We start from the raw sequence: 67,715 nt of genomic DNA, 5'->3' as shown, positions 1-67,715 counted from the left end.
GGCCCTTGGTGCCATGGCTCAGTTGATCAGATGGTGCTGGGTGAGAGGTTGTGCTGGGTGAGAGGTTGGACTGGATGACCTCTGAGGTCTTTTCCAACCTGGTTCATTCTATTCTACTCAGTTCCCTGAGGTACTTTGTGAACTGAAGGGCCCAGAACTGGACACAATATTCCAGCTGTGGCCTCAGCAGGGCACTAACAATACATAACCATGTATGGAGGAGTCACCATGCCTGGAGATGTTCAACAAGCATGTGAGCACAGCACTTTGGGACATGGCTTAATGGCCATGGTGGTGTGGGGCTGATGGTTGGGCTGGAGTATCTTAGAGGCCTCTTCCAACCTTAAGGATTCTCTACTGCCATGAAACACACCAACTGACCCCATTTTGACTGACAAGCTGTTACCTGGAGCAGGCTAGAGACAGCAATCACATCCTTTCTGTGCTTGCAGACAGTTTTGGAAGCACAGGAACTGTTTCTTGCTTCTTTAATACTTCTTCAGGACCTGCTGTCTCTTTTTCACATGTCACTTTGTCCTCAGCTGCTACTGCACCCCCACTTTTAGAGCTTCAGAATTACTCACTCAGAAGTTGGCTGGTTCTGGAGCCAGATGCCTGAACCCTTCAAGCAATGCCCCAACTGGCTTTTGTATCTGCTGTGCTGCTGCAGTCCTGCCCCTGAAGCTGCTGCAGTCCTGCCCCTGAAGCTGCTGCAGTCCTGCCCCTGAAGCTGCTGCAGTCCTGCCCCTGAAGCTGCTGCAGTCCTGCCCCTGAAGCTGCTGCAGTCCTGCCCCTGAAGCTGCTGCAGTCCTGCCCCTGAAGCTGCTGCAGTCCTGCCCCTGAAGCTGCTGCAGTCCTGCCCCTGAAGCTGCTGCAGTCCTGCCCCTGAAGCTGCTGCAGTCCTGCCCCTGAAGCTGCTGCAGTCCTGCCCCTGAAGCTGCTGCAGTCCTGCCCCTGAAGCTGCTGCAGTCCTGCCCCTGAAGCTGCTGCAGTCCTGCCCCTGAAGCTGCTGCAGTCCTGCCCCTGAAGCTGCTGCAGTCCTGCCCCTGAAGCTGCTGCAGTCCTGCCCCTGAAGCTGCTGCAGTCCTGCCCCTGAAGCTGCTGCAGTCCTGCCCCTGAAGCTGCTGCAGTCCTGCCCCTGAAGCTGCTGCAGTCCTGCCCCTGAAGCTGCTGCAGTCCTGCCCCTGAAGCTGCTGCAGTCCTGCCCCTGAAGCTGCTGCCATCCCAGGAATGAGGATGTCCCTCACACCCATGGCAGGTAAAGAATCAGAAAGAAGCCTGCAGGTGATCAGTCAACCAAGCACCCATCATTTGGGATCAATACCTGCCTGGTGTAGGTAGCAGGGACCCAGCGGCCGGAAGATCTCGCGCTGTACGGGAAGATAGGGCCCCTCTCCTGAGAGCCAACAGCGTTCAGTTTACGGTGCCAGCAGACAGAAGTGACCTAAGCCTCAGCTACACAGTGCAGCGTCGCTCACTAATGAACGCCATTTGCCGTCCACCACATTGGTGTCTGCGAGCCGATGGACCGAGCGGCCTGGGGTTGGCCGCCGTGCCGTTCCTGAACCAGGTCGCCGCGCCTACGACAGGCAACAGACCTGCTCCATCAGGTCCGTGTCCTTCCAGGCTTCAGACGTGGATGCAGCACTGCAGGGGAGGTCTCACCAAAACAAAGTAGCAGAAGCAGAGGGAAGTGGCAGTTCTTTGGAGCTTGGACATACCCTGACTGGGGCTGACAGCCCAGCAGAGCTGATTTGTACCTTCAGGTTGAAGCTGTGCTGATGTCTCCATGGAAATGTGGGCTGTGAGAAATGAGGCAAAGCCAAATGACTTGGATCTGTTTGCCCTTCTCTTCTTCAAACCCCCATCAGGGAGGTTTACAAGACAGAATCAACAGAGCACTCAGCTCTCTGCACCACAGCAGGTGAGAACTGAAATCCAGAAGATCAGAAGCTGCTTACAGGACATTTACCACTTCTGCTGCCCAGCCTGCCCAGTGCAGCCCTGAAAGAGGCTTCAAGGCAGCCCCGACAGCAGAGGGTGTCATCAAATCAGAGAATGCAGGGGGTTGGAAGGGACCACCTGAGATTATACAGTCCAACACCCTTGCTAGAGCAGGGTCACCCAGGACAGGACACACAGGAACACATCCAGAGAGGGTCTTGAAAGTCTCCACAGAAGGAGACTCCACCACCTCTCTGGGCAGCCTGCTCCAGGCCTCCAGCACCCTCCCAATAAAGAACTTTCTCCTCATCTTCAGTTGGAACCTCCTGAGTTCCAGCTTGTGTCCATCGCCCCTTGGCCTATCACAAGACACCACTGGCATGAGCCTGGCCCCTTCTTGCCCCCCACCCTTCAGCTATCTGTAACCATTGCTCAGATGCCCTCTGGGGCTGCTTCTCTCCAGGCTAACCAGCCCCAGGGCTCTCCTCAAACAGATCTTCCAGGCCCTTCAGCATCCTCATAGCCTCCTTTGGACTCTCTCCAATAGTTCCCTGTCCCTCTTGAACTGAGGAGCCCAGAACTGGACACAATACTCCAGATGTGGTCTCACCAGGGCTGAGTAGAGGGAGAAGAGAACTTTCCTTGTCCTGCTGGTCAAGACTCTCTTCATTAACTCTCAATGTCCCCCTGGATCCCATTGGCCTCCTTGGCCACCAGGGTACATTGCTGTCCCATGGAGAACTTTTTGTCCACCAGGGCTCCCAGCTCCTTCTCCATGGAGCTGCTTTCCAGCAGGTCAAAGCCTAATCTGCACTGCAGGAGGAGAAACCTTCCCCTTTGTGTTTCAGAGCCCTGAGCTGGCTCAGAGGTCTCCTTCTCTCCAGCAATGGAAATGTCTCAGGGCCCCAGACACATAGCAGGCAAGGGGGTGGCTTAGGGAAACAAAATGCTCAACAGGCTGAGCTCTTTCCTAGGGCTAAACATGGAAAGAGAACAAACAAAGTGGGCTTAATGACTTCACTGACCAAACATAGGAACAAAACAATGGGGGGAAAAAAACCAAGTGAGGAGGATTCTCTTGCCTTAAGTCCTGAGCTGGCAGTTCAACATCCCTGGTTTAACTGCACCAATAAAAAGACTCTTCCAGAAATGTTTTCTGAGGCCCAAAGAGAGCACAGCACCCACTGGGACCTGCTGAGTGCAGTGCATTGGCACAGCAATGTTCCTCCCTCAGCTGGAATCATGGAATCACAGAATGGTCTGGGTTGGAGAAGCTCTCTGAGATCATCCAGTCCAACATCAACCCAACACCACCATGGCCACAGGTTTCTGAGACACCTCCAGGCATGGGGACTCCACCACCTCCCTGGGCAGCCTGTGCCAATCCCTGACCACTCTTCCAGCAAAGAAACTTTTCCCCATCTCCAACCTGAACCTCCCCTGGCACAATTTCAGGCCATTTCCTCCACTCCTATCACCTAAAACTAGGGAGAAAAGTCCAACTCCCAGCTCACTGCAGCCTCCTCTCAGGGAGCTGTAGAGAGCAATGAGGTCTCCCCTCAGCCTTCTCTTCTCCCATCTAAACACCTCCAGGTCTCTCAGCTGCTCCTCCCTAGCCCTGTTCTCCAGACCCTTCCCCAGCTTGGTTGCCCTTCTCTGGACCTGCTCCAGCAACTCAATATCCTTCCTGCAGTGAGGGGCCCAAAACTGATCCCAGGATTCGATGTGTGGCCTCACCAGAGCCAGGCACAAGGGCACCATCACTTCCCTGTTTCTCCTGGCTCCATTTCTACACCTGTCTGCTGATGACATCTTCATTCTCCACTGCAGCAAGGCTATAGGACAAGAAGAAATGGACCCAGATTGCCACAGAGGAGGTTCAGGTTGGACAGCAGAAGTAACTTCTTCACTGAAAAGCTCCTTGGGCACTGGCACAGGCTGCCCAGGGAGGTGGTTGAATCCCTGTCCCTGGAGGTGTTTCAAAGAGGCAGAGATGTGGTGCTGAGGGCCATGGCTTGGCCCCAGCCTGGGCAGGCTTAGAGAAGTGTTGGACTGGATGAGCTGAAAAGGCTTTTCCAACCCAAACCAATCTGTGACTGTTTCCTGGCAGTTTCACTCCTGCCACTCCCTGCACACTGCTCAGCAGCTCCTCCCTGGCCTGCCCCTGCATTTCCAGCTCTCAATCTAGGCTCTGCATGGCCCAGGAGCACCTGTGGGTGGTGTCTGTTCTGTTCTCCTGGCTGACCAGGACTCACCTTTCCCATGCCTGTATGGGAGCTCTGCAAGGCTCTGGCCATCCTTCTTGGTACAGCCAAGGAGCACAGGGCAGGCACCTCATGCACAGCAGTCATGGTGATGCTGGCCATAGTGATTCCATGATTCTGTGCAGTAAATCCACACAATTCCTTGTACAAGGGCAGCCTTAGCAGGTCAGATCCACTGCCCCAGTCACACCACAGTACCTCTCCTTAAACACAGGCCCCTGTGAGGATTGGGTTTGGCCCTTCTCCAAGGCAAACTCAAGGTAAGTAAACAAGGCAATCAAGTGCAGTATGTCAGCTTCACTCAGCTGGAGTGCAAGTGACAGACAAATGCTCTGGGGGTGACTCTGACATCCTCCATGGTGACAGGTGGAGCACTGGTGAGGGTCAGACAGCTTAACACACAGCAGTGAGGAGAAGTCATCAGGACTGACAGCTTATTAAAACCTGCTGGGTCATGAGCCAGAAAACACTGTGCTGCTGTTGGCTGTGTGTCCTCCTTCCTCCACTCACCATCCATCATCTCAGCTCTAAGTCAATGAAACAGAACAAATGTTTCCAAAGGAGGGGTGAGACTGGCAGGTGCACCACAGATGGAAGGGGAGCAGCTGTCTGTGGCAGGGAGAACCTCTGGAGCCCAGGCCCAGGGGATGAGGAGCACACAAGCCAACCACATTCTGAGTTCTGGGCCACAGCCACCCACTGGGTGCAGAGTGGCTGCAGAGTTGCTCAGTCAAGAAGGACCTTGGGGTGCTGGTTGCTGGCCACCTGAACATGAGCCAGCATCGGGCTCAGGTGGCCAAGCAGGTCCATGGCATCCTGGCCTGGATCAGGAATAGTATGGTCAGCAGTCCAGGGATGGGATTGTCTCACTCTGCTCAGCACTGGTGAGTCCTGGGGTCAGCTTTGGGCTCCTCACTCCAAGGACATTGAGGGGCTGGAGCATGCCCAAAGAAGAGCAATGAAGCTGGTGAAGGGCCTTCAACAAAGGTCTGGTGAGCAACAGCTGAAGGACCTGGGTGTGTTCCATCTTCAGAAGAGGAGGCTGAGGGGAGACCTTCCTGCTCCTTACAGCTCCCTGAAAGGAGGTTGCTGTGAGGTGGGGCTGGGGCTCTTCTCACATGCAGCAGTGTCAGGACAAGAGGAAACGGCTCCGGGCTGCAAGTTACACGGCAATTGGGCTTTGAATTACCCAGTAATTGGGAAGATAATTAGCAGGTAACCTGCCCCAACCTGCCCTGGCTACCCCGTGGACAGCCTGTGCATGGCACCTGCTGTGTAATTAAAGAGCAGGTCGCTGGCTGGATGTGTTCCAGGAAAGAAAAGGATACCTGAAGTGTGACTCAGAGGAACGCAGAGGTAATGCCTGGTGTGCTTCAGAACATGAGATGTGTCATCTGCCTTGACTCCAGGCCAAGTCCAAACCACTGCCAGGCTGCCCTCTGAAGCTGCCTGAGTGAAAGCCACATTCTAGCAGCTCTGCCCTCGAGAGTGAACATTTCTTGAAGGCAGCCATCGAGGGAATCAGCTCAGTGTCACCTCCCCCTCCCTGCAGCCAGGGGCTGCCTGCCTCCACCTCCACACAGGCAAGCTGAATTCATGCCAATATCACAGCTTCTGCAGAGCTGCTGCCGAGAGTCCTTCAGCTGCAATCCTTGTTCCACACCTGGGGCAGGGCAATCCCAAGCACAAATCCAGGCTAGGTATGGAGTGGCTCAAGAGAGCCTTGAGGGGAAGGACTTGGAGCTGTCAGTTGGTGACAAACTCCCCAGGAGCCAGCAATGGTGGCTGGCAGCCCAGCAGGCAGCTGTGTGCTGAGCTGCAGCCAGAGCAGGGAGAGCAGCAGCACAGGGAGGGGATTGAACCCCCCTGCTCAGACCCCACCTGCAGCACTGCCTCCAGTTCTAGGGCCCCCAGCAGGAGAAGGACCTGGAGCTGCTGGAGAGGCTTCAGAGGAGGCCACAAAGATGATCAGAGGGCTGGGGGGTTGGAACTGGATGATCATAGCCCCCTTCAGATACTGGAAGGCTGCTCTAGGGTCTCCCTGGAGCCTTCTCTTCCCCAGGCTAAACAGTCCCAACTCTCCCAGCCTGTCTTCATAGCAGTTCTCCAGCCCTGCAGCCTCCTCTGGAGCTTCTCCAGCAGGTCCACATCCTTCTTGTGTCGGGATCCCTGCTTCCTGCTCTCCTCTGGTCACTGGGTGTGACCTATCCAATCTCCATCTCTGCTCTTTTGCAAGGCCTGGGCAAGCTGTGATGCAAGGACTAGTGCTGTGCCTGGCTGATTGATTGTCATTAGCAGTCAACCAATGTTCCTCCTGGTAACTTTTGTCTTCTGGCCTCAGAAAGCCCAAACCAGCTGCTCCCAATGGCTTGTCCCTGTCCTAAAAACACCTGGGAAGAAAGGCTGGCAGCAAGAAGGCTTAGCAGAGCTCTCTTCAGAGAGCAGGAGCCATGGAGAGGCAGTGACACTGATGAGCCTTCTGCAAGGACAAGTGACAGTGAAAGTCTGATGGATGGTGTGGAGCCCAGCTCTGCTGGGGAGGGTCTGTGCCTGCACATGTGTCTGACCTGGGGGGAGAGGGGGGGTTCTGTCATCCCTCTCCTCTGTCACAGGGTGGTGTTTTAATCCATGTGGGGAACTGAGTTGTGAGATTGCTACAGGCAGGCTTCACCAATCGACAGCCAAGTGAGGAATGGATCTGAAATCCTGCCCCAGGGTGAGAATTCCATCCCTGCTTTTGCACAGTGCATAATGAGCCAGTGGAACTCATTTCTCTGATGTATTACAGAGGCAAATCACTGTGGCAAGCCCCAAATAACGATTAGATGGTAGTGGGGAGCAGAAAAAGTTTCACAGAGCAGTAAATGTCTGCAGCTCCCACAGCTAAGAGCGAAGCTGAGCCCAGCTCCATGGCATCAGGGCAGCTAAAGGGAGCTGCAAAGCATCTCTGCCACCAGCCAGCATGGCATGGGTGATGTGCCAGCTGTATGGACCAGGAAGCTCAGCCTCCTGCTTCTGCCTGAGGAGGCACAAAACCAGTTTCTGGCCTTATCTGTCTCATGCTAGTTTTGATCTCCTAAGGTTTACAGCTGGATCTTCCTGGGACAGATGAAATCAAAGTGACAGAGGCCAGAACACACTCCAGCAGGCAGCTCTAGATATATGCTCTCTCTATATTCTGTGGCTACCTCTTATCCTCACTTAGAACCAGAGAATTGTTTGGGCAGGAAAAGCCCTCTGAGATCACCCAGTCCAAACATCAACCCAATCACTAACCCACATCCCCAAGTGCCATGGCCACACCTTTCCTGAGCACCTCCAGGGATGGGGACTCCAACACTTCCCTGGGCAGCCTGTGCCAAGCCCTCAGCACTCCTGCAGCAAAGAATTTTTTCCTCATCTCCAGCCTAACCCTCTCCTGGCACAAATGAGATCCCTTTGCACTTGTACAACATTTGTTCTCATACTGCCCCTGTACACATGGCTGCAGAATCCCACCAGTAACATCCCATCATGAACGAGTTCCATCTGTGTGTAGGTTTACTCCTTGCTCTTCAGCCAGGGGCAGCCCTTCCTTCTCACCTCAGGCCAGGTTCATTGCTGAAAGAGCCTTCCATGAGAATCCTTCCCAGGAGGCCACTTCAGGGATCCACTGGTACTGTCTTGAGCAGATCACAAGTCCAAAGGCAGAGCAATCACCCCAGAGAGCACTGCTGTATCTGGAAGGCACAACTTCATGTTCTGAGAGGTGTGTGGGTTCCTCCCCAGGACACAGTGCTGCTCTCAGACTGGCTGTATCCCTTCAGCTTCCATCCTCTTCTTGATTAAAGAAATAGCAAATGCTTCTCTGAAGTCTTCAAGATGAGTTCTGTAACACTTTGAGAAGACTGGGCTCAGGTTGGAGCCTCTCACTCCAAGAAGGACATGGAGGGGTTGGGTGCGAGGCTCCTGCTCCACCACCACCATCCCTGCACCATCCAAGAGCCAGGGGCAAGACCCTCACCAGCAACAACACCACCCAGAGGAGCTCAGCCCCAGGGAGGAGACACAGCCAGCACCCAGGGAGGATATTGGAGTAGTCATCAAACACTGCCCTCACAACCAGGGGGCCACCAGGCCCCCCAGCCTTTGCTGTCACCACCACTCAGTGTGCACCAAGGGCACTCACCAGAGATCAGAGGAGGATCCTCAGCCCAGATGGGCTCAGCTTAGGACTCCTGCCTTTCCTGGGGGGGATTAAATAGGGCAGTGGGTGGGGAGGGCCAAGTGGCCACACCTGGGGTGGGAGGAGACTCCAACAGAGCCCAGGTGCTGTGGGATTTGAGGGGAAAAAGGGGGGAAATGGGGCAGGTGAGGGACTTTTGGGGTGTTGCAATGGGTTGGGGCAGACCCCCTCCCCACAACGGGCAGAAAGAACGACTCAGACAAAGGGATTGCAAAAGTGATGGAAAGTTTAAACAGAAAGCAGTGAGTGTGTACAGAAAACCAGAAGCACAGTGACAAGAGAAACCCCAAAACAGACCCAGAAGCATCCCATCCCCACCTGAGGGTGCACCCAAGACCCCCAGGGCTCCTCCTTCTCCCCCCTCCCCCCACCCCCAGTGCTAGGCTAGTCTCAGCTGGCCAGATCTGAGACTGCCCTTCCCCCCTGTAGTCTTGGGCCTAGCCAGGCCCATGGCCAGGAGACATCTCCCCCATGGATTTCATAGTGGTGCAGGGGTTCATGGTAGGAAATCCCTAATTTCCTGTGTCCACCCACTGGGCTGGACTTCTGGACACAGGAAACAACCCCATAGCAGAGGGCACCCGGCCCAAACTACTACAGGTGTCAGGTAGTTGTAGGACTGGGGGGGATGGAGCAAAACTAGAAATGGGTAGATTCAGATTGGATGTCAGGAAGTTCTTCCCCATGAGGGTGGTGAGATCCTGGCACAGGTTGCCCAGGCAGGTGGTGGAAGCCTCATCCCTGGAGGTTTTCAGGCCAGGCTGGAGGTGGCTCTGGGCAGTGCGATGTAGTGTGAGGTGTCCCTGGCCATGGCAGGGGGGTTGGAAGGGGAACTTGAGGTCCCTGCCAACCCCAACAATTCTGAAACAGCTTTGCAGTTTAGGCTGGAAGAAATTCTTCACCCAAAGAGAGTTTGGCCATTGGGATGTGCTGCCCAGGAGGTGGTGGAGGAGGCACTTGGTGCCATGGTTTAGTTGATTAGATGGTGTTGGGTGGTAGGTTGGACCTGATGATCTTGGAGGTCCCTTCCAGCCTGGCTGATTCTGTGATTCTGTGGTGCTGCTAGGGAGAAGGAAGCCAAGAGGAAAGTGAGTGTAAAGGCTGAAGTCCACAGCTGTGCTGGCTGGAGAAAACTGCTTGCAAACAGCAGTCCAGGTCAGGGAGGGCCTCCAGGGCTCCAGAGCTGCCATGCAGAGGTACTGAGTGATGCATTCACCCCGCAGGGCGCAGGGCAGATGGAAGCTTCGCCCACAGCTCAACTCCCAGCAGTCGATGGTAGCTCCACTCCTGCCACAGACACAGCAGATCTGGGAAGAGCACAGCAGCCTCCATCAGCATCTGCTCAGCAGCTCCACAGCCAGCCCCTCGCCCCTTGGCAGGGTGCCGTAGATCCCCACTGCTGTGCACAGCCCCAGCTCCGCCTGGCACATGAGCCTCTGTGCAGCTGCTGGCAGCAAGACTTTTGCCCCAGAGCTGCTGGGAAGGGCTGGGCTTGCTTTCTTGGGCTCTTGGCTGTGACTCCAACACGGTGCTGCTCGAAGAAAAGAGGCTAATTGCCCTGAAGACAGGAGCACAAAGCAGGTGCTTGTAACCCTCTGGAATCCCATGAACGAGCAGGGGCTGGGCTCTCAACTCATCCTCTCTCAATGCCCGTGTTGAAATCCCAACGGCCCAAGGGCAGATCACCTGCTCAAATCCAGCCAGCCGGGTCAAAATGCTGCCTGGCAGCAGGCTGCACACACCTCCAACAGCCTCTGACACGTGCAGTTGCCTCTCTGAAAGGTGAGGCTCGGGCTCTGGCTTCCAGCACCCCCAGGCAGCCTCAAGGGTCCCTGCCTGTTGGCTTCTCGTCCTCAAACCTGGAGCCTGCAGCAGGGAGGGAGGAGAAAGGGCAGTGGCCAGCTGGATTTACCTGGCTTGCTAAGGCCTCTTCCAGGACAGGGGGAACGGGGGCATCCCTCGGGGCCAGCACAGCTCAGGTGCCTGGGCGCTGTCCGGGCCGGCTGTAAGGATTTGCGGTGTGACGGCGCAAGCTGCAGCGGCGTGTGCCCCGCACGGGCCTGGCAGAGCTGGGGCAGCTGCAGCTGGCAGCTGCTGGGGAGCTGGAGGCAGCTGCCGCTGGCAGCCGGCTGGCGCTGCGGGGGCTGCCGGCCTGGGGGGGCAGCGAGCTGCGGGGCAGTGCCGGCGCTGCCTGGCTGCGGGGGCTGCTCCCTGCCATGGGGGCTGTGGCTCGGCTGCCCTGCTGGCATCTCCGGGGCCGGCTGTAGGCTTGGTCCTGGGCGCGGCGCTGCAGGCGGGAGCCGACTCGCACCCACATGGGCCCAGGGGCGGCACAGCGGCTGCTGCCCTCGGGCCCTGCGCAGCTCTGCAGAGGCCCCGATCCGGCCTGGCTGGCACAGCTGGGGGCAGCAGTCTCACAGCTGGCGCTGGAAGCTGCAAAGAGAAGCAGGAGGGTGAAGAGCACAGCCAGCATGGCTGCGGCAGGCCAGGCCAGAGCAGTGCCCCGGCCCTGCTGCAGCAGAGGGGCTCTGCCAAGCCAGCCTGGGCACTCAGTGCCAGGACAGCAGCCCAGGGGCACCCCAGGGCTCTGGTTCTTACCAGTGCTGGGGCCAGCACAGCCTTGGCACTCCCAGCTGTCTGCGTCGTCCCTCAGGCTGGAGCAGCTCCTGTGGCTTCCTTCAGCAGCACAGGAGCTGCACAGAAGCAGCTGCCAGGGCCTGGGGAAGCAAAGGGGTTGCTGGCTGGGAGGACAAAGTGACAGCAGCAGGGCAGTGTCCAGCAGGGCTCTGCATCTTGCAGCTTCTGCTTTGAGCCCTAGGCCAGACACAGCCCTTGTGCAGGGGCCTGAGGTGCAGTGTTGGGGACTTACCCCTCGACCTCTGCCCGTTCCCTGCCGCCTGGGCACAGGCACTGGCTGGCATCGCACCGGCTGTGCCTTGCCAGGAGGCTTTCCACTGCCTCAGCAGTCTCCCATGCAGGTGGTCTGATGGAGAAAGGAAAGTTGCTGAGTGCTGGCTGGCCCAGCATGGGGCAGGTGCAGGGTGTCCCTTGCCTGCCCCCTGCCCCGTTTCCCACTCCCCCTGCAGCTGAAGCCAGCCTCATGAGACAGTGGAGGCTGAGGAGCGCATGGGTAGCCCCCGGCCTGGCACAGCCCTGGCACCCTCCTGGCTTGTGAGCTGTGGAGAAAAGCAACCAACCTGCTGGGGATGCGGATGCCCATCCTGAGCATTTCCTGCTGGAACAGCTCTTTGTCCCTGCAGAGCAGGCACTGGAAAGCTGAAATGCCAGCACGCAGCGCATGGCCCTGCAGGAGGAAGAGGAGGAGCATGAGGGAGGCCCTGGTGCTGCCGAGACCCTGCCGTGCCCCTGGGCTGAGGGGGCAGCTGGTACCTGGATGCAACGCCTGTGGAACCAGGCGTGCTGGCACGCTGGGCATCCCATGGTGCTGTAGGACTTGCTGTCATCCACAGCCTCTAAGCAGAGCAGGCAGTCGGTGTGGGGCTCTGGGTCCCTGTCCACCGCCTGCTGTGGGCGGTGCTGGGAGCAGAAGCCACTGTGGGGAAGAGCAAAGGGCTGGGCAAGCTGTGTGGTGCTGGCTCCTTCCCTGCTGCTGAGGAGGATGGCAGAGGAGGGGTGAAGGAGCCCCAGGGCTCGGCCAGCTCTGCCTGTGCCTGTGCCTGTGCCTGGCCTTGGGCAGAGGCCCAGCAGGCTCCTTTCTGGTTTGCCTGAAGCTGGCAGGAAGGGGAGGGAAGGTGAGGAGCCTCCCTGGGCAGGGCCATCAGCGCTTACCTGAAGCAGTCGAAGTATTGAGTGATGCATTCACCCCGCAGGGCGCAGGGCAGGTGGAAGCTTCGCCCACAGCTCAACTCCCAGCAGTCGATGGTAGCTCCACTCCTGCCACAGACACAGCAGATCTGGGAAGAGCACAGCAGCCTCCATCAGCATCTGCTCAGCACCTCCACAGCCAGCCCCTCGCCCCTTGGCAGGGTGCCGTAGATCCCCACTGCTGTGGACAGCCCCAGCTCCGCCTGGCACATGAGCCTCTGTGCAGCTGCTGGCAGCAAGACTTTTGCCCCAGAGCTGCTGGGAAGGGCTGGGCTTGCTTTCCTGGGCTCTTGGCTGAGCTCCTGCAGTCCTTGGGCTTGGACTCAAGCAGGGCTCAGACCCTTCCAACCTCCACTGCACTGTGATGCTGTGCTACTGTGAAACCTCTCCTGGCACCAATCTCCCTGGTTTTGCCAGGTCCTCACCTTCTGTGCTGCATTGTTGATTACTCTTTGGATATGAGAGAAGCAGTAGCCCACCCAGCCTGGTACGGAAACGACAGCATAAAGGTCACTGGCAAAGTACTGTAGGAGAGAAGAGAGAGCAGAGAAGGAGCTGCTGAGGAGAGTGTGGCAGGGCCAGGCTGTGGGAGGGCAGGAGGGAGCCCCTGAGGCACTCACCAGGCAGCAGTCATGGACACACAGCCCGTCCTGCTGTCTCTTCCATCCATAGAGTTCGGGGTCCAGCTCTGCCTGCAGGCACAGCTGGCAGGCTGCAGGGGACAGAGTGAATGGCAGAGGGCTGAGCACTTCTGTGGGGCCAGGGGAAGCCTGCCAGAGGACTTTGTGCCCAAGCAGCCCTGTGCCAGGCTGTGTGAGGGAAGCTTTGCCCTCACCTTGCTGCCTTGGGTTGGTGGCCATCTCGTTCCTGGCACTCGTCACCGCTGAGCCTTTGGAGTGTCCCTGACACCGCAGTGCTGAGGCTTCTCCTCCAAGTGCTCATCTGCTGACTCTGAGGGAGAAGCAGCACAGGGCTGAGGGAGCAGCAGGACACAGCTGGGCCTGCAGCACAGGCCCTGAGCTCTGAGCTCTGGGCTCCAGTCCTCCCTCAGCAGCCCCCTGCCAGTCCTGTCCCTCCCCTGCCCTCTGCTCACCTCACCAGGTGCAACTGACCAAGGCCCTGAGCACAGTGCTCCCTTTTCTAGGCCATCTCCACAGGTCACCGTGGCCATTGTGCCATCAGCACTCTCCTGGACGCACCCCACCCCTGGCCACCACACCGTTGCCCCGCAGCCCTGAGGTGGCCCAGGAGCCCCCTGCTTGCCAGAGCTGGGGCTGCTGCTTCTGTCTTCCATCAAGGCAAGAAAGAGGAGCAATTCCACCTGCTGAGCTCAGGGGCCAGGGAAAGGTGGAAACTTCCCAGCCCTGCCTGGCTGGCACTGCGGGGGGCAGCCGTCTCAGAGCTGCCATTGGCAGCTGCAAAGAGAAGCAGGAGGCTGAAGGGCACAGCCTGCATGGCCTTGTCAGGAGGCCTTCAACTGCCTCAGCACTCTCCCATGCAGGTGGTCTGATGGAGAAATGGGGCAGCTGCAGGGAGTCCCTTGCCTCCCCCCTACCCTGTCTCCCACTCCCCCTCTAGCTGAAGCCAGCCTCATGGCAAGTGGAGGCTGAGGAGTTCAGCGGCAGCCCCTGGCCTGGCACAGCCCTGGCCCCTTCCTGTCTTGGGAGCTGGGAAGGAAAGCAACCAGCCTCCTGGGGATGTGGAGCCAAGGGGCAGCAGCACTGTGCTGTCCAGCAGAGCTCCAGAGCTTAGTCTCTCTCGCCGAGATCCACATCCTCTGACCCTGAGCACCCTGGGGGTGTTCAGCCTGGAGAGGAGGAGACTCCAGGGAGACCTTAGAGCAGCCTTGCAATACCTGAAGGCATTCTGCAGGATTGCTGCAGAGGGAGTTTTCTCCAGGGTGTCTGGAGTCAGGCCAAGGGGGAATGGTTTGAAGCTGAGGCAGAGCAGGGCTAGACTGGGGGTGAGGAAGTTCTTCAGCAGGAGGCTGGTGAGAGCCTGGAATGGGTTGTGCAGATTGGATGAGGCCCTGGGCAACCAAGTCTAGCTGAAAGGTGTCCCTGCCCATGAGAGGGGGGGTTGGAGTAGACAATCCCTGAGGTCCCTTCCTACCTAAGCCATTCCAGGACTGTGAGCTGTGCTCAATGCCTCTGCTGTAAGAGCTTTCCTGTGTGGGGCTGAGGACAGAGCAGTTCAGCTTTCCAGCACCAGCAGCCAGATGCCTCTTTAAGGACAAGCACCTGCTGGGGTGGGGACCCTCTGGCTCACAGGGACTGCCCTGCTGCTGGCTTCCTGGCACTGAGAGGTGTTTCCTGTCTCTTCTGCTGCCAAGAAACTTCAGCCCATAGGTTGCTGTCAGCCTCCTTGCTGTCAGTCCATCAGTCAGAGGGAGCAGCAGGACACAGCTGGGCCTGCAGCACAGGCCCTGAGCTCTGAGCTCTGGGCTCCACTCCTCCCTCAGCAGCCCCCTGCCAGCCCCTGTCCCTCCCCTGCCCTCTGCTCACCTCACCAGGTGCAACTGACCAAGGCCCTGAGCCCAGCGTCCTGCAGCCCCACAGGGCACTGTTGGCACCATGGCAACAGCATCCCTTCCTGCATGTGTCCTGGGTAGGGACAGCCATTCCCTATGGCAATAAACTGCTTCTGAGTCGGTGCCAGCCTCATGCCAGGGGCAGAGACCTGACAGTGGCTGTGGGGCAGCTTTGGAGGCCATGGGCAGGGATGTGGAGCTGTGTGAGGGCAGGAAGGGGCTGCAGAGGGGGCTGAACAGGCTGCAGTGATGGGCCTGGGGCTGTCAAGGCCTGCAGCAGGCTGCCCAGGGCAGTGCATTGCTTAGAAATTGAAATGTGTGAGTAAAAGTAAAGAAATCCAAATGAAAGAGGAGTCCTGTGTCTAATTCCTGTGTGGGGACAGGCTGAGGCAGTTGGGGCTCTTCAGCCTGGAGAAGAAAAGGCTCCAGGGAGACCTCAGAGCAGCCTTCCAGTGCCTGAAGGGCTGCAGGAGAGCTGGGGAGGGACTTGTGCCAAGAGCTGGGAGTGCCAGGATGAGGGACAATGGCTTTGAGCTGGGAGAGAGGAGATTGAGAGTGGAGATGAGGAAGAAATTGTTGAGAGTGAGGCTGGGGAGACACTGGCACAGGTTGCCCAGGGAGGCTGTGGCTGCCTCCTCCTTGGAGGTGGTGAAGGCCAGGCTGGATGAGGCCTTGAGAAACCTGGCCTGATGGGAGGTGTCCCTGCCCATGGCAGGGGCTTGGAACTGGATGATCCTTGAGGTCCCTTCCACCCCTGACAACTCAATGATTCTATGATTCTAAGGGCTTTGGAGCTCTGCTAAGATCATTTCCACTGCTGCTCTTCACGGTCCCTTCTGTGTCCTGGCTTGCCTTGGGCACTGTGAGTGCTGCTTTCAGCAGCAAGGATCCTGCTCTGAGCACAGCATCCAGCACCTCATGGTCGTAGCCAGATGCTGGAGGTTCCTTTGCAGTAACATTGATCAATCACAGCATCACAGAATTAACCAGGTTGGAAAAGACCTTCAAGCTCATCAAGTCCAACCTATCACCCAGCCCTAACAAATCAACGAGACCATGGCACCAAGGGCCTCATCCAGGCTCTTCTTGAACACCTCCAGGGCTGGGGACTCCACCACCTCCCTGGGCAGCACATCCCAGTGGCCAAGCTCTCTGTGAAGAATTTCTTCCTCGCATCCAGCCTCAACTGCAAAACTGTTTTGCAATCACAGAATTGTTGGGGTTGGAGGGGACCTCAAGGATCAGCCAGTTCCAACCCTGCCTCGGTCCGGAGACAGAGTTCTTTTAAACATTCCCCTGTTGTGAAATTAGAGGCACAAAGGAGGCCAAAATAGCAACAGCTAGACTATTTATTACATAAATAAAGTGGTCATGAGAAGGGGAGAGGGAGAAAATAGAGAGGGAGAGAGAGAAGAGAGAGAGAAGAGGAAAGGAATTGTATTACCACACCCCTCACACCCCCCAAGACAGTTTGAGTCTGTGGAGGAAAGGTGCTGCAGGAGATGTTGGGTTGGTACAGGAACGGTGCTGAGGCTCTGGCTGGAGAAGAGCTGTGGTCCTCTGGGCAGCCTGGGTCTGTAGAGAAAGGCTGCTGAGGCTCTGGCTGGAGAGGAGCTGTGGTCCTCTGGGCAGCCTGGGTCTGTAGAGAAAGGCTGCTGAGGCTCTGGCTGGAGAGGAGCTGTGGTCCTCTGGGCAGCCTGGGTCTGTAGAGAAAGGCTGCTGAGGCTCTGGCTGGAGAGGAGCTGTGGTCCTCTGGGCAGCCTGGGTCTGTAGAGAAAGGCTGCTGAGGCTCTGGCTGGAGAGGAGCTGTGGTCCTCTGGGCAGCCTGGGTCTGTAGAGAAAGGCTGCTGAGGCTCTGGCTGGAGAGGAGCTGTGGTCCTCTGGGCAGCCTCTCTTCTCCGGAGCAGCATTGTCCCGGCTTTCCCTTCTCAGCGGCATGCTCTGTCTCCTCTGTTTTCCTTCATCTCCGTTTTTCTCCCCACAAGCCAGTAGTGGCTCCAGTCTTTCATACAGCTTTTAGTCCTTAGGTATGTGTCCAAGCATTGTCCCTCAGGAATTCCAGGGGCAGGAAATCATCCTTAGGTAAATGTCCAGGTATCGTTCCCCTGGAAATCCTTCTGTGCATTGCTGTGTGTTTGGGCAAGAGATCTGGATGGCGGTGGGGTGGCCTCCGCCTCCTCCTCATCCAGACAAGCCCCCACACTCCTTCCACATCAGGAAACAGGTGGTGAATCCATTGTGTCACCCTTCCCAGGGGACTTGATGGGTGGAGATGATCTTGCCCTAAAGGCATGATGGCTGGGTCCTTGGGTCCATTGCTGTAGTCCAGTGTTATCACGATGCAATCACAAGCTGATCTGCAGCCAGGATTGGTCTTTGCACCTTCCTTCCAGTGGCTCTGCCCAACACATATCAGCAATTGTCTGGGCAAGCAGCAAGTGATTTTACCTTTGTTGAGTCACACCAAGAGAGACAAACTTTTAGACTCTCACAGCTGCCCAGAGAGGTTGTGGAGTCTTCTCTGGAGACTTTCCAAACCCCACCTGGATGTGTTCCTGCGTGACCTGCCCTGGGTGATGCTGCACTGGCAGAGGGGTTGGACTTGAGGGTCTCCAGAGGTCCCTTCCAACCCCTAACATTCCCCAATGCTGTGATTCTCTGATTCCTCCTCAGAGGAAGGTGTTGAGTACATTGATGGCCTTTAGCAAGCTGGTGAGGTAGGAGGCATCCCTGCCCGTGGAAGAAGGACTGGAACTAAACCCTTTCAACCCAAAGCATCCTGGAATTCTCTGGTGATCTATGGAATAAGCCCAAAAAGCCCTGCTGGAAGTGGAGTTTCCTTTTGGGAATGTTCTCTAAAAGCATCACTCTAAACCAGACCCTGCCTGAAAGCAGCAGCTCTGTCCCAGGGCTCTGGAGCAGCTGCTGACATCAAGAGCAGGAGGACATCGATGGCAGCTGCCTGCTGGGGCTGGGGCTGCTGATCTGCAGTGCTGGAGATCCATGAGACTGCCCCAGTGCTGCCTGGATGCTGGTGCTGGTCCTGCTGGTGCTGCAGCATTGCAGGAGGGCTCTGCTGCTGCCATGCTGCTGGTGCTGAGGCTGTTGGTGATGCAGAGCTGTGGGAAGAGGCAGCTGGAAGCGGTGCCCAGCTGGAAGTGCTGGGCCTGGCACACTCTGGGCTGGCACTGAAGGCTTGGAGTTGAGCTGCTGGTTGACTTTGGTTCCATCAGCCATTAATTGTGCCACTGCCAGCCTGGGCTCTGCTTGCTGAGGAAAAGAAGGGAGGGGACAGGGTGAATGGCAGCAGGCTGAGCACTTCTGTGGGGCCAGGGTAAGCCTGCCAGAGGACTTTGTGCCCAAGCAGCCCTGTGCCAGGCTGTGTGAGGGAAGCTTTGCCCTCACCTTGCTGCCTTGGGTTGGTGGCCATCTCGTTCCTGGCACTCGTCACCGCTGAGCCTTTGGAGTGTCCCTGACACCGCAGTGCTGAGGCTTCTCCTCCAAGTGCTCCTCTGCTGACTCTGAGGGAGAAGCAGCACAGGGCTGCCTGGCTGCGGGGGCTGCTCCCTGCCATGGGGGCTGTGGCTCGGCTGCCCTGGTGGCATCTCCGGGGCCGGCTGTGACGGCAGCAGGGCAGTGTCCAGCAGGGCTCTGCACCTTGCAGCTTCTGCTTTGAGCCCTAGGCCAGACACAGCCCTTGTGCAGGGGCCTGAGGTGCAGTGTTGGGGACTTACCCCTCGACCTCTGCCCGTTCCCTGCCGCCTGGGCACAGGCACTGGCTGGCATCGCACCGGCTGTGCCTTGCCAGGAGGCTTTCCACTGCCTCAGCAGTCTCCCATGAAGGTGGTCTGATGGAGAAAGGAAAGTTGCTGAGTGCTTGCTGGCCCAGCATGGGGCAGGTGCAGGGAGTCCCTTGCCTGCCCCCTGCCCCGTTTCCCACTCCCCCTGCAGCTGAAGCCAGCCTCATGAGACAGTGGAGGCTGAGGAGTGCATGGGTAGCCCCCGGCCTGGCACAGCCCTGGCACCCTCCTTGCTTGTGAGCTGTGAAGAAAAGCAACCAACCTGCTGGGGATGTGGAGCCAAGGGGCAGCAGCACTGCGCTGTCCAGCAGAGCTCCAGAGCTTAGTCTCTCTCGCCGAGATCCACATCCTCTGACCCTGAGCACCCTGGGGGTGTCCAGCCTGGAGAGGAGGAGACTCCAGGGAGACCTTAGAGCAGCCTTGGAATACCTGAAGGCATTCTGCAGGATTGCTGCAGAGGGAGTTTTCTCCAGGGTGTCTGGAGTCAGGCCAAGGGGGAATGGTTTGAAGCTGAGGCAGAGCAGGGCTAGACTGGGGGTGAGGAAGTTCTTCAGTAGGAGGCTGGTGAGAGCCTGGAATGGGTTGTGCAGATTGGATGAGGCCCTGGGCAACCAAGTCTAGCTGAAAGGTGTCCCTGCCCATGAGAGGGGGGGTTGGAGTAGACAATCCCTGAGGTCCCTTCCTACCTAAGCCATTCCAGGACTGTGAGCTGTGCTCAATGCCTCTGCTGTAAGAGCTTTCCTGTGTGGGGCTGAGGACAGAGCAGTTCAGCTTTCCAGCACCAGCAGCCAGATGCCTCTTTAAGGACAAGAACATGCTGGGGTGGGGACCCTCTGGCTCACAGGGACTGCCCTGCTGCTGGCTTCCTGGCACTGAGAGGTGTTTCCTGTCTCTTCTGCTGCCAAGAAACTTCAGCCCATAGGTTGCTGTCAGCCTCCTTGCTGTCAGTCCATCAATCAGAGGGAGCAGCAGGACACAGCTGGGCTGCAGCACAGGCCCTGCGCTCTGAGCTCTGGGCTCCAGTCCTCCCTCAGCAGCCCCTTGCCAGCCCCTGTCCCTCCCCTGCCCTCTGCTCACCTCACCAGGTGCAACAGACCAAGGCCCTGAGCCCAGCGTCCTGCAGCCCCACAGGTCACTCTTGGCACCATGGCAACAGCATCCCTTCCTGCATGTGTCCTGGGTAGGGACAGCCATTCCCTATGGCAATAAACTGCTTCTGAGTCGGTGCCAGCCTCATGCCAGGGGCAGAGACCTGACAGTGGCTGTGGGGCAGCTTTGGAGGCCATGGGCAGGGATGTGGAGCTGTGTGAGGGCAGGAAGGGGCTGCAGAGGGGGCTGAACAGGCTGCAGTGATGGGCCTGGGGCTGTCAAGGCCTGCAGCAGGCTGCCCAGGGCAGTGCATTGCTTAGAAATTGAAATGTGTGAGTAAAAGTAAAGAAATCCAAATGAAAGAGGAGTCCTGTGTCTAATTCCTGTGTGGGGACAGGCTGAGGGAGTTGGGGCTCTTCAGCCTGGAGAAGAAAAGGCTCCAGGGAGACCTCAGAGCAGCCTTCCAGTGCCTGAAGGGCTGCAGGAGAGCTGGGGAGGGACTTGTGCCAAGAGCTGGGAGTGCCAGGATGAGGGACAATGGCTTTGAGCTGGGAGAGAGGAGATTGAGAGTGGAGATGAGGAAGAAATTGTTGAGAGTGAGGCTGGGGAGACACTGGCACAGGTTGCCCAGGGAGGCTGTGGCTGCCTCCTCCTTGGAGGTGGTGAAGGCCAGGCTGGATGAGGCCTTGAGAAACCTGGCCTGATGGGAGGTGTCCCTGCCCATGGCAGGGGCTTGGAACTGGATGATCCTTGAGGTCCCTTCCACCCCTGACAACTCAATGATTCTATGATTCTAAGGGCTTTGGAGCTCTGCTAAGATCATTTCCACTGCTGCTCTTCATGGTCCCTTCTGTGTCCTGGCTTGCCTTGGGCACTGTGAGTGCTGCTTTCAGGAGCAAGGATCCTGCTCTGAGCACAGCATCCAGCACCTCATGGTCGTAGCCAGATGCTGAAGGTTCCTTTGCAGTACCATTGATCAATCACAGCATCACAGAATTAACCAGGTTGGAAAAGACCTTCAAGCTCATCAAGTCCAACCTATCACCCAACCCTAACAAATCAACGAGACCATGGCACCAAGGGCCTCATCCAGGCTCTTCTTGAACACCTCCAGGGCTGGGGACTCCACCACCTCCCTGGGCAGCACATCCCAGTGGCCAATCTCTCTGTGAAGAATTTCTTCCTCGCATCCAGCCTCAACTGCAAAACTGTTCTGGAATCATAGAAAGTATCATAGGAATCATAGAAAGCAGCCCTGAGGAGAGAGACTTGGGGGTGCTGGTGGACAAAAAGCTCAACATGAGCTCTCGGTGTGCACTTGCAGCCCGCAAAGCCAATCAGATCCTGGGCTGCATCAGGAGAAGTGTGGCCAGCAGGTCGAGGGAGGTGATCCTCCCCCTCTGCTCAGCCCTGGTGAGACCCCACCTGGAGTACTGTGTCCAGTTCTGGAGCCCCTATTACAAGAGGGATGTGGAGGTGCTGGAACGTGTCCAGAGCAGGGCCACAAGGATGATCAGAGGGCTGGAGCACCTCTCCTGTGAGGACAGACTGAAGGAGTTGGGGCTGTTCAGTCTGCAGAAGAGAAGGCTCCCAGGTGACCTCATTGTGGCCTTCCAGGATCTGAAGGGGGCTACAGGAAGGCTGGGGAAGGACTTCTCAGGATCTCAGGTAGTGATAGGACTAGGGGGAATGGAATGAAGCTGGAGGTGGGGACATTCAGGCTAGATGTGAGGAGGAGGTTCTTCACCATGAGAGTGGTGAAGCCCTGGAATGGGTTGTCCAGGGAGGTGGTCGAGGCCTCGTCCCTGGAGGTGTTTAAGCCCAGGCTGGATGAGGCTCTGGCCAGGCTGCTCTAGTGTGGGGTGTCCCTGCCCATGGCAGGGGGGTTGGAACTAGATGATCCTTGTGGTCCCTTCCAACCCTGAATGAAACTATGAAACTATAAACTATGAAACTATGAAATTGTTGGGGTTGGAGGGGACCTCAAGGATCAGCCAGTTCCAACCCTGCCTCGGTCCGGAGACACAGTTCTTTTAAACATTCCCCTGTTGTGAAATTAGAGGCACAAAGGAGGCCAAAATAGCAACAGCTAGACTATTTATTACATAAATAAAGTGGTCATGAGAAGGGGAGAGGGAGAAAATAGAGAGGGAGAGAGAGAAGAGAGAGAGAAGAGGAAAGGAATTCTATTACCATACCACTCACACCCCCCAAGACAGTTTGAGTCTGTGGAGGAAAGGTGCTGCAGGAGATGTTGGGTTGGTACAGGAACAGTGCTGAGGCTCTGGCTGGAGAAGAGCTGTGGTCCTCTGGGCAGCCTGGGTCTGTAGAGAAAGGCTGCTGAGGCTCTGGCTGGAGAGGAGCTGTGGTCCTCTGGGCAGCCTGGGTCTGTAGAGAAAGGCTGCTGAGGCTCTGGCTGGAGAGGAGCTGTGGTCCTCTGGGCAGCCTGGGTCTGTAGAGAAAGGCTGCTGAGGCTCTGGCTGGAGAGGAGCTGTGGTCCTCTGGGCAGCCTGGGTCTGTAGAGAAAGGCTGCTGAGGCTCTGGCTGGAGAGGAGCTGTGGTCCTCTGGGCAGCCTGGGTCTGTAGAGAAAGGCTGCTGAGGCTCTGGCTGGAGAAGAGCTGTGGTCCTCTGGGCAGCCTGGGTCTGTGGAGAAAGGCTGCTGAGGCTCTGGCTGGAGAGGAGCTGTGGTCCTCTGGGCAGCCTGGGTCTGTAGAGAAAGGCTGCTGAGGCTCTGGCTGGAGAGGAGCTGTGGTCCTCTGGGCAGCCTGGGTCAGTAGAGAAAGGCTGCTGAGGCTCTGGCTGGAGAGGAGCTGTGGTCCTCTGGGCAGCCTGGGTCTGTAGAGAAAGGCTGCTGAGGCTCTGGCTGGAGAGGAGCTGTGGTCCTCTGGGCAGCCTCTCTTCTCCGGAGCAGCATTGTCCCGGCTTTCCCTTCTCAGCGGCATGCTCTGTCTCCTCTGTTTTCCTTCATCTCCGTTTTTCTCCCCACAAGCCAGTAGTGGCTCCAGTCTTTCATACAGCTTTTAGTCCTTAGGTATGTGTCCAAGCATTGTGCCTCAGGAATTCCAGGGGCAGGAAATCATCCTTAGGTAAATGTCCAGGTATCGTTCCCCCGGGAATCCTTCAGTGCATTGCTGTGTGTTTGGGCAAGAGATCTGGATGGGGGTGGGGTGGCCTCCGCCTCCTCCTCCTCCTCATCCAGACAAGCCCCCACACTCCTTACACATCAGGAAACAGGTGGTGAATCCATTGTGTCACCCTTCCCAGGGGACTTGATGGGTGGAGATGATCTTGCCCTAAAGGCATGATGGCTGGGTCCTTGGGTCCATTGCTGTAGTCCAGTGTTATCACGATGCAATCACAAGCTGATCTGCAGCCAGGATTGGTCTTTGCACCTTCCTTCCAGTGGCTCTGCCCAACACATATCAGCAATTGTCAGGGCAAGCAGCAAGTGATTTTATCTTTGTTGAGTCACACCAAGAGAGACAAACTTTTAGACTCTCACAGCTGCCCAGAGAGGTTGTGGAGTCTTCTCTGGAGACTTTCCAAACCCCACCTGGATGTGTTCCTGTGTGACCTGCCCTGGGTGATGCTGCACTGGCAGAGGGGTTGGACTTGAGGGTCTCCAGAGGTCCCTTCCAACCCCTAACATTCCCCAATGCTGTGATTCTCTGATTCCTCCTCAGAGGAGAGCTGGACAAGTGTGTTGAGTACATTGATGGCCTTTAGCAAGCTGGTGAGGTAGGAGGCATCCCTGCCCGTGGAAGAAGGACTGGAACTAAACCCTTTCAACCCAAAGCATCCTGGAATTCTATGGTGATCTATGGAATAAGCCCAAAAAGCCCTGCTGGAAGTGGAGTTTCCTTTTGGGAATGTTCTCTAAAAGCATCACTCTAAACCAGACCCTGCCTGAAAGCAGCAGCTCTGTCCCAGGGCTCTGGAGCAGCTGCTGACATCAAGAGCAGGAGGACATCGATGGCAGCTGCCTGCTGGGGCTGGGGCTGCTGATCTGCAGTGCTGGAGATCCATGAGACTGCCCCAGTGCTGCCTGGATGCTGGTGCTGCTCCTGCTGGTGCTGGAGCATTGCAGGAGGGCTCTGCTGCTGCCATGCTGCTGGTGCTGAGGCTGTCGGTGATGCAGAGCTGTGGGAAGAGGCAGCTGGAAGCGGTGCCCAGCTGGAAGTGCTGGGCCTGGCACACTCTGGGCTGGCACTGAAGGCTTGGAGTTGAGCTGCTGGTTGACTTTGGTTCCATCAGCCATTAATTGTGCCACTGCCAGCCTGGGCTCTGCTTGCTGAGGAAAAGAAGGGAGGGGACAGAGTGAATGGCAGAGGGCTGAGCACTTCTGTGGGGCCAGGGGAAGCCTGCCAGAGGACTTTGTGCCCAAGCAGCCCTGTGCCAGGCTGTGTGAGGGAAGCTTTCCCCTCACCTTGCTGCTTGGGTTGGTGGCCATCTCGTTCCTGGCACTCGTCACCGCTGAGCCTTTGGAGTGTCCCTGACACCGCAGTGCTGAGGCTTCTCCTCCAAGTGCTCCTCTGCTGACTCTGAGGGAGAAGCAGCACAGGGCTGCCTGGCTGCGGGGGCTGCTCCGTGCCATGGGGCTGTGGCTCAGCTGCCCTGGTGGCACCTCCAGGGCCGGCTGTGACGGCAGCAGGGCAGTGTCCAGCAGGGCTCTGCATCTTGCAGCTTCTGCTTTGAGCCCTAGGCCAGACACAGCCCTTGTGCAGGGGCCTGAGGTGCAGTGTTGGGGATGTTGCTGCAGCAGAGGGGCTCTGCCAAGCCAGCCTGGGCACTCAGTGCCAGGACAGCAGCCCAGGGGCACCCCAGGGCTCTGGTTCTTACCAGTGCTGGGGCCAGCACAGCCTTGGCACTCCCAGCTGTCTGCGTCGTCCCTCAGGCTGGAGCAGCTCCTGTGGCTTCCTTCAGCAGCACAGGAGCTGCACAGAAGCAGCTGCCAGGGCCTGGGGAAGCAAAGGGGTTGCTGGCTGGGAGGACAAAGTGACAGCAGCAGGGCAGTGTCCAGCAGGGCTCTGCATCTTGCAGCTTCTGCTTTGAGCCCTAGGCCAGACACAGCCCTTGTGCAGGGGCCTGAGGTGCAGTGTTGGGGACTTACCCCTCGACCTCTGCCCGTTCCCTGCCGCCTGGGCACAGGCACTGGCTGGCATCGCACCGGCTGTGCCTTGCCAGGAGGCTTTCCACTGCCTCAGCAGTCTCCCATGCAGGTGGTCTGATGGAGAAAGGAAAGTTGCTGAGTGCTTGCTGGCCCAGCATGGGGCAGCTGCAGGGTGTCCCTTGCCTGCCCCCTGCCCCGTTTCCCACTCCCCCTGCAGCTGAAGCCAGCCTCATGAGACAGTGGAGGCTGAGGAGCGCATGGGTAGCCCCCGGCCTGGCACAGCCCTGGCACCCTCCTTGCTTGTGAGCTGTGGAGAAAAGCAACCAACCTGCTGGGGATGCGGATCCAAGTGACAGCAGCACTGCGCTGTCCAGCAGAGCTCCAGATCTTAGTCTCTGTCACTGAGATCCACATCCTCTATCCCTGCCTTGATAGAACTGCAGCCTCCTCTTCTCCAAGCACCTCATTCTTTCCTCATGGAGCCAGCTCAGCTGCCTGTACAGCAGCTTCTGCCCTCGCTCCTGCTTCCATTTCATTCTTCCCCTGCTCCTTTTTCTGCCTCTTTTCCTTCTCCACTTCCTCCCCATTCTGATCAACATTATAGGCAACAGCACCTCACTAATAAATTGTCCTCCCTGCCACCCAACAACTTTCTGTTCTTTCCTTCTAATAGCCAGAGCTAAGTGGCCATAGGCAGAGCATGTTCAGAGTCACCCTACTATTGCCCTCCTCGTCTGGATCAGACAAGCCTGGGCAACGTGGGCAATCTCCTGACAACACAGACCTCCTGGCTCCTGCCTCAGTGTCTGGCTCAGGGCATTTTGGAGGCTTTTGTCCCTTCAGGACAGTGAGTTACTCAGGACCCGCTGAGCTGTTGGTCACCAAAACCTTTGCTGGATGAGGGGATACTCTGAGTTGCAATTTGTAATGCAAAAGGCAGGAATCATCCAAAATGAGAGGAAGGGAGAGAGAGAGGAGAGAGCACTCTGCTGTGGCAGAGATCAGTGGCTCCAACACGGTGCTGCTCGAAGAAAAGAGGCTAATTGCCCTGAAGACAGGAGCACAAAGCAGGTGCTTGTAACCCTCTGGAATCCCATGAACGAGCAGGGGCTGGGCTCTCAACTCATCCTCTCTCAATGCCCGTGGTGAAATCCCAACGGCCCAAGGGCAGATCACCTGCTCACATCCAGCCAGCCGGGTCAAAATGCTGCCTGGCAGCAGGCTGCACACACCTCCAACAGCCTCTGACTCGTGCAGTTGCCTCTCTGAAAGGTGAGGCTCGGGCTCTGGCTTCCCCCACCCCCAGGCAGCCTCAAGGGTCCCTGCCTGTTGGCTTCTCGACCTCAAAGCTGGAGCCTGCAGCAGGGAGGGAGGAGAAAGGGCAGTGGCCAGCTGGATTTACCTGGCTTGCTAAGGCCTCTTCCAGGACAGGGGGAACGGGGGCATCCCTCGGGGCCAGCACAGCTCAGGTGCCTGGGCGCTGTCCGGGCCGGCTGTAAGGATTTGCGGTGTGACGGCGCAAGCTGCAGCGGCGTGTGCCCCGCACGGGCCTGGCAGAGCTGGGGCAGCTGCAGCTGGCAGCTGCTGGGGAGCTGGAGGCAGCTGCCGCTGGCAGCCGGCTGGCGCTGCGGGGGCTGCCGGCCTGGGGGGGCAGCGAGCTGCGGGGCAGTGCCGGCGCTGCCTGGCTGCGGGGGCTGCTCCCTGCCATGGGGGCTGTGGCTCGGCTGCCCTGCTGGCATCTCCGGGGCCGGCTGTAGGCTTGGTCCTGGGCGCGGCGCTGCAGGCGGGAGCCGACTCGCACCCACATGGGCCCAGGGGCGGCACAGCGGCTGCTGCCCTCGGGCCCTGCGCAGCTCTGCAGAGGCCCCGATCCGGCCTGGCTGGCACAGCTGGGGGCAGCAGTCTCACAGCTGGCGCTGGAAGCTGCAAAGAGAAGCAGGAGGGTGAAGAGCACAGCCTGCATGGCTGCGGCAGGCCAGGCCAGAGCAGTGCCCCGGCCCTGCTGCAGCAGAGGGGCTCTGCCAAGCCAGCCTGGGCACTCAGTGCCAGGACAGCAGCCCAGGGGCACCCCAGGGCTCTGGTTCTTACCAGTGCTGGGGCCAGCACAGCCTTGGCACTCCCAGCTGTCTGCATCGTCCCTCAGGCTGGAGCAGCTCCTGTGGCTTCCTTCAGCAGCACAGGAGCTGCACAGAAGCAGCTGCCAGGGCCTGGGGAAGCAAAGGGGTTGCTGGCTGGGAGGACAAAGTGACAGCAGCAGGGCAGTGTCCAGCAGGGCTCTGCATCTTGCAGCTTCTGCTTTGAGCCCTAGGCCAGACACAGCCCTTGTGCAGGGGCCTGAGGTGCAGTGTTGGGGACTTACCCCTCGACCTCTGCCCGTTCCCTGCCGCCTGGGCACAGGCACTGGCTGGCATCGCACCGGCTGTGCCTTGCCAGGAGGCTTTCCACTGCCTCAGCAGTCTCCCATGCAGGTGGTCTGATGGAGGAAGGAAAGTTGCTGAGTGCTTGCTGGCCCAGCATGGGGCAGGTGCAGGGAGTCCCTTGCCTGCCCCCTGCCCCGTTTCCCACTCCCCCTGCAGCTGAAGCCAGCCTCATGAGACAGTGGAGGCTGAGGAGCGCATGGGTAGCCCCCGGCCTGGCACAGCCCTGGCACCCTCCTTGCTTGTGAGCTGTGGAGAAAAGCAACCAACCTGCTGGGGATGCGGATGCCCATCCTGAGCATTTCCTGCTGGAACAGCTCTTTGTCCCTGCAGAGGAGGCACTGGAAAGCTGAAATGCCAGCACGCAGCGCATGGCCCTGCAGGAGGAACAGGAGGAGCATGAGGGAGGCCCTGGTGCTGCCGAGACCCTGCCGTGCCCCTGGGCTGAGGGCGCAGCTGGTACCTGGATGCAACGCCTGTGGAACCAGGCGTGCTGGCACGCTGGGCATCCCATGGTGCTGTAGGACTTGCTGTCATCCACAGCCTCTAAGCAGAGCAGGCAGTCGGTGTGGGGCTCTGGGTCCCTGTCCACCGCCTGCTGTGGGCGGTGCTGGGAGCAGAAGCCACTGTGGGGAAGAGCAAAGGGCTGGGCAAGCTGTGTGGTGCTGGCTCCTTCCCTGCTGCTGAGGAGGATGGCAGAGGAGGGGTGAAGGAGCCCCAGGGCTCGGCCAGCTCTGCCTCTGCCTCTGCCTGTGCCTGTGCCTGGCCTTGGGCAGAGGCCCAGCAGGCTCCTTTCTGGTTTGCCTGAAGCTGGCAGGAAGGGGAGGGAAGGTGAGGAGCCTCCCTGGGCAGGGCCCTCAGCGCTTACCTGAAGCAGTCGAAGTATTGAGTGATGCATTCACCCCGCAGGGCGCAGGGCAGGTGGAAGCTTCGCCCACAGCTCAACTCCCAGCAGTCGATGGTAGCTCCACTCCTGCCACAGACACAGCAGATCTGGGAAGAGCACAGCAGCCTCCATCAGCATCTGCTCAGCACCTCCACAGCCAGCCCCTCACCCCTTGGCAGGGTGCCGTAGATCCCCACTGCTGTGGACAGCCCCAGCTCCGCCTGGCACATGAGCCTCTGTGCAGCTGCTGGCAGCAAGACTTTTGCCCCAGAGCTGCTGGGAAGGGCTGGGCTTGCTTTCTTGGGCTCTTGGCTGAGCTCCTGCAGTCCTTGGGCTTGGACTCAAGCAGGGCTTAGACCCTTCCAACCTCCACTGCACTGTGATGCTGTGCTACTGTGAAACCTCTCCTGGCACCAATCTCCCTGGTTTTGCCAGGTCCTCACCTTCTGTGCTGCATTGTTGATTACTCTTTGGATATGAGAGAAGCAGTAGCCCACCCAGCCTGGTACGGAAACGACAGCATAAAGGTCACTGGCAAAGTACTGTAGGAGAGAAGAGAGAGCAGAGAAGGAGCTGCTGAGGAGAGTGTGGCAGGGCCAGGCTGTGGGAGGGCAGGAGGGAGCCCCTGAGGCACTCACCAGGCAGCAGTCATGGACACACAGCCCGTCCTGCTGTCTCTTCCATCCATAGAGTTCGGGGTCCAGCTCTGCCTGCAGGCACAGCTGGCAGGCTGCAGGGGACAGAGTGAATGGCAGAGGGCTGAGCACTTCTGTGGGGCCAGGGGAAGCCTGCCAGAGGACTTTGTGCCCAAGCAGCCCTGTGCCAGGCTGTGTGAGGGAAGCTTTGCCGTCACCTGGCTGCCTTGGGTTGGTGGCCATCTCGTTCCTGGCACTCGTCACCGCTGAGCCTTTGGAGTGTCCCTGACACCGCAGTGCTGAGGCTTCTCCTCCAAGTGCTCCTCTGCTGACTCTGAGGGAGAAGCAGCACAGGGCTGAGGGAGCAGCAGGACACAGCTGGGCCTGCAGCACAGGCCCTGAGCTCTGAGCTCTGGGCTCCAGTCCTCCCTCAGCAGCCCCCTGCCAGTCCTGTCCCTCCCCTGCCCTCTGCTCACCTCACCAGGTGCAACTGACCAAGGCCCTGAGCACAGTGCTCCCTTTTCTAGGCCATCTCCACAGGTCACCGTGGCCATTGTGCCATCAGCACTCTCCTGGACGCACCCCACCCCTGGCCACCACACCGTTGCCCAGCAGCCCTGAGGTGGCCCAGGAGCCCCCTGCTTGCCAGAGCTGGGGCTGCTGCTTCTGTCTTCCATCAAGGCAAGAAAGAGGAGCAATTCCACCTGCTGAGCTCAGGGGCCAGGGAAAGGTGGAAACTTCCCAGCCCTGCCTGGCTGGCACTGCGGGGGGCAGCCGGCTCAGAGCTGCCATTGGCAGCTGCAAAGAGAAGCAGGAGGCTGAAGGGCACAGCCTGCATGGCCTTGTCAGGAGGCCTTCAACTGCCTCAGCACTCTCCCATGCAGGTGGTCTGATGGAGAAATGGGGCAGCTGCAGGGAGTCCCTTGCCTCCCCCCTACCCTGTCTCCCACTCCCCCTCTAGCTGAAGCCAGCCTCATGGCAAGTGGAGGCTGAGGAGTTCAGCGGCAGCCCCTGGCCTGGCACAGCCCTGGCCCCTTCCTGTCTTGGGAGCTGGGAAGAAAAGCAACCAGCCTCCTGGGGATGTGGAGCCAAGGGGCAGCAGCACTGCGCTGTCCAGCAGAGCTCCAGAGCTTAGTCTCTCTCGCCGAGATCCACATCCTCTGACCCTGAGCACCCTGGGGGTCTTCAGCCTGGAGAGGAGGAGACTCCAGGGAGACCTTAGAGCAGCCTTGCAATACCTGAAGGCATTCTGCAGGATTGCTGCAGAGGGAGTTTTCTCCAGGGTGTCTGGAGTCAGGCCAAGGGGGAATGGTTTGAAGCTGAGGCAGAGCAGGGCTAGACTGGGGGTGAGGAAGTTCTTCAGCAGGAGGCTGGTGAGAGCCTGGAATGGGTTGTGCAGATTGGATGAGGCCCTGGGCAACCAAGTCTAGCTGAAAGGTGTCCCTGCCCATGAGAGGGGGGGTTGGAGCAGACAATCCCTGAGGTCCCTTCCTACCTAAGCCATTCCAGGACTGTGAGCTGTGCTCAATGCCTCTGCTGTAAGAGCTTTCCTGTGTGGGGCTGAGGACAGAGCAGTTCAGCTTTCCAGCACCAGCAGCCAGATGCCTCTTTAAGGACAAGCACATGCTGGGGTGGGGACCCTCTGGCTCACAGGGACTGCCCTGCTGCTGGCTTCCTGGCACTGAGAGGTGTTTCCTGTCTCTTCTGCTGCCAAGAAACTTCAGCCCATAGGTTGCTGTCAGCCTCCTTGCTGTCAGTCCATCAATCAGAGGGAGCAGCAGGACACAGCTGGGCCTGCAGCACAGGCCCTGAGCTCTGAGCTCTGGGCTCCACTCCTCCCTCAGCAGCCCCTTGCCAGCCCCTGTCCCTCCCCTGCCCTCTGCTCACCTCACCAGGTGCAACAGACCAAGGCCCTGAGCCCAGCGTCCTGCAGCCCCACAGGGCACTCTTGGCACCATGGCAACAGCATCCCTTCCTGCATGTGTCCTGGGTAGGGACAGCCATTTCCTATGGCAATAAACTGCTTCTGAGTCGGTGCCAGCCTCATGCCAGGGGCAGAGACCTGACAGTGGCTGTGGGGCAGCTTTGGAGGCCATGGGCAGGGATGTGGAGCTGTGTGAGGGCAGGAAGGGGCTGCAGAGGGGGCTGAACAGGCTGCAGTGATGGGCCTGGGGCTGTCAAGGCCTGCAGCAGGCTGCCCAGGGCAGTGCATTGCTTAGAAATTGAAATGTGTGAGTAAAAGTAAAGAAATCCAAATGAAAGAGGAGTCCTGTGTCTAATTCCTGTGTGGGGACAGGCTGAGGCAGTTGGGGCTCTTCAGCCTGGAGAAGAAAAGGCTCCAGGGAGACCTCAGAGCAGCCTTCCAGTGCCTGAAGGGCTGCAGGAGAGCTGGGGAGGGGCTTGTGGCAAGAGCTGGGAGTGCCAGGATGAGGGACAATGGCTTTGAGCTGGGAGAGAGGAGATTGAGAGTGGAGATGAGGAAGAAATTGTTGAGAGTGAGGCTGGGGAGACACTGGCACAGGTTGCCCAGGGAGGCTGTGGCTGCCTCCTCCTTGGAGGTGGTGAAGGCCAGGCTGGATGAGGCCTTGAGAAACCTGGCCTGATGGGAGGTGTCCCTGCCCATGGCAGGGGCTTGGAACTGGATGATCCTTGAGGTCCCTTCCACCCCTGACAACTCAATGATTCTATGATTCTAAGGGCTTTGGAGCTCTGCTAAGATCATTTCCACTGCTGCTCTTCACGGTCCCTTCTGTGTCCTGGCTTGCCTTGGGCACTGTGAGTGCTGCTTTCAGGAGCAAGGATCCTGCTCTGAGCACAGCATCCAGCACCTCATGGTCGTAGCCAGATGCTGAAGGTTCCTTTGCAGTACCATTGATCAATCACAGCATCACAGAATTAACCAGGTTGGAAAAGACCTTCAAGCTCATCAAGTCCAACCTATCACCCAGCCCTAACAAATCAACGAGACCATGGCACCAAGGGCCTCACCCAGTCTCTTCTTGAACACCTCCAGGGCTGGGGACTCCACCACCTCCCTGGGCAGCACATCCCAGTGGCCAATCTCTCTGTGAAGAATTTCTTCCTCGCATCCAGCCTAAACTGCAAAACTGTTTTGCAATCACAGAATTGTTGGGGTTGGAGGGGACCTCAAGGATCAGCCAGTTCCAACCCCCTGCTGTGGGCAGGGACACCTCCCAATGGATCAAGTTGCTCACAGCCACATTCAGTGTGGCCTTAAAATCTCCCAGGGATGAGGCTTCCACCACCTCCCTGGGCAAACAGTTCATGTGTCTCACCACCCGCATGGGCAAGAATTCCTTCCAAACATCCAATCTGAATCTACCCATTTCTATTTTTTTGCCATCCCCACCCTCCCCCCCAGTCCTATCATTACCTGACCCACCCCAGAAGTCCCTCACCTGCCCCATTCCCCCCCTTTTTCCCCTCAAATCCCACAGCACCTGGGCTCTGTTGGAGTCTCCTCCCGCCCCAGGTGTGGCCACTTGGCCCTCCCCACCCACTGCCCTATCTAATCCCCCCCAGGAAAGGCAGGAGTCCTAAGCTGAGCCCATCTGGGCTGAGGATCCTCCTCTGCTCTCTGGTGAGTGCCCTTGGTGCACACTGGGTGATGGTGACAGCAAAGGCTGGGGGGCCTGGTGGCCCCCTGGTTGTGAGGGCAGTGTTTGATGACTCCCCCAATATCCTCCCTGGGTGCTGGCTGTGTCTCCTCCCTGGGGCTGAGCTCCTCTGGGTGGTGTTTTTGCTGGTGAGGGTCTTGCCCCTGGCTCTTGGATGATGCAGGGATGGTGGTGGTGGAGCAGGAGCTGTTCACTCCGATGATATTATGCTAGTTACACTGGCTTTGCCTGGAGGCCCCTTGAGTCTCCTTTCATCATTCAATAAAGGTCTGTGTTGCGGTGGGAAGCATCGAGCAGACAATCAATATGATTGGTAATCAGGCTTCAACTTTATTGTTCCAAAACACAGCTTATCAAGCATCTTCAGCAGCTGAACATGCACAGGTGTCATTATTCTATTGGCTATTAGTCCAGGGTTACATCATAATATCCAGCCTCCTTGCGGTTAGGCCTACGTGCAACTCCACAACCTCCTTTCTCAGTAGCTCTTTGTTTCACACCCTTTGTTTCACACATTACTATCTTGTAAGTAACTGCTTCACATGGTGCTCTCTTATGAGAAACTGCAAGCACAGTCACAGGGCTGTGGTGGCCTTGCTGCATCAGCACACCAGCTAAGCTGTGAGCAGTAAACAACAAGATGGAGTCTGGCCTATACACTCTGATCAAACAGCTGTGCCATAGAACCATGTCCCTGCAATTCAAGCCATTTAAAGCAACAGTACTCATTTTGTCATTTCTGATTGTAATGTCTTTCAGAGATTTGTTATTTAGAGTTTTGCTAAGTTTTTCTAATAAGCATAATGAATGGTAAGCATTTGGTATTTACAGGTACTTGGTACATAGTAACTGCAGTAAGGTGTAAGCACTTTGTCATGAGTTCACATTGTATGATGTTCTTTTGGTTCGAACCTTTTTCACAGTCTCACAGTATCACTTAGGTTGGAAAGGACCTCGAGGATCATCGAGTCCAACCTATCAACACAGACCCCATGACTAGACCATGACACCAAGTGCCACGTCCAGTCCCCTCTGGAACACCTCCAGAGTCGATGACTCAACCACCTCCCTGGGCAACCCGTTCCAATGCCGAATGACTCGCTCGGTGAAGAACTTCCTCCTCACCTCGAGTCTAAACCTCCCCTGGCGCAGCTTGAGACTGTGTCCCCTTGTTCTGGTGCTGCTTGCCTGGGAGAAGAGGCCAACCCCTTCCTGGCTACAACCACCCTTCAGGTAGTTGTAGAGGGCAATGAGGTCACCCCTGAGCCTCCTCTTCTCCAGGCTAAACAATCCCAGCTCCCTCAGCCTCTCCTCATAGGGCTTGTGTTCAAGGCCTCTCCCCAGCCTTGTTGCCCTTCTCTGGACATGTTCAAGTGTTTCGATGTCCTTCTTAAACTGAGGGGCCCAGAACTGGACACAGTACTCAAGGTGCAGGCTAACCAAAGCAGAGTACAGGGGCACTATGACCTCCCTGCTCCTGCTGGCCACACTATTCCTAATGCAGGCCAGGATGCCATTGGCCCTCCTGGCCACCTGGGCACACTGCTGGCTCATATTCAGGTGGCTGTCAATCAGCACCCCCAGGTCCCTCTCTGTTTGGCAGCTCTCCAGCCACTCTGACCCCTGCCTGTAGCTCTGCATGGGATTGCTGTAGCCAAAGTGCAGCACTCGGCACTTGGACTTGTTGAATGCCATCCCAGTTTGCTGTAACTGACCACAAAGCTACATCATCATCACAACTATCATCCAGATAGTGCAAAGATCATTTTTGTCGATGGCGCAGTATTGCAGTGATGGTTAACCAATCTCGATACCGAGGGGCAAATAGAGTAAGTTTGCCCAAATAGCACGGACCTCCATAGGCATTTTTTGGTATACCCTGCCATGCTCTGTCACCACAAAGCAAAAAGATTCCAGGGGGCAGAGCCTTGGCTGTAGCATTGTTCCATAAAAGAGACACATCTCCCCCTCTTTCTTTTTGCACAGTTTGACCAAACTCTAATGCTCCATAAGCGCCAAACACTGTCCCATTTGTCACGTTCACTGTCCCATTGTTCACATGCACAAAGTCCACCTGACCCTGAAACGTATCATTTCATCCACAATAAGTACCATTAACCTTTCCTGAAGGAAAGGCATAACAACATAAACACCCTTCTGCTCTCGATACCCATCCCCAAACACAACACATGTACGAGCCCAGTTATGAGATGCGTTGCCACTTCATGCAGAGCCCAACAGTTGCAGTTCTTGCGGGTCCCAGGGTAAGGTAACATTCAGTCCTTTAATAGAATAGAATAGAATAAACCAGGTTGGAAGAGACCTTCAAGATCATCGTGTCCAACCTATCACCCAACACCACCTAATCAACTAACCCATGGCACCAAGCACCCTGTCAAGTCTCCTTCTGAACACCTCCAGTGACGGCGACTCCACCACCTCCCCGGGCAGCCCATTCCAATGGGCAATCACTCTCTCTGTGTAAAACTTCCTCCTGACCTCCAGCCTGAACTTCCCCTGGCGCAGCCTGAGACTGTGTCCTCTTGTTCTGGTGCTGGCTGCCTGGGAGAAGAGACCAACCTCTGCCTGTTTACAACCCCCCTTCAGGTAGTTGTAGAGAGCAATAAGGTCACCCCTGAGTCTCCTCCTCTCCAGGCTAAGCAGCCCCAGCTCCCTCAGCCTCTCCTCACAGGGATGTGTTCCAAGCCCCTCACTAACTTCATTGCCCTTCTCTGGACTCGTTCCAGCAAGTCAACATCTTCCTAAACTGAGGGGCCCAGAACTGGACACAGGACTCAAGGTGTGGCCTAACCAGTGCAGTGTACAGGGGCAGAATGACCTCCTTTGAACAATCACCACAAACACTATAATCCTGAAACACTTGATAGTCAAAATCAGGAACACCCACCAAACGTGTCTTAAAGGGTTCTGCAGCAGATTGCAGACTTAAGCAGAAATCCAAATTACCCGTCTGGTTAGCCCACGAGACCCACATATTAGTCCTTGGGTTGATTTTTGTTAGCAGAGACAACCCAGAACCCAGTAATGTCATTACAAAAACCACCAAGAAACACATCTTGTTCGGTTCAGGTAACATCATCGTCGCTGCGTGGCTCGTCAGCTGAGTCTTCAGGTCTGCTGTTATGTGTTGGAGCTGGTTTAATCCACCGACTAGGGATCCACTGCGTACCTGTAGGGGTAGTAACACACATATAACCTCTCCCCACAAAGACAACATCAGTGGGCCCTAGCCATTGTCCTGTCTCTGGATCACGGTAACAGACCTTCATTAATGCCATTCCTGGCTTCTGTGCTTCTTTCACATAATGACGACTTAGTGGTGGTTCATTACAGCCTCCAAAAACACAGAGATGATTTAACACAATATATGGTCTGCTTCAGTAGCTGATTTTTCAAGTCCCTTATTTCTGCTTCCTCAATGCGATTGGCTACTCCTGCCACATACAGAGAATCAGTCACTATATTGATAGGGTCATGAAGCCAATGAGTCAATGCCCAAACAACAGCAAAAAGTTCCAGAGTTTGCAATGAATCTGTAGGTTCTGCTTCTAATAGTTGATAATGCCAGTCCTCTCCTTCCTTCCACGTGGCAGCTGCTTTCCGAGATCGTTTTCCTGCATCAGTAAATACTGTCACTGCATCTGTCAAGGGTTGATCCGATCGCTTGGGAACAGCAATCCAATGCTGATTCTGCATCCAAGCCAGAGTAACATTCTTTAATGACTCCACCTGTGTCCATTCCAGAACACTTGGTTGTCCATTCCATTTGGTTGTCTATTCCAGAACAGTCGTTGTATCTTCCAAGGCAAATTGTCCACACGACGATGTACTGTAGATGTAGCAACCATTGTCGCGATGTGCTGTAGCACCACCTTGTGTTCCGATGTAATGTGCACAGGCATGGATGGGTCGGTGCCTTTTAACAGTGGTCACAAAGAATTCAGGAGATCATTGGGAATTCCCACAACAGATCTCAGCCATTGCAGGTCTCCCATCAGGTGTTGTATCTCATGTAAAGTTTTAATATTAAGATCCACAGTAAGTTTCTGAGGTTGAACAGCTTGCTCCGTGATTCTCCATCCCAGATAGTTCCACGGACTCTTTTCTTGAATCTTTCCTGGGGCAACAACAAGTCCACAGGATTGCAATTGATGCACAATTTGGTCCTTTTGTGCTTCTGAAAACAAAGTCGATTGTGAAAACAAAATGTCATCCATATAGTGATAAATAATTATAGTTTCATAGTTTCATTCAGGGTTGGAAGGGACCACAAGGATCATCTAGTTCCAAACCCCCTGCCATGGGCAGGGACACCCCACACTAGATCAGCCTGGCCAGAGCCTCATCCAGCCTGCTCTTAAACACCCCCAGGGACGGGGCCTCGACCACCTCCCTGGACAACCCATTCCAGGGTCTCACCACTCTCATGGGGAAGAACCTCCTCCTCACATCTAGCCTGACTCTCCCCACCTCCAGCTTCATTCCATTCCCCCTAGTCCTATCACTACCTGAGATCCTGAGAAGTCCTTCCCCAGCCTTCCTGTAGGCCCCCTTCAGATACTGGAAGGCCACAATTAGGTCACCTTGGAGCCTTCTCTTCTGCAGACTGAACAGCCCCAACTCCTTCAGTCTGTCCTCATATGAGAGGTGCTCCAGCCCTCTGATCATCCTCCTGGCCCTTCTCTGGACACATTCCAGCACCTCTGGGCATTGCTTTCTGAGTGGCTGCAAAGCTGCATCAACGTACAACTGACACAAAGTAGGTGAATTCTTCATGCCTTGCGGCAACACAGTCCATTCGAAGCGTTGTGCTGGTGCTTCACGATTAAAAGATGGAAAAGTAAATGCAAAACGTTGCATATCTTCCTCATGTAGTCTGATGGTGAAGAAACAGTCCTTTAGGTCAATGATTGAAATTGACCAATTCTCAGGTATCAGGGCTGGATTTGGAAGTCCAGGCTGTAGAGCACCCATAGCATGCATTTGCTCATTCACAGCTCGCAAATCATGCAACAAGCGATGCTTGCCAGACTTCTTCTTGATGACAAAAATTGGAGTATTCCATGGACTAGTTGATAGTCTTAAATGTCCTTGTGTAAACTGTTCTTCGACCAACTGATGTGCTTGCTGCAAAACTTTCCCTCTTTAGCGGCCATTGCTCAATCCACACAGGCTCATTAGATTTCCATTTTAACTGGATCGGGAAAGTCTAAGCAATGGCCGCACCTAAAAATGCTGTTCAGTGGTCAGCACCATCCCTATTTGGGCTAAAACGTCACGTCCAATCAATGCTTGTACTCTGTCCAGCAAAGGCAAAATAGAAACCACACATGTAGCCCTTTTTGTCTTCTATGTCGATCTGTAGAGCTGGAGATTTCAAGGCGTAAGTCACTCCTCCAACTCAAGCAATCGAGGCGGCAGATGAATATGAAGGCCAATGTTCTGGCCACAATTGCTGTGAAACAATGCTTACATCAGCTCCAGTGTCCAAAAGAGCTATCAATTTGATCTTCTGACCTTGATAAGATACAGTCACTGGTCCTTTTGGTTGTTGTCCTAGTTCCACGGTTAACAGCGTCAAGGATCCTGTAGAGCCAAAACCTTTGTCCCCTCGTGTTTGCTGCGGTCCAGGAGCAATTGCTGCCGCAAGGTTTGGCAATGGAACAAGTTGAGCGATTTTAGCTCCTTTTGGAATTACTATTGGAGGCAACAATGTCTGTACCATTATTTGTATAATTCCCTGATAGTCAGCATCCATCAGTCCTGTGAGAATCTGTAATCCTGACATGCTGGCAGATGAGCGTCCAATCAGAAGTGCTCCAATCGGTTGTCCATTAATCTTAACGGGACCTTTTACATCTGTTAAAATCTTCTGTGGTTTGTTGTCCAACAAGGTACAAAGCTTAAGTTGAACTAGTAACAATGTTCTGGCAGAGCTGGCGTAATACATGGTCAAAGATAACAGACATTGTGAAAAAAGGAATTTAGATCTTAATAGTTCTGATCTTTGCATTTCACTGCTCTTATTGACAAAAAAGACTTGATTATGCCTGAACACATTGCAAAGATTAAAACACAAATGCAATCCTTAACACTGTTTTACAATCTGCTTTAGGGGTGTGTTGCATTTTTATTTTCTCTAGGATGGTCAAAAATCATAAATTGTTTAATAGTAGCACGATTTCTTTCATCTGTAAAGGTAGATCTGGCCAGGCTCTAGCTTCACAGACAGAAAACTTGCAGGCAAGCAGCAAGAGCAAAAGAGCTTCATTGCTTGGCCCAAGGTAAAATTACACAGAATGATGTGTTTTTGCTCACCCTAGTAATGCTGATCTCTTATTGGTACCATTGAAAAACCTTTGGCTATGGGGTAATTGATAGATATATAAAATCCTTAAAGCTATTATGAATACAAAGAAAGCACTAAAACTTTTCATTCTATACTATACCTATATCAGACTCTTAACTTATGCTAATACCAAAAATCCTTAAACACTTGAAGAACTATGTTAAAAGTAATCCATCAAGTTGTTTTTTTTTTTTTTTTACCAAACCAGGTTGGAAGAGACCTTCAAGATCATCGTGTCCAACCCATCAACCAATCCAACCCACCCAAACAGCTAACCCATGGCACCAAGCACCCCAGCAAGTCTCCTCCTGAACACCTCCAATGACGGCGACTCCACCACCTCCCTGGGCAGCCCATTCCAATGGGCAATCACTCTCTCTGTATAGAACTTCTTCCTAACATCCAACCTGAACCTCCCCTGGCGCAGCCTCAGACTGTGTCCTCTTGTTCTGGTGCTGGCTGCCTGGGAGAAGAGACCAATCTCTGCCTGGCTACAACCTCCCTTCAGGTAGTTGTAGAGAGTGATAAGGTCACCCCTAAGTCTCCTCTTCTCCAGGCTGAGCAACCCCAGCTCCCTCAGCCTCTCCTCACAGGGCTTGTGTTCCAAGCCCCTCACCAACTTCGTTGCCCTTCTCTGGACTCGTTCCAGCAAGTCAACCTCCTTCCCAAACTGAGGGGCCCAGAACTGGACACAGGACTCGAGGTGTGGCCTAACCAGTGCAGAGTACAGGGGCAGAGTGACCTCCGTGCTCCTGCTGGCCACACTGTTCCTGATGCAGGCCAGGATGCCATTGGCCCTCTTGGCTGCCTGGGCACACTGCAGGCTCATGTTCAGCCTGCCATCGACCAGTACCCCCAGGTCCCTCTCTGCCTGGCTGCTCTCCAGCCACTCTAACCCCCGCCTGTAGCACTGCCTGGGGTTGTTGTGGCCAATGTGCAGAACCCAGCACTTGGATGTGTTCAATCTCATGCCGTTGGACTCTGCCCATCTGTCCAGCCTGTCGAGGTCTCTCTGCAGAGCCTCTCTACCCTCCAGCAGATCAACTCTTGCCCCCAGCTTGGTGTCATCCGCAAATTTACTGATGATGGACTCAATGCCCTCATCCAGATCATCAATAAAGATGTTAAAGAGCACAGGGCCCAGCACTGATCCTTGGGGCACACCACTAGTGACTGGCTACCAGCTGGAACAAAAGCTTGTGTCGAGGGATGATTCTCAATAGATCGCAGCGAGGGAGACATGCAGGTCCCAATAAGAGACAACAATGTCTCAATAAGAGACATGCACAACAGTGCTGGGTGCTAAAATGCACAACAATGATTTTCTAACTACCCTTTAAATATTCTACCCTTAATACATGTGCATATAGGGTGGGTTTATGTAAATTAGTTTGTCCTTCTGGTGGTCTTTCAGTGATGTAGTCCTCTGGTCAGCACAGCCGGTGGGTGGTGTGCTGTGGTTGTGTCTTTTTAGCTCTGTTGTTACCATCAACGTCCTTCCCAGGGATGGGTCTTCACATAGGTTCTGTTGATTCTCACAATCATCCTTTGTGTTCACGTCTTCTGTAGCAACTTCTCTTCCTTTCTCATCCTTGAGCAACTTACTATTTCATAATACTTCAACTGTTAGCTGTTAGTTCCTAACATGTCACTAGGGCATTAGTATGCATACATTAAAGCAAATGAAATTAATAAACAACAGGTTATAATAAAACCTAAACTCTTACTCTATACTAAAACAAGTCAAATTAATCATAAACAACTGACACTGTCCCGCACCACATCCTGGTCTCCAGGCTGGTGACACATGGGTTGGATGGGTGACCACTGGATGGATAAGGAACTGGCTTGATGGCCGCACCCAAAGAGTGGCTGTCCATGGGTCCACACCCCAGGGGAGGCCAGGGACAAGCAGAGTCCCTCAGGGATCAGTCCTGGGCCCAGGCTTGTTCAACATCTTTGTGGGTGCCATGGACAGTGGCATTGAGTGCACCCTCAGCAAGTTTGCTGATGACACCAAGCTGTGTGGTGCAGCAGACAGGCTAGAGGGAAGGGAGGCCATCCAGAGGGACCTTGACAGGCTGGAGAGATGGGCACAAGCCAACCTCATGAGGTTCAACAAGACCAAGGGCAGGGTCCTGCATCTGGGTTGAGGCAATCCCAGGCACAAATACAGGCTGGGCAGGGACTGGCTGGAAAGCAGCCCTGAGGAGAGAGACTTGGGGGTGCTGGGGGAGGAGAAGCTCAACATGAGCTCTCAGTGTGCACTTGCAGCCCGCAAAGCCAATCAGATCCTGGGCTGTAGCAGGAGAAGTGTGGCCAGCAGGGCAAGGGAGGTGATCCTCCCCCTCTACTCAGCCCTGGTGAGACCCCACCTGGAGTACTGCCTCCAGTTCTGGAGCCCCTATTACAAGAGGGATGTGGAGGTGCTGGAGCGTGTCCAGAGCAGGGCCAGGAGGATGATCAGAGGGCTGGAGCACCTCTCCTATGAGGACAGACTGAAGGAGTTGGGGCTGTTCAGTCTGCAGAAGAGAAGGCTCCGAGGTGACCTCATTGTGGCCTTCCAGTATCTGCAGGGGGCTACAGGAAGGTTGGGGAAGGACTTCTCAGGATCTCAGGGAGTGATAGGACTAGGGGGAATGGAATGAAGCTGGAGGTGGGGAGATTCAGGCTGGAGGGGAGGAGGAAGTTCTTCCCCATGAGAGTGGTGAAGCCCTGGAATGGGTTGTCCAGGGAGGTGGTTGGGGCCCCGTCCCTGGAGGTGTTTAAGCCCAGGCTGGATGAGGCTGTGGCCAGGCTGATCTAGTGTGGGGTGTCCCTGCCCATGGCAGGGGGGTTGGAACTGGATGATCCTTGTGGTCCCTTCCAACCCTGACTGATACTATGGTACTATGATACTATGATTATAATAAGGCCTAAAAGGAATCTCATTCTAGCTACACATGTAAGTTCCCAGTGTCTGACCCCTCGTCTCACCATTCATGCTCCTGCTTTTGCTTTAATCAAAATCATCTAATTGACATGAATTACCATTCCATTTATCACAATCCCTCCTCTTCTTTTGAACACCATTAATTCGTGTCTTAGCCTCAAATTTGGCTAAAACTAGCTGTAATTCAGCTGGCTCTGGCTTTTGTTTGTGTATGTTTAAAACCATGAGGGGTTGTCTCTTATCTCCATTATGTGCTATGGGAGTAGCAGTAAATTGCATTCCCTGGATCACAGTTTGAATGGATCTTGTGAGACAAGGAATCATGCAAGGAATTATTAGCAATCCCAAACACAATCCCCCTAGCACTATCCCTAATTGTTTCCACCATTCTCCTCCAAAGGTGGTTTCCCAAAATCTGTTAAGATTTAGCCCACTCCATGTCTGTGTGGGAACATGTGCCACCTTCTTCATATCTTTCACTAAGTCATGCACAACATTTCCTTCATTGTCTATTTCTAAACAACAATTAATAAGGTTAAATTTGCCACCTACTCCACCTGCTTGAGCTAATAAATGATCTAAAGCCAATGGGTTTTGATACATTGCAGTCTGTCTGCTAGTGTCCTGTTTGGCTAATAAGCTCAAAGCATCACCTGTTTTGTTAACTACTATTTCTACTACAGCTTGCAATCTTTATTAGAATTAGAATAAACCTTTATTAGAATTAGAATAAACCAAACCAGGTTGGAAGAGACCTTCAAGATCATCGTGTCCAACCCATCAACCAATCCAACCCACCCAAACAGCTAACCCATGACACCAAGCACCCCATCAAGTCTCCTCCTGAACACCTCCAATGACGGCGACTCCACCACCTCCCCGGGCAGCCCATTCCAATGGGCAATCACTCTCTCTGTGTAGAACTTCTTCCTAACGTCCAACCTGAGCCTCCCCTGGTGCAGCCTGAGACTGTGTCCTCTTGTTCTGGTACTGTGTGCCTGGGAGAAGAGACCATCATCAGCCTGTCTACAACCTCTCTTCAGGTAGTTGTAGAGAGTGATAAGGTCACCCCTGAGTCTCCTCCTCTCCAGGCTAAGCAGCCCCAGCTCCCTCAGCCTCTCCTCACAGGGCTGTGTTCCAAACCCCTCACCAACTTCGTTGCCCTTCTCTGGACTCGTTCCAGCAAGTCAACCTCCTTCCTAAACTGAGGGGCCCAGAACTGGACACAGGACTCAAGGTGTGGCCTAACCAGTGCTGAGTGCAGGGCAGAATGACCTCCCTGCTCCTGCTGGCCACACTGTTCCTGATGCAGGCCAGGATGCCATTGGCCCTCTTGGCTGCCTGGGCACACTGCAGGCTCATGTTCATCCTACCATCAACCAGCACCCCCAGGTCCCTCTCTGCCTGGCTGCTCTCCAGCCACTCTGACCCTAGCCTGTAGCACTGCCTGGGGTTGTTGTGGCCAATGTGCAGAACCCGGCACTTGGATGTGTTCAATCTCATGCCGTTGGACTCTGCCCATCTGTCCAGCCTGTCGAGGTCTCTCTGCAGAGCCTCTCTACCCTCCAGCAGATCAACTCTTGCCCCCAGCTTGGTGTCGTCAGCAAATTTACTGATGATGGACTCAATGCCCTCATCCAGATCATCAATAAAGATGTTAAAGAGCACAGGGCCCACCACTGATCCTTGGGGCACACCACTACTGACTGGCCGCCAGCTGGATGTGGCAGCATTCACCACCACTCTCTGGGCTCGGCCATCCAGCCAGTTCCTAACCCATCGCAGTGTGCTCCCGTCCAAGCCATGGGCTGACAGCTTGGCCAGGAGTTTGCTATGGGGGACAGTGTCAAAGGCCTTGCTGAGGTCCAGGTAGACTACATCCACAGGCCTCCCCACATCCACCAGGCGGGTCACCTGATCATAGAAGGAGATCAGGTTGGTCAGGCAGGACCTGCCCTTCCTAAATCTTATCATTCTGTTAAGCAGATAGACAGGAGTGCAGTGACCCCAGGATCCATCTTCTGCCCAGGTGGCTGGGTCATGATAAGCTATTATCCTTTCTGGAGGCCACTCCTTTGCTTTCCAGTTCCCTATTTGTAGATCCCTCCTGATTCTTTGTAATTCATCGGTTTCTGTGTACAGCTGCAAACCTAATCTTTCCCCCTGAGCCATAGGTAACAGGAAGAAACTGGGTCCTACTGGTTTGTAATATCCATTGAGTCTTCCTGTTACCTTTCCTTCCCTTCCATGTCGATGAATTAGAAACATCAACCTCCACAGATCCCCAAGGCCACCGATCACCTTGGTCAGTACCTCCACAAACAAAACAGTTAGTTACTCTTAAGGCTTTGGCAATATTGTCAGCAAGGTTTACAAATAAGTTCTTAGCAACAGTTGGAATCTCATACTTAGTCCTTGTTTCAATTTCATGATCAAAAGAATTGAACAATAATGTTTTTTTGTGACAGCTTCCCTAGTCCTTTCAATAATCCTTACATCTCAAATGGCCCCTGGCTCGTCTCCTTGGCCCCAGATCGCAATCCCGTACTGGGTATCCCTCTGCTTCCACTCACCTGGGTTGTAAATGGTGAGCTTTACTGGATTACAGCTTCCTAAGTCACAATCTCTCTGAGCTATGCCTTTCTCAAGAGACACCAGCAATCCAGTACATGAAGTGGGCTTGTTCTGCCACATACTGTGGCAGTACTGTGTCCAGTTCTGGGCCCCTCAGTTTAAGGACATCGAAACACTTGAGCGTGTCCAGAGAAGGGCAACAAGGCTGGGGAGAGGCCTTGAACACAAGCCCTATGAGGAGAGGCTGAGGGAGCTGGGGTTGCTTAGCCTGGAGAAGAGGAGGCTCAGGGGTGACCTCATTGCCCTCTACAACTACCTGAAGGGTGGTTGTAGCCAGGAAGGGGTTGGCCTCTTCTCCCAGGCAACCAGCACCAGAACAAGGGGACACAGTCTCAAGCTGCGCCAGGGGAAGTTTAGACTTGAGGTGAGGAGGAAGTTCTTCACCGAGCGCGTCATTCGTCATTGGAACGGGTTGCTCAGGGAGGTGGTTGAGTCATCGACCCTGGAGGTGTTCCAGAGGGGATTGGATGTGGCACTTGGTGCCATGGTCTAGTTGTGGGGTCTGTGTTGATAGGTTGGACTCGATGATCCTCGAGGTCCTTTCCAACCTAAGTGATACTGTGATACCCCAACACACACAGTTCCAATGCGTACTTCCACAACGATAATAACTTTGATCTACCAATCTTGGGCACAGATATTTGTCTTGCCTACTGTAATATCTCACCCAATTCATTGCTCCACAAGAGATGTAGTGATCATCACTGGCAGCATCACATGCATCAAATTCAACAGATAGTGGTTTACTGAGATTTGTGGTGATACCACTTTGCCCTATCAACCTTCCTTTCTCATTATTAGTTCTTGCTTCCTCCCCCGCTGACAGGGAACTTCTTTAGGATCATAACAGGTTATTTTTCCCCTTTCATTACACTGGGCACACTCAGTCTGATTTATAGAGCAAGGATTTCATTTTTCCCCTTGCAGTCGTAGGGGGTATGATCCACCTGCACTTTAGTGCATGTCCCAGGACCAACAAGGCTCCATATACCATCAGAAGAGGTCCACTCAGGTCCATGGTACCTGGCAGCCTCAGCCCTAAGGGGTTGCAGCCCTCGGCAGACCGCGGTACTGGTTCCTTCCTCGACCTTGCCCTCTTCTGCTTCTTAGGAGCTGGTCCGAACTGACTCTTTGTCCAGTTTTCCCTACATCTTTATCCTACAAATTAGCATATGCTAGCTCAAATACAACATTTTCTACACTATAACAATACCCCTGCAATAACGAGAGTCCTGTGTCCAGTTCTGGGCCCCTCAGTTTAAGAAGGACATTGAAACACTTGAGCGTGACCAGAGAAGGGCAACAAGGCTGGGGAGGGGCCTTGAGCACAGCCCTGTGAGGAGAGGCTGAGGGAGCTGGGGTTGCTTAGCCTGGAGAAGAGGAGGCTCAGGGGTGACCTCATTGCCCTCTACAACTACCTGAAAGGTGGCTGTAGCCGGGAAGGGGTTGGTCTCTTCTCCCAGGCAACCAGCACCAGAACAAGGGGACACAGTCTCAAGCTGTGCCAGGGGAGGTTTAGACTCGAGGTGAGGAGGAAGTTCTTCACCGAGCGAGTCATTTGTCATTGGAATGTGCTGCCCAGGGAGGTGGTGGAGTCACCATCCCTGGAGGCGCTCAAGAGGAGATTGGACGTGGCACTTGGTGCCATGGTCTAGTCATGGGGTCTGTGTTGATAGGTTGGACTTGATGATCCTTGAGGTCTCTTCCAACCTTAGTTGTACTGTGATACTGTGATACTGTGATTTACCCAAGGACCCACCACAGATCTGGGCGAATTTGTGCCGCTGTTATGACCACTACACATTTAGACTGGTGCGAGCACTGGAAAGGAGAATTGTCTCCAGAGGAGAGGCTCTCTATTGCTGGCCATTGTCGGCGTTCCTGTCGGGGCAAGCACTTCGATCTGCCCCGTGTTTTGTCGCTTTGTTTAGCGATTCCACCTCCTTCTTGCTCCCTCTGTGCCACCACCGCTTGTCCTTATCTACCTTAATGTCTGCTATTGCTTTGGCAATTGGAGCAGACATTCCTTTTACTGCACCTGAAGTTTGGGAGCCCAGAAAAACCCTCTCGATAGGAGAAGGCTTCTCAAGGCTAGCGGTAGACGACTCCTTAACGCTACCGGCAGGCGATTCCTTTGCCATAGCGGCTGGAGCTGCCACTAACGCCTGAGGGGCAGCCATAGCAACACACTGTTCTGCCTGCATTTCCTTCAGACTGTTGATAATCACCCTCCAGGTGACTCCCAATTCTTTAGCAGCTTTTGCAGCAGCTTTTTCCCCTGCTGTCGTACCCCAGAGTGTATCTCCAACCTCTCGCCATGCCTGTGCACTAAATAAAAGCGGGATTTCTTGCATGAATCCTTATCGTGGGCCCAACCTATTAACTCATGGACCTTCTTCAAGGTACAGGGCTCGCCTCTCTTAGAGAGAATACTCTCTAGTAACTGCACTGCCGCTTCCGTTTGCATTTCCATAGCTTTGCAGTGCCTACCTTACGGGGGTGAGTCGCGACCTCACTTCCAGCTCCCGCTGCCATTGCCTGGCGGTGCCAATCCCGTCCACGTTTCCTGACAGCACATAAGAAGAATAGTTGCTCAAAGTGACCAGCAGCACTTCGGTTTCATCCCTGTTCGGGTGCCATTTGTCAAGAAGAGCACAATGGAGAGAGAGACTTGGGGGTGCTGGTGGACAAGAAGTTCAACATGAGCTCTCAGTGTGCACTTGCAGCCCGCAAAGACAATCAGATCCTGGGCTGCAGCAGGAGAAGTGTGGCCAGCAGGGCAAGGGAGGTGATCCTCCCCCTCTACTCAGCCCTGGTGAGACCCCACCTGGAGTACTGCCTCCAGTTCTGGAGCCCCTATTACAAGAGGGATGTGGAGGTGCTGGAACGTGTCCAGAGCAGGGCCAGGAGGATGATCAGAGGGCTGGAGCACCTCTCCTATGAGGACAGACTGAAGGAGTTGGGGCTGTTCAGTCTGCAGAAGAGAAGGCTCCCAGGTGACCTCATTGTGGCCTTCCAGGATCTGAAGGGGCCTACAGGAAGGTTGGGGAAGGACTTCTCAGGATCTCAGGCAGTGATAGGACTAGGGGGAATGGAATGAAGCTGGAGGTGGGGAGAGTCAGGCTGGAGGTGAGGAGGAAGTTCTTCCCCATGAGAGTGGTGAAGCCCTGGAATGGGTTGTCCAGGAAGGTGGTTGAGGCCCTGTCCCTGGAGGTGTTTAAGCCCAGGCTGGATGAGGCTCTGGCCAGGCTGATCTAGTGTGGGGTGTCCCTGCCCATGGCAGGGGGGTTGGAACTAGATGATCCTTGTGGTCCCTTCCAACCCTGAATGATACTGTGATACTATGATACTATGACAAGCACCAATATGGTTAAAGCATAGCTCAACTTTATTCTGACACCTCTTGCTTTTATAGGCCTCGAAGGTTAAGCTTGATTGCACAGTGCTCTGCATAGCTAGTTTCTGTGATTGGCAACTCCTTTCCAAGGTCAGACAGCTGCAGAGCAGCCTTTTTTCATCAGCTGCCAGGTCTTCTTTTCTCAGCCTTCTGTGCTGCTCCCAGGGTGAGTTGCCCACTGCCCCAGCTCCTACACTTCTTCCCAGGCCTGACAGTGTGGATTGTTCATTATTCCCATCAGGTGCCCATGTTCTGCCAAGAAATCCTCCGCACTATATATCCTCTATAATGCTCAATGGAGCCTCTATAGAGCCGTAAGGTTCGTCTATATAGCCCAGTGGAGCCCTATGGAGCCTCTACAGTGCCTCTAGAGAGCCACTATAGAGCCCTAAGGAGCCTCTACTGTGCCCTAAAGAGCCCTACAGAACCTCTATAGATCCCTATGAAGCCACTTTAGAGCCTCTATAGAGCCCAAAGGAGCCTCTATAGTGCCCCAAGGAGCCTCTATAGAGCCTTGTAATGGGTTGGGGCAAACCCCCTCCCCACCACGGGCAGAAATAACAACTCAGACTAACGGATTGCAAAAGTGATGGAAAGTTTAAATAGAAAAAGAAACAATTTAAAAAACCAAACACCAATGAAAGCTTTACAGAGAACCACAAGCACTGTGACAAAGAGAGAGAGATCCCAGAACACACCCAAGAACATCCCATCCCCACCCGGGGGGTACACCCAACCCCCCCCCAGGGCTCTTTCCTCCCCCCCCTCCCCCCCAACCCTGGGCAGGCCCAAGGGAGGTGGCTCACGCCATTTTACCTAGGCTGCAGCAGGGGACGAGAAGAGGAAGTGAAGACCCCGCATGGACATTTTATAGGGGAGCAGGGCATTATGGGATTGAAATACCTGGTCTCCTGTGACCACCCACTGGGCTGGGCCCACCCCTTGGGACCTCCCAGGTGTGGTCTATGCAGTGGCATCCGGGCCAGCACCCAGCCTAAACCACCACAAGCCTCTATACAGATTCTATAGACCCCTATGGAGCCTCTTTACAGCCTTATGGAGCCTCTATAGAGCCTCTCTAGAGCCTCTATAGTGCCCTAAGGAGCCTCTGTAGAGCCCAATGCAGCCTCTATAGTGCCCTAAGGAGCCTCTATAGAGCCTCTGTAGTGCCCTTTAGAGTCTCAATGGAGCCTCTAGAGAGCCCTAAGGATCCTCTCTATAGCCCAGTGGAGCCCTATGGAACCTCAACAAAGCCACTAAAGAGCCCTATGGAGCCTCTACTGTGCCCTAGAGAGCCCTACAGAACCTCTATAGATCCCTAAGGAGCCTCTATAGATCCTCTATAGATCCTCTATAGATCCCTAAGGAGCCTCTATACAGATTCTATAGACCCACATGGAGCTTCTATAGAGCATCTTATAGAGACCTATGGAGCCTCTGTACAGCCCTATGAAGCCTCTATAGAGACTCTCTAGAACCTTTATAGAGCCCAATGCAGCCTCTATAGTGCCTTAAGGAGCCTCCATAGAGCCTCTATAGAGCTCTGTGGAGTTTCTATAGAACCCTATGTAGCCCTGTGGAGCCTCTACAGTTCCCTAAGGAGTCCTAAGAAGCTGCTATAGAGCCTGTATAGAGCCTCTATAGATGCCTATGTTGCCACACAGAGCCTACCCCACCCTAGCCTAGCCCTGAGGAGCCTGTAAAGAGCCTCTATAGAGCCCAGTGCAGCCTCTGTAATGCCCTATGGAGCTTCTATAGAGCCCCAGGAGCCTCTGTAGCATCCTATTGAGCCTCTATAGAGCCTCTATAGAGCCCAATGCAGCCTATATAGAGCCCTATGGAGCCCCTATAGAGCCTCTGAAGTGCCCTTTAGAGTCTCAATGGAGCCTCTATAGAGCCCAATGCAGCCTCTATAATACCCTATGGAGCCCCTTGGAGCCTCTATGTAGCACTATGGAGTCTCTATAGAGCCCTAATGAGCACCTATAGAGTTCTATGTATCCTCTATAATGCCCCATGGAGCCCAATGGAGCCTCAATAATGCCTAATGGAGCCTCTATAGATCCCTATGGAGCCTCTGCAGCATCCTATGCAGCCTCAACAGAGCCTCTATAGAGCCCCATGCAGCCTCTCTGTAGCCCCATGGAGTACAATGGAGCCTCTATAGAGCCCTAAGGATCCTCTCTATAGCCCAGTGGAGTCCTATGGAGCCTCTACAGAGCCCTAAGGAGCCCTATGGAGCCTCTACAGAGCCCTAAGGAGCCCTATGTAGCCTCTACGGTGCCCTAAAGAGCCCTACCGAACCTCTCTAGATCGCTATGAAGCCACTTTAGAGCCTCTCTAGAGCCCTAAGGAGCCTCTATAGAGCCCTATGGAGCCTCTATAGACCCCTATGGAGTTTCTGTACAGCCCTACGGAGCCTCTATAGAGCCTTTCTAGAGCCTCTATAGAGGCCTAAGGAGCCTCTATAATGCCCTATGGAACCTCTATAAAGCCTCTACAGAGATTCTATAGAGCTCTAAGGGGCCTCTGTAGAGCCCTAGGGAGCCTCAATAGAGCCCTAAGAAGCCCCTATAGAGGTCAGTGAATCCTCTATAATGCCTAATGGAGCCTCTATAGATCCCTATGGAGCCCATATAGCATCCTATGGAGCCCAATGCAGCCGCTATAGAACCCTATGGACCCTGTATACAGCCCTTTGGAGCCTCTATAGAGCACTATGGAGCTCCCATAGAACCCTATGTAGCCCTGTGGAGCCCCTATAGAGCCTCTGTAGTGCCCTTTAGAGTCTCAATGGAGCCTCTGTAGAGCCCAATGAAGCCTCTCTGTAGCCCTATGGAGTGCTACGGAGCCTCTATAGAGCCACTAGAGCCCAGATGAGCCTCTATAGAGTCCTATGTATCCTCCATAATGCCCTATGGAGCCTCTACAGAGCCACTATAGAGTCCTAAGGAGCCCTATGTAGCCTCTACTGTGCCCTAAATAGCCCTACCGAACCTCTCTAGATCGCTATGAAGCCACTTTAGAGCCTCTCTAGAGGCCTAAGGAGCCTCTAGAGAGCACTCTGGAGCTTCTATGGCGCTCCTATAGAACCCTAAGCAGCCCTAAGGAGCCTCTATAGTCTCTATAGAGCCCCACGGAGCGCGCAGAAAGCCTCTCGCGGCGCGGGGGCGGAGCCAGCTAAGGACTCTCGCGGCGCATGCGCGGGGGCGGGGCCGGGCTCTGGCGGCGCATGCGCGGGGGCGGGGCCGGGCTCTGACGGCCATGGGGGCGGAGCCGGGCTCTGGCGGCGCATGCGCGGGGGCGCCGCTGCCACCCGCTCCCCCCCCCCGGCCCCAGCCGGGCGCCAGCCGCCGCCATGTCAGCCCTCTGCGACCCCCCCGGAGCCGCCAGCCCCCCTCGGCCGCCCCTCAGGTACCGACCGGCACTCCCCCACCCCACCGCGAGCGGCACTCGGGACCCCTGCCTCCCCCCACGTCCCGCGGCTTGGCTCCTCCCGGGCCGGCACTCAGCACCGACCCGGGACAGCCCCCCCCAAGCCCAACCCCCACCCCCAACCCCCCCCATCCCCCCCCCCGCGTAAGGGCTCAGCGACTCCAGAGACCACCCCCGCGGCGGGGCCAGGCCCTCCCCACTGCCCCCAGTGCCTCCCCTCTGCCCCCACTGCTCTCCCCACTGCCTCCCCACTGCTCTCCCCACTGCCTCCCCACTGCTCCCCACTGCCTCCCCACTGCTCCCCACTGCCTCCCCACTGCTCCCACTGCCTCCCCTCTGCCTCCCCACTGCTCCCCACTGCTCCCAGTGCCTCCCCACTGCTCCCCACTGCCTCCCCACTGCTCCCCACTGCCTCCCCACTGCTCCCCTCTGCCTCCCCACTGCTCTCCCCACTGCTCCCAGTGCCTCCCCACTGCTCCCCACTGCCTCCCCACTGCTCCCCTCTGCCTCCCCACTGCTCTCCCCACTGCTCTCCCCACTGCCTCCCCACTGCTCTCCCCACTGCCTCCCCACTGCTCCCCACTGCCTCCCCACTGCTCCCCACTGCCTCCCCACTGCTCCCACTGCCTCCCCTCTGCCTCCCCACTGCTCCCCACTGCTCCCAGTGCCTCCCCACTGCTCCCCACTGCCTCCCCACTGCTCCCCACTGCCTCCCCACTGCTCCCCTCTGCCTCCCCACTGCTCTCCCCACTGCTCCCAGTGCCTCCCCACTGCTCCCCACTGCCTCCCCACTGCTCCCCTCTGCCTCCCCACTGCTCTCCCCACTGCTCCCCACTGCCTCCCCACTGCTCCCCACTGCCTCCCCACTGCTCCCCTCTGCCTCCCCACTGCTCTCCCCACTGCTCCCAGTGCCTCCCCACTGCTCCCCACTGCCTCCCCACTGCTCCCCTCTGCCTCCCCACTGCTCTCCCCACTGCTCCCCACTGCCTCCCCACTGCTCCCACTGCCTCCCCTCTGCCTCCCCACTGCTCCCCACTGCTCCCAGTGCCTCCCCACTGCTCCCCACTGCCTCCCCACTGCTCCCCACTGCCTCCCCACTGCTCTCCCCTCTGCCTCCCCACTGCTCCCCACTGCTCCCCACTGCCTCCCCACTGCCTCCCCACTGCCTCCCCTCTGCCTCCCCACTGCTCTCCCCACTGCCTCCCCACTGCCTCCCCACTGCTCTCCCCTCTGCCTCCCCACTGCTCCCCACTGCTCCCCACTGCCTCCCCACTGCCTCCCCACTGCTCCCCCCACTGCTCCCCACTGCTCCCCCCACTGCCTCCCCTCTGCCTCCCCACTGCTCTCCCCACTGCCTCCCCTCTGCCTCCCCACTGCTCTCCCCACTGCCTCCCCACTGCCTCCCCTCTGCTCCCCACTGCTCTCCCCACTGCCTCCCCTCTGCCTCCCCACTGCTCTCCCCACTGCCTCCCCTCTGCTCCCCACTGCCTCCCCACTGCTCTCCCCACTGCCTCCCCTCTGCTCCCCACTGCCTCCCCACTGCCTCCCCACTGCTCTCCCCACTGCCTCCCCACTGCCTCCCCACTGCTCCCAGTCCTCCCCACTGCCTCCCCTCTGCTCCCCTCTGCTCCCCACTGCCTCCCCACTGCTCTCCCCACTGCTCTCCCCACTGCTCTCCCCACTGCCTCCCCACTGCTCTCCCCACTGCCTCCCCACTGCCTCCCCACTGCCTCCCCACTGCTCCCAGTCCTTCCCCACTGCCTCCCCACTGCCTCCCCACTGCCTCCCCACTGCTCCCCACTGCCTCCCCTCTGCTCCCCACTGCCTCCCCTCTGCTCCCCACTGCCTCCCCACTGCCACCACTGCTCCCCACTGCCTCCCCTCTGCTCCCCACTGCCTCCCCACTGCCACCACTGCTCCCCACTGCCTCCCCACTGCCTCCCCACTGCCCCCACTGCTCCCAGTCCTTCCCCACTGCCCCCACTGCTCTCCCCACTGCCTCCCCACTGCTCCCAGTCCCTCCCCAGCGCTCCCAGTCTCTCTCCCCTGACCCTTTCCCTTGCCTCTCCCCAGCGCCCAGGAGCTGGGCCAGGAGGTGAAGACCTTCCTGAGCGGGCTGGACCCGGTGCAGGGCACTCAGCTGTCCCCCGAGGACCACGCCCGCTGCGCCCTCCTCCTCCTCCAGAGCCTTCCTCCCGCCCGCCACGCCGCCCTCGACCACCTCCGCTCCATCTTCGACGAGCAGGTGTGCTGCCACCTGCTGGAGAAGGAGGCTGGCGCCGCCTCCTCCGCCTCTTCCTCCACCCCCTCGGGAGGAGGAGGAGGAGGAGGAGGAGGAGGCCTGGAGGAGGTGGTGGAGGAGGTGAGGAAGGTCCTGGGTGACTTCATCCAGCTGAACCCCAAGTGCTGGGCGCCGGTGGTGTCCACCTGGGCCATCGAGCTGCTGGGGCAGCTGAGCAGCAAGTATGCAGGCAGGCAGGGGGTGCCCCAAGCCTCTTCCTCCTCCTCCTCCTCCTCTCTCAACGAGCTGCTGCAGCTGTGGATGTCCTGCAAGGCCACCAGGACCCTGCTGGACATCTACGGGCAGTGCCTGTCGGCCATGATCGGGGGCTGCCCGGACGCCTGCGTGGACGCCCTGCTGGACACCTCCCTGCAGCACTCCCCCCACTTCGACTGGGTGGTGGCGCACATCGGCTCCTCCTTCCCCAGCACCATCATCAGCAGGGTCCTCTCCTGCGGCCTCAAGGACTTCTGCGCCCACGGAGGGGCCGGCGCGGCCGGAGACCACTTCCCGCTGGCCCCGCCCCTGGCTCCGCCCCTGGCCCCGCCCCCCGGCGCCGCCGCTCCGCCCCCGGACAAGAGGCTGCCCAAGATCGCCTCCGTGGTGGGGATCCTCGGCCACCTGGCGGCGCAGCACTCCGCCAGCATCAAGCAGGAGCTGCTGAGGATGTTCCACGAGAGCCTGGCCTCTTCCTCTTCCTCCTCCTCCTCCTCCTCCTCCAGGGAGCAGCAGCAGCAGCACAGGGCCACGGTGCCCTTCCTGCTGCAGCTGGCCCTGATGTCCCCTGCCCTGCTGGCCACCGTCTCCCCCGAGCTGGTGGACTCCCTGCAGCCCAAAGTGCTGAACCAGCTGCACCTGCACTTCAGCCTGCTGCCGCGGGAGGAGCTGGAGGGGCTGGTGGGGGTGGTGGTGCACCTCATCTGCCAGACCTCCGCCGGCGCCTTCCGCCTGCTGCAGTTCCTGCTGGCCACCGCCAGCCCGGCCTCCGTCATCGCCCCCCCGGGGGGCCCCCAGGGGCTGCAGGAGGGGGTGAGGGAGGCCTGTGACAGGATCATCCAGCTGCTGCTGCTGCACCTGCAGAAGCTGGTCTTCTCCAGGGCCTCCCCCAGCCTCTCGGAGCTGCCCTCCCCCCGCCCCGTGCCCTTCCTGGACGCCCTCAAGCCTCACGTCCGGGAGCTGTGCCTGGAGACCCTGCGGCTGGAGAGGAAGAGGTTCCTGTGGCAGCACCAGCTGCTGGCCCTGCTGGCCACCTACTCCCCCCCCCCACTGCGCCACCCAGGCCCTCTCCTGCCTCCTCACCCTGGCCAAGAGCCCCGAGGAGCTGGCCCTGGCCACCCAGCTGCACGCCGTGCTGAGCTGCTGCCTGCCCGACCTGCTGCCGGCCACCCTGCAGGCCTGCATCAGCCAGGTGCAGGCCGGCTCCCTGCCCCCCCCCCCACACCTCCCAGCTGCTCCACAACCTGGCCCTGGTGCTGCAGGGGGAGGGGGGCCCCGAGTGCCCCCCCGGGGACCCTTCCTCCATGGCCTGCCGGCTGGGCTCGGTGCTCTCGGGGCACCTGCAGGACCTGGCGCAGCTGCTGCTCCACCAGCACCCGGGGGTGGGGGCCGCCTGCTGCCAGCTGCTGGCCGTCTGCCCCCTGCCCCGCAGCCTGCCCCCCGCCCAGCTGCTGGCCGTGGTCAGGGCGGGGGTGCAGAGGTTCTTCCGGGTGCTGCGGGCCCGGGAGCCGGCGGGGCTGGCGCCCAGCTGCCAGCTGCTGGCCCGCCTGGCGGCGCTCTCGCCCGCCGCCACCAAGAGCGTCCTGCAGCAGCTGGTGGAGGGAGCCCTGCGCGGCCGCAACGCGCAGATCTTCGGCGCCGGCGCCGCCGCCGCCCCCTCGGGGGGCTGGGAGGAAGCCGGCGCCGGGCCGGCCCCCGGGCTGGGCCCCGAAGTCTCTCTGCTGGACGCCAACCGGCGGCTGACGGCCACCGGCAGCTTCTCCGGGGGGGTCTGGTCGGTGTTCCACGCCGGGGTGATCGGCAGGGGGCTGAAAGCCAAGCCTGGGGGCGAGCAGAGGGACCCCGAGGAGGTGGCTCGCAACATCCAGGTCTTCCTCAGCCTCCTGCTGCGCTGCTGCTCCTCCTCCTCCTCTTCGGTCGGGGGCAGCGGGGGGCAGCCTGGAGAGAGCCTGCCCGGGGGTCCCCGGGGGGCAGGCGCAGCCGGAGCCGGCAGGAACCATCCCGGCGACACCCAGCCTGGAGCCCGAGGCGGGGCTGGAGCCCCCAGGAGCCAGCCCGGTGAGTGCCCGTCTGGCCCCCGCCCCGCTGGAGCCCCCGGGGGCCGTCCCAGCCCCCTGCCCGAGCTGCTGGGCTCAGCAGGATCCATCCCAGACCCCTGCCCGACCTGCTGGGGTCAGTCCCAGACCCCTGCCCAGCCTGCTGGCCTCAGCAGGATCCATCCCAGACCCCTGCCCAGCCTGCTGGGCTCAGCAGGATGCATCCCAGACCCCTGCCCAGTCTGCTGGGCTCAGTCCTAGACCCCTGCCCGACCTGCTGGGCTCAGCAGGATCCATCCCAGATCCCTGCCCGAGCTGCTGGGCTCAGTCCCAGACCCCTGCCCGAGCTGCTGGGCTCAGTCCCAGACCCCTGCCCAGCCTGCTGGGGCCAGCAGGATCCGTCCCAGACCCCTGCCCAGCCTGCTGGCCTCAGCAGGATCCATCCCAGACCCCTGCCCAGCCTGCTGGGCTCAGTCCCAGACCCCTGCCCGAGCTGCTGGGCTCAGTCCCAGACCCCTGCCCAGCCTGCTGGGGCCAGCAGGATCCGTCCCAGACCCCTGCCCAGCCTGCTGGCCTCAGCAGGATCCATCCCAGACCCCTGCCCAGCCTGCTGGGCTCAGTCCCAGACCCCTGCCCGAGCTGCTGGGGTCAGTCCCAGACCTTTGCCCGAGCTGATGGGGTCAGCAGGATCCATCCCAGACCCCTGCCCAGCCTGCTGGGCTCAGTCCCAGACCCCTGCCCAGCCTGCTGGGCTCAGCAGGATCCATCCCAGACCCCTGCCCGACCTGCTGGGGTCAGTCCCAGCCCCCTCCCCGAGCTGCTGGCTCCACCGGGACCCCCTCCCAACCAATCTCCATCTTTCTCTTGCTCTCCTTGCAGCCGGCCCCGGCGCCACCCCTCGGCCCCACCCCGGCGACCCCCAAGCCGCTGCTCCTCCTCCTCCTCCTCCTTGCCGCCCCCCGGGCGCCTCCCCTTCGCCTTCCCCCACCCCGGGCGACTTCTCTTGGGTCTCCATCAACCCCGAGGCGGCCAAGGCGGTGGCGGCGGCGCTGGTGGAGAGCATCTGCCCGGAGGCGGCCGGCGGGGAGCTGCTGTGGCCCCCGGAGGAGCAGGTCCGGGGGCTGGTGGAGAGGGACCTGCGGATCTGCCGCCGCTTCCGCGACCACCCTTTGCTCTTCCCTTTGCTGCGCCTGGTCGCCGCCGGCCCCCCGGCCCTCTGCTACTGCTCGGTGGTGCTGCGGGGGCTGCTGGCCACCCTGCTGGGCCACTGGGAGTCGTGCCGGGAGAGCCGGACGCTGGCCTCGCCCTGGCACCTGCGGGCGTCCTGCTGGCTGGTGGCCATCCTGGCCGAGGGCTCGCTGGTGCCGCCGGCCCTGGGGGGCATCCCGGAGCTCTTCCCCCGCCTGGCGCCCTTCGAGGTGCACCTCCTGCTGCTCAGCGTCTGGGAGTACCTGCGGGAGCACAGCCCCCTGCCCCAGCGCTTCTCCTTCCAGGGGGGCTGCTTCCTGCGCGACTTCAGCCGCGACGGCGACCTGGGCAAGCACCTGGGGGTGCTGCACAGCGTCCTGCACCGCAACGTCCAGCGCCTGGGGGTCCTGGCCGCCAGCTTCTGGCCCTGAGCGCGGCGAGACACCCCCCCCCCGAGACCCTCCCCCCGGGGTTACAGAGCCCTCCCCCCCGGGGGAGAACTCACAGCGATAGAGACCCCCGGGGAGGGGAGCCAGGTGCTAGAGACCCCCCCCAGGGAGGGGAGCCACGGGGTGGAGACCCCCCTAGGGAGGGGAGCCAGGGGGTGGATATCCCCTCAGGAGGGGAGCCAGGGGCTAGAGACCCCCTTCAGGGAGGGGAGCCAGGGGTTCAGGAGGAGAGACAAGGGCTAAAGACCCCCCCGGGAGGGGAGGCAGGGGGTGGAGACGCCCCCAGGGAGGGGAGCCAGGGGTTCAGGAGGGGAGGCAGGGGTTAGAGACACCCCCCCCCGGGTAGGGGAGCCAGGGGTTGGATACCCCCTCGGGAGGGGAGCCAGGGGCTAGAGACCCCCCCGGGGAGGGGAGCCAGGGGTTCAGGAGGGGAGGCAGGGGTTAGAGGACCCCCCCCAAGGGAGGGAATCCAGCGCCTGGGGGTCCTGGCCGCCAGCTTCTGGCCCTGAAAGTGGGGAGACCCCGAGCCCCACACCACCCCCCCGGGGGTCCAGACAGCTCCCGCGGGGAGAATTCCTAACGTCAGAGACTCCCCCAGGGAGGGGAGCCAGGGGTTAAAGACCCCCCCGGGAGGAGAGCAAGGGGTTGGAGACCCCCCCCCACCGGGTGGGAAAACTTGGGATTTGCCTCCCCCACGCCCCCCCCCGGGCTGGATTTGTGCCTCTCCCCTTCCCCCCACCCCAATAAAAAGCAGCAGGACCTGAGCTGGTACTCGAGTTTTGGGGGGGGGGGGGATGTCCAAAGGGTCCTGGGGGAAAATGTGGGGTCCCGGGGGGGGGATTTAGGGGTCGTCGGGTCGTCGGGTGGCATTCTGGGGTCCTGGGAGGGAATTTTGGGGTCTGGGGGAGGTTTGGGGGTCCTGGAGGGAATTTGGGGGTCCTGGAGGGCAGTTGCTGTCCCGGGGGTGGATTTTGGGGTCCCGGAGGGGATTTGGGGTCCCTGGGGTGGATTTGGGGTGAGTGTGGAGCGGGGGGGCTGGGTCCTGTCCTGCCCCCCCCCCCCCCATTGACATAACATCCGGGCGCGGGTTGCGGCTGCCTTTATTGGCGCCCCCTGGGGGGGATGTGTCAATATCGCGACAGGCGACAGAGGTCGCAGCGACAGGAAGCAGCTGAGACTGTGGGCAGGCGGCGCCGGACCCCCCCCGGGCAGCGCAGGGTCACGTGCACCTGGGGGCGGGGCCCAAAAGCGAGCGTGGGAGGGGCTGGTAGGCTCCTCCCCCCCATGCCACACCCTCCCAGGCTCCTCCCAAATTTCTGCCAGGCTCCTCCCATCCCATGCCATGTCCTCCCTGGCCAATCCTACCCTGCTTATGCCCTTCCCATTTCTGACCACACCCTGATAAGCTCCTCCCACCCCTGCCAAACCCTCCCAGACCCCTCCCAATTCCTCTTATCCCCCTCCCATTTCCCAACCACACCCTCCCAGGCCACTCCCATCCCTGCCATGCCCCCCCCAGCCCCCTCCCTTTTCCAGCCACACCCTTGTCGGCCCCTCCCATTTCCCATCCTACCCTTCTAGGCTCCTCCCCTTTCCACCCACCCCTCCTCCCAGGCCCCTCCCATTCCTCCCGGCCCCCTCCCCTTTCAGCCACTCCCTTTCAGGCTCCTCCCCCCCCTGCCACATACTCCCAGCCCCCTTCCCATTTCCAGCCCCGCCCTCCTAGGCCCCCGCCCCGCCCTCCCCAGCCCCGCCCCTCCCTGGCCACGCCCTACCTTGGTGGCCTGGGCCATGGTGCAGCAGCGGGCGCGGGAGGTCAGGGGGCGCCGGGCGGCAGCCATGACGGCGTGGGGGGAGGGGAAGGAGCTGGACTCGCAGTGCCCCACGCAGGCTGCTGCCGCCCCCCCCCGGCACCCCCTCGCCCCCACCTGCACCCCTGGGGGGGCAGAGTCACCGGGAGGGGGGGTTGGAAGGGGGGAGGGGCGGGGGGGGGAGGAACCCCAAGATCCTGGGTCAGTGTATTTTGGGGGTCAGGGGAAGGGGTCCTTGGGGGGGGGCAGGGCACCCACATCCCAGTGTCTCATGGGGGGCACCTCAGATCCTGGGGTCCCTTTTTTGGGGGCTGGGGGAGGGGGGGCACCCAAACCTCGGGGGGGGCAGCAGCCAAGTCCAAGGGTGGTCCGCAGGGCAGCTAAGGGAGTGGGGAGGGGGTCCCGGTTTGGGGCGACGGGGGGCCCAGTTAAGGGGGGGTGGGAGGGGTCCCAGTTTGGGAGGGGTCCAGTTTGCTGGGGGGGGGGGGGTCCCAGCTGGGGAGCAGGTCGCAGTTTGGGGCAGGGGGGCGTCCCAGTTCTGGGGGAGGAGGGGGTCGCAGTTTGGGGGAGGGGAGGGGGGGGGTCCTAGTTTTGGGGGCGAGTTCCCACTCTGGAGGAGTTTCCCTGTTCGAGGAGGGGGTTCCCGGGCTTTGGGGGGGGGGTGGGGGTGGGGGGCTTCTCCCAGTTTCGGGGAGGGGGAAGGGGGGGGGGAGGGCGCTCCCCATTCCTTACAGCGCAGGCGGCAGCTGGGGGGCTCCGGCTGGGGGCGGGCCGGGGGCGGCAGCAGCAGCAGCAGCAGCAGCAGCAGCGGGCGGGGGGCAGCCATGGCAGGGGGCGGGGAGGGGTGGGGAGGGGGGTGCTGAGCTCAGCCCCGCCTCGGAGGCGCTCAGACTCCGCCCCCATATCGTGACCGCGCCCCCCCGCACCTCCCAATCTCCCTCCCCCCCCCCTTTGAAGCTTTTCGGCGCCCAGCGAGGTCCTCCCAGGCGCCAGGGGGCGCTGCGCTGCGAGGGGCGGGGCCGGGCGGGGAGGGGGCGGGGCCCGGAAGCGGCGCGCGGCGCGCGCGGGGCGGGAAGCCGGCGGCGTGGGGGGCGCGCGGCGCGGGGGGGCGCGCGGCGGCCATGGGGCTGCTGACGGTGCTGAAGAAAATGCGCGAGAAGGAGCGCGAGCTGCGGCTGCTCGTGCTGTAGGCGGGGCCGGGCGCGAGGCGGCCTGCGGGCAGGGGGCGGAGCTTGGAGGGAGTGGGGGCGGGAAAAGGGGGGGGCGGGAGGGGGTAAATGGAGCAGGGACCGGGAGCGGGGTGGGGGGAGGAGAGGGGCTGGGGGGAGGGGAAGGGTGATGGAGGAGGGGGGCGTGGCCTCGTGGTGCGCGTGCTGTAGGCGACGCCGGGCGCGTGGGGGGCGGGGCCTGCGGGCAGGGCGGGGCCTGCGGGCAGGGCGGGGTTGGGGGTTGGAAAGGGGATGGGGCGTGGAGCAGGCTGGGGGGCGGGACAGGGAGGAGGGGGGCGTGGCATGAGGGTGCGCGTGTAGGGGGAGGAGCCAGAGGGAATTGGGGTGGAGCTTGGGCTAGGGGGCGTGGTCTTGACAAGGGTGGGGGCGGTCTCTTAACGGGGTGTGGTCCGATGGTGGGGTGGAGTCTGATGGGGTGGAGCTCGAGGAAGGGGCGGGGCGTGGAGGGCCTCAGGGAGCAAGGTCTGGGGGAAGGGTGTGGTGGGTGTAGCCTGTGGCAGGCGGGGCTAAAGGGGGAGTGCAGTGGGGAGGGGTGCAGGGGGGGTGTGGGAGGGGCCCAGGCTGTGGGAGCATGTCCCAGGTGGGCGTGGCCTCACCTCGCCCCGCCCCCTGCGCCAGGGGCCTGGACAACGCGGGGAAGACGACGCTGCTGAAGAGGTTCAACGGCGAGGACGTGGCCACCACCTCCCCCACCCTCGGCTTCAACATCAAGACCTTGGAGCACCGCGGGTGAGGCCCTGGGGGGCAGCCAGGCCTGGGCCCCGGGGTGGGCAGCGGGGCAGGAGGGGGGCGTGGGGGCCTTGGTGTGCCTGGGGGTGGCAGCCATCTTGGTAGCCAACTTGGTAGCCATATTGGAAGCATCTGGGTAGCCATCTGGGCACTTATCTTAGCAGTCAATTTGGCCGCCATCTTGGCACTTATCTTAGCAGCTACTTTGGCTGCCATCTTGGCATCTATCCTGGGCAGCCATCTTGGCGGCCATCTTGGCAGCCATTTTGGCAGCCATCTTGGCTGCCATCTTGGCAGCCATTTTGATCACCATCTTGGCTGCCATCTTGGTACCTATCCTGGGCAGCCAACTTGGCAGCCATCTTGGTGGCCATCTTGGCAGCCATTTTGATCACCATCTTGGCTGCCATCTTGGTACCTATTCTTGGCAGCCATTTTGGTGGCCATCTTGGCAGCCCTCTTGGCAGCCATTTTGGTGGCCATCTTGGCAGCCATCTTGGCAGCCATCTTGGCAGCCATTTTGGTGGCCATCTTGGCAGCCATCTTGGCGGCCATCTTGCTGGCCATCTTGGCAGCCAGGTGTGTGGGCCCCGGGGGCAGGTTCAAGCTGAACGTGTGGGACGTTGGGGGGGCAGCGCTCGCTGCGCTCCTATTGGAGGAACTACTTTGAGAGCACGGACGGCCTGCTCTGGGTGGTGGACAGCGGCGACCGGCAGCGCCTCCAGCTGGCAGCCACCGAGCTGCACGGCCTGCTCAGGGAGGAGGTGACCCCGGGGGGGGCACGGGGGGCAGCCCTGCGGGGCTTGGGGGCGAGGAGGTGTTGGGGGGGGGCATGGGGCCATTGGGGGCATGGGCGGTGGGAGGGCCTGGGGGGCGCAGGGGGAGCCATGAGGGGTTGGGGACATGGGGGCCAGGGTGACCATGGGGGGCTGTGGAGGTCATGGGTGGCTTGGGGGACACTGGGGATATGGGGGAGGGGGAGGGGGGGGGTGGGGACTGGGGGTACCAGGGTGGGGCCTGGGGACATGGAGGTCAGGGGGGGGCACGGGGGAAGGGGGGGGGGTCTTGAGGGGGGCCATGGGGTGGTCTTGGGGACATGGTGATGGGGGGGGGCAGGGGGGGACGTGGGGGCCAGGGGGGGTCATGAGGGACGCTGGGCACTAGGGGGCGGGGCATGGGGCCGTGGGGAGGGGCAGGCAGGGCCGTGCCAGGCCTGGGGCTGTGCCAGGCCGGGGTGGTGACGCTGGCACCGCCCCTTGGCAGCGCCTGGCCGGTGCCACCCTGCTGGTGTTTGCCAACAAGCAGGACCTGCCCGGGGCCCTCTCCGCCGGGGACATCCGAGAGGTGCGGCAGGGGCACCCCCAAACCCCCCCCCGGGGCACCCCCACACCCCCATGGGCACCCACACCCCCGGGGGCACCCCCAAACCCCCCCGGGGGCACCCCCACACCCCCATGGGCACCCCCACCCCCCCCCCCGGAGCACCCCCACACCCCCATGGGCACCCCCACACCCCCCGGGGGCACCCCCACACCCCCATGGGCACCCCCAAACCCCCCCCGGGGGCACCCCCAAACCCCCATGGGCACCCCACACCCCCCTGGGGCACCCCCACACCCCCCACAGGCACCCCCAAACCCCCCCGGGGGCACCCCCACACGCCCTTAGGGCACCCCCACACTCCCCATGGGCACCCCCCACACCCCCCTGGAGCACCCCCACACCCCCCATGGGCACCCCCACACCCCCCTGGGGCACCCCCACAACCCCCCCGGGGGCACCCCCACACCCCCATGGGCACCCCACACCCCCCTGGGGCACCCCCACACCCCCCCCACGGGCACCCCCACACCCCCATGGGCACCCCCACACCCCCCCACAGGCACCCCCACACCCCAGGGGCACTTGGCTGCTGTTGGGGGAGGGTCCCTGGTTGCCAATGGGTGGTCCCTGGGTGGCACCTGGGTGCCACTGGAGGCTCCCTGGGTGCCATTGAAAGGTTCTTGGCTGTCACTGGACTCCCTGGGCACCACTGGGGGGGGTCTCTGGGTGCCACCTGGGTGCCATGGGGGGTCCCTGGGAGCCACCTGGGTACCACTGGGGGAGGCCCTTGGGTGCCACTGGGTTCCCTGGGTGCCACCTGGGTGCCACAGGAGGAGGTCCTTGGGTGCCATTGGGGGTCCCTGAGTGCCACCTGAATACCCCTGGGGTCTCTGAGTGCCACTGAAAGGCCCTTGGGTGCCACTGGGCTCCCTGGATACCATTGGGGGGGGTCTCTGGGTGCCCCCTGGGTGCTACAGAGGGAGGTCTTTGGGTGCCACTGGGCTCCCTGGGTGCCTTGGGGGGGTCCCTGGGTGCCACCTGGGAACCACTGGGGGGAGGACCTTGGGTGCCAGCTGGGTGCCATTGGAGGGGGATCCCTGGGTGCCATTGGGAGGGTCCCTGGGTGCCATTGGGGTCCCTGTGTGCCTTGGGGGGGTCACTGAGTGCCACCTGAGTACCCCTGGGGTCGCTGGGTGCCACCTGGGAACCACTGGGGGAGGACCTTGGGTGCCACCTGGGTGCCATTGGAGAGGGATCCCTGGGTGCTATTGGGGGAGTTCCTTGGGTGCCACTGGGGGGTCCTTGGGTGCCTCTGGGGGGGGTCTCTGGGTGCCACCTGAGTACCACTGGGGTTTCTGGGTGCCACTGAAAAGTCTTGGGTGCTACTGGGTTCCCTGGATGCCATTGGGAGGGTCCCTGGGTGCCATTGGGGGAGTTCCTTGGGTGCCACTGGGGGTCTTTGGGTGCCTTTGGGGGTTCTTTGGGTGCCTGCTGGGTTCCCTGGGTGCCATTGGGAGGGTCCCTGGGTGCCACCTGGGTACCACTGTGGGAGGTCCTTGGGTGCCTCTGGGGGGTCCCTGGGTGCCACCTGAGTACCCCTGGGGTCTCTGGGTGCCGCCTGGGCACCATTGGCTGGGGGGGACTGGGTGCCACTGAAAGGTCCTTTCCTTGGGTGCCACTGGGCTCCCTGGGTGCCATTGGGGGGGGCTCCCTGGGTACCATTGGGGGGGGTCCCTGGGTGCCTTTGGGGGGTGGTCCCGGTGTGCCAGCCCCCCCCCACCTGAGCCGTGCCCCCCTCCCCCCCCCGGGCAGGCGCTGGCGCTGGATGCCATCCGCAGCCACCCCTGGTGCATCCAGGGCTGCTCTGCCGTCACCGGCCACAACCTGCTGGGGGGCATCGACTGGCTGCTGGATGACATCAGCAGCAGGCTCTGCCCCCCCGACTGACCCCCCCCGGAGCCCCCAAACTCAGCCCTGACCCCCCCCAGAACTGACCCAGCCCGACTGACCCCCCCCGAGCCCCCCAAACCCAGCCCTGAGCCCCCCCAAACTGACCCCCCCCGGCTGACCCCCCCCGCGCCCCCAAACCCAGCCCTGACCCCCCCGGAACTGACCCCCCCCGACTGACCCCCCCCCTGCGTCCCCAAACTGAGCTCTGACCCCCCCCGAACTGACCCCCCCCCGCGCCCCCAAACCCAGCCCTGACCCCCCCAAACAGAGCCCCCCCACTGACTTCCCCCCAAGCCCCCAAACCGACCTCTGACCCCCCCAAACTGAGCCCCCCCAGACAAACCCCACTGAGCCCCCAAACCCAGCCCTGGGACCCCCCAAACTGACTCCCCCTGGCTGACCTCCCCTGCACCCCCAAACTGAGCTCTGACCCCCCCAAACTGAGCCCCCACCCACTGACCCCCCCCGAGCCCCCAAACCCAACCCTGGACCCCTCCCAAACTGACCCCCCCTGGGCCAGCCCCCTCTGAACCCCAAACTGAGCCCTGACCCCCCCAAACTGACCCAGCCTGGCCACCCCCCCCCCGAGCCCCCAAACCCAGCCCTGGACCCCCCCAAACTGGACCACCCCTCGACTGACCTTCCCTGCACCCCTAAACTGAACCCTGACCCCCCCCCAAACTGACCCCCCCCGACTGACCCCCCCGAGCCCCCAAACCGAGCTCTGACCCCCCCAAAACTGAACCCCTCCGACTGACCCCCCCTGCGTCCCCAAACCCAGCTCTGACCCCCCCCGAACTGAGGCCCCCCCCCGACTGAGCCCCCCCCGAGCCCCCAAATCCAGCCCTGGACCCCTCCCAAACTGACCCCCCCCGGCTGACCCCCCCTGCACCCCCAAACTGAGCCCTGACCCCCCCCCAAACTGATCCCCTCTACTGACCCCCTGGAGCCCCCAAACTGAACCCCCCCAAACCGCCTGCACCCCCAAACCCAGCCCTGACCCCCCCAAACTGACCCAGCCCCACAGACCCCCCCCGAACCCCCAAACCCAGCCTTCACCCCCCAAACTGACCCCCCCCAGCTGCCCCCCCGACTGACCCCCTCCCAAACCCCCTGAACCCCCAAACTGAGCACTGACCCCCCCAAACTGACCCCACCCCACTGGCCCACCCAACCCCCAAACTTGGCTCTCGCTCCCCCTGGCTGGCCCCCCCGGACTGACCCCCCCTGAACCCCAAGCTGAGCCCTGACCCCCCCAAGGCTCTGCCCCCCTCCCCCCCAGACTGACCCCCCCCCGGCTCCCTTGAACCCCAAATCTGAGCCTGCCCCCCCCCGACCTGCTCCTCGCCCCTCCCCCCCAGCTGGGAATGGGGGAGGGGCTTTAGGGGGCGCCCCCCCCCGACCCCCCCCCATTGGTGCCAATAAAGACTCTGAGAGATGGCAGCCTGGGGGGGGACCCCAAAATGGGGCTGGGGGGAGAGTATGTGGGGGGCCTGGGGGCACTGGGGGGGGCGGATTTTGGGGGGGGGGGGAGGAACCTTTGGAGCGTCTGGAGCATTGGGGGGGTCGTGGGGGCAGTTTGGGGGGGTGATGGGGGGTCGTGGGGGCAGTTTGGGGGGGTCGTGGGGGGGTCGTGGGGGCAGTTTTGGGGTGGGGGATGGGGGGGTCGTGGGGGCAGTTTGGGGGGCTCGGGGGGGCAGTATTGGGGGATCGGGGGGTCGTGGGGGCAGTTTGGGGGGTCGGGGTCGTGGGGGCAGTTTGGGGGGGGGATGGGGGGGTCGTGGGGGCAGTTTTGGGGTGCAGCCAATCCCAGTCTGGGTCCCAGAGCTTTATTGGGGGGGGTCCCAGTTCGGGGGAGGGTCTTCAGGGGGGGAGGGGCTCAGGGCAGGGCCCCCCCCGGGGGGTCTCTGAAGCCGGGGGGGGGCAGCAGCAGCTCCTCAGCGACCTCCTCATGGGGGGGCACCTGGGGGGGGCGGGGCCCAACAGTAACCTCCCAGCCCCTCCCAGCCCCTCCCAGCCCCTCCCAGCCCCTCCCAGTCCCTCCCAGCCCCTCCCAACCCCTCCCAGTCCCTCCCAGTCCCCTCCCAACCCCTCCCAGTCCCTTCCCAGTCCCCTCCCAGTGCTCCCAGTCCCCTCCCAGTCCTCTCCCACTCTCCTCCCAGTCCCTCCCAGTCCCCTCCCAACCCCTCCCAGTCCCTCCCTGTACACTCACTGGTTGTTGGTCCTCCCAGCACTCTCTGCAGGACCTCAGCCACTCTCTGGGGCAGGGTCACTCGCTCCAGGGCCACTGCCTGCGCCTGGGGCAAACTGGGAGCTACTGGGAGGCACTGGGAGGCACTGGGAGCACTGGGACAACCCACTCTGCCCATACTGGGAGCACTGGGACCCCCCAGGGGCCATGCTGGTTGCACTGGGACCCCCCCAGGGGCCATGCTGGTCGCACTGGGACCCCCCCAGGGGCCATACTGGTTTCACTGGACCCCCCCAGGGGCCATACTGGTTGCACTGGGACCCCCCCCAGGGGCCATACTGGTTGCACTGGGGCCTCACCAGTCCCCGCAGCCTCTCCTCCAGGATCCTGTTGAGCCTCTGGGAGTTGGCATAATCGTCCTGGAGCCTGGGGGGGACACACTGGGAGCGCTGGGAAGGGACTGGAGGGACTGGGAGGGGCTCTGGGCGGGGCTCTGGGCGGGGCTCTGGACCCCCTCCCCCTTACCTGTCAATCCTCGCGCGCAGTGCCTCGAGCTCCGCCCCCGGCGAGGGGGGGCTGGGGGTGGGCGGGGGAGGGAGAGAGCAGCTGGAGCCCCAAAACTGCCCCCGGCCCCCCCCAGACTGCCCTGGGACCCCCAAAAATGTACCCGGACCCCAAAATTGCCCCCGGGACCCCCCCAAAACTGCCTGGGACCCCAAAAACTGCCCCCACCCCCACCCCCAAGACTACTCCCAGACCCCCCCAGACTGCCCCGGACCCCCAAAATTGCCCCCGACCCCCCCAGACAGCCCTGGGACCCCCCAAAACTACCCCCAACCTCCCCCCCCGAAACTGCCCCCGGGACCCCCGAAACTGCCCCCAGAGCACCAAGACTGACACAGACCACTCCAAAACTGCCCCCGGACCCCCAGACTGCCCCCTGCCCCCCCCCAGACTGCCCCCTGCCCCCCCCCCAGACTTCCCCGGACCCCTAAACTGCCCCCTGCCCCCCTCCAGACTGCCCCGGACCCCCAAAACTGCCCCCGGACCCCCCAGACTCACCCCCTGTGGTCCTCGGCGCCCTCAGCCACCTCCAGTTCCTATGGGGGGGGTGGGCACAGAGCTCACCCAGGAGGCCAGGTGCCCCCCCCCAAATAGGGGGCCCCAGGAGCCCCCTCCC

The 67,715-nt window shown here is 59.1% G+C and overlaps 4 protein-coding genes and 2 long non-coding RNA genes across 6 annotated transcripts; 2 read left to right on the top strand and 4 right to left on the bottom strand.

Annotated features, from left to right (window-relative positions):
- Positions 1-12,736: 12,736 nt before the first annotated feature.
- LOC137456561 (uncharacterized) lies at positions 12,737-13,163 on the bottom strand. The gene is made up of 3 exons (XR_010991043.1): positions 13,094-13,163; positions 12,879-12,970; positions 12,737-12,782 (listed from the first exon to the last, which is right to left on the bottom strand). It is a non-coding gene; the product is annotated as an uncharacterized lncRNA (long non-coding RNA).
- Positions 13,164-26,919: 13,756 nt separating this feature from the next.
- On the bottom strand, positions 26,920-28,969 carry LOC137456568 (G2/M phase-specific E3 ubiquitin-protein ligase-like; the record flags this gene model as incomplete). The annotated part of the gene is given in 9 exon segments (XM_068168063.1): positions 26,920-26,995; positions 27,148-27,261; positions 27,476-27,613; positions 27,615-27,656; positions 27,658-27,831; positions 28,074-28,198; positions 28,535-28,633; positions 28,730-28,821; positions 28,945-28,969. Coding segments are annotated over 9 exon segments (885 nt in total), but the record flags the coding sequence as incomplete, so codon positions are not given.
- Positions 28,970-51,025: 22,056 nt separating this feature from the next.
- On the top strand, positions 51,026-57,385 carry INTS5 (integrator complex subunit 5). The gene is given in 5 exon segments (XM_068168041.1): positions 51,026-51,111; positions 53,206-54,670; positions 54,672-54,839; positions 54,841-55,687; positions 56,545-57,385. Coding segments are annotated over 5 exon segments (3,276 nt in total). The 5' UTR covers positions 51,026-51,055; the 3' UTR covers positions 57,285-57,385.
- Positions 57,386-58,391: 1,006 nt separating this feature from the next.
- Positions 58,392-59,939, bottom strand: GPHA2 (glycoprotein hormone subunit alpha 2). The gene is made up of 3 exons (XM_068168059.1): positions 59,846-59,939; positions 59,078-59,238; positions 58,392-58,531 (listed from the first exon to the last, which is right to left on the bottom strand). Exons 1-3 carry the CDS (start codon positions 59,937-59,939, stop codon positions 58,430-58,432), a joined length of 357 nt encoding a protein of 118 aa, XP_068024160.1. The 3' UTR covers positions 58,392-58,429.
- Positions 59,940-60,188: 249 nt separating this feature from the next.
- Positions 60,189-64,554, top strand: LOC137456560 (ADP-ribosylation factor-like protein 2). The gene is given in 6 exon segments (XM_068168058.1): positions 60,189-60,299; positions 60,961-61,071; positions 61,672-61,696; positions 61,698-61,835; positions 62,335-62,415; positions 64,207-64,554. Coding segments are annotated over 6 exon segments (555 nt in total). The 5' UTR covers positions 60,189-60,234; the 3' UTR covers positions 64,342-64,554.
- A 1,434-nt stretch (positions 64,555-65,988) lies between these two features.
- LOC137456565 (uncharacterized) lies at positions 65,989-67,697 on the bottom strand. Its single transcript, XR_010991048.1, has 5 exons — positions 67,598-67,697; positions 67,061-67,111; positions 66,895-66,961; positions 66,557-66,641; positions 65,989-66,307 (listed from the first exon to the last, which is right to left on the bottom strand). It is a non-coding gene; the product is annotated as an uncharacterized lncRNA (long non-coding RNA).
- Between the last annotated feature and the right edge of the window lie 18 nt (positions 67,698-67,715).

The sequence above is a fragment of the Melanerpes formicivorus genome, unplaced genomic scaffold (assembly GCF_026170545.1).
Source record: "Melanerpes formicivorus ecotype bairdi unplaced genomic scaffold, bMelFor1.0.p_v2 SCAF_130, whole genome shotgun sequence".
NCBI lineage: Eukaryota > Metazoa > Chordata > Aves > Piciformes > Picidae > Melanerpes > Melanerpes formicivorus.
Note: the sequence above shows the minus strand (reverse complement) of the source record. Positions and strands in the feature narration are given on the sequence as shown.

What these genes read in the sequence shown, in the direction of transcription:
- GPHA2 (XM_068168059.1), bottom strand. Translation starts at nt 59,939, where the DNA reads ATGGCTGCCCCCCGCCCGCTGCTGCTGCTGCTGCTGCTGCTGCTGCCG. An exon ending in CCCCAGCTGCCGCCTGCGCT is followed by an intron (nt 59,239 to 59,845) that starts GTAAGGAATGGG and finishes CTGCCCCCCCAG; the next exon opens with GGGTGCAGGTGGGGGCGAGG. An exon ending in CCATGGCCCAGGCCACCAAG is followed by an intron (nt 58,532 to 59,077) that starts GTAGGGCGTGGC and finishes CCCCGCCCCCAG; the next exon opens with GTGCACGTGACCCTGCGCTG.